Source organism: Micrasema longulum, unplaced genomic scaffold, assembly GCF_059751315.1.
Source record: "Micrasema longulum isolate JH-2025_06_02 unplaced genomic scaffold, ASM5975131v1 h1tg000225l, whole genome shotgun sequence".
Lineage (NCBI taxonomy): Eukaryota > Metazoa > Arthropoda > Insecta > Trichoptera > Brachycentridae > Micrasema > Micrasema longulum.
The window spans coordinates 1,028,207-1,100,295 of record NW_028277430.1 but is presented as its reverse complement, the minus strand read 5'-3'; the positions used below and the strand labels follow the sequence as shown (position 1 = coordinate 1,100,295).

Sequence of the window (72,089 nt, the reverse complement as noted above, 5' to 3'; positions counted from 1 at the left end):
TTTCTGGATCAAGCCTGAAGCCATCCCCGCCCGGGTCACACTTGGAGTTACCTCTCTTCTGACCCTGGGTAATTTAAAAACCTGTTATTTATTTGCTTACATGTCAAGATCCATGCGAAATGCAAAGCTGAGATAGCTTTCTCAACAGAATTAAAGATAATAATGCTGCGATAGCCTGGGCAGGACTATGTAAGCTGAAGGTTGGAGCACAATTATTTTTTTTGCAGCCATTATTCTCCTCTTGATTTCTTCCTGTGTACTGTTGTTGCTGGTGACTGTGGAACCTAGGTATGTAAAGGACTTGATCACCACGTAGTTTCCCGCTGTGAAGGTGTGGGGGACTGATCAGCATACCTTTATTATTATTAATAATACACTAGCAGCTATTAAGCTGATGCGGGTTGGATGAGAACGAGGTAGTGTTTAGTTTCAATAAATGACCTCTGAGATGGCGGTTTTCATTCATAGTGAACATTGATTTCAACTTGGGTACATTATATTGCTCAGATAAGATTTTGCATGTTTCAATCGAGTCACCACGCTGCCTCCGCTCTTCCAGTGAACTTAACCTGAGCTCCCTTAAGCGGTCCTCGTATGATTTATTTCTTAGAGAAACTATCATTTTATTTGCTATTCTCTGGACTTTCTCCAATACTGTCTTTTTTAAAATAGGGACTCCAGATTTGGTAGGCATACTCCAGGAGTTGACGAACATATGTTTTATAAATTTTGAGGAACAAAATTTGGGTGATGTGAGCGAATGTTTTTCTTATCAAGTATAAGAGGGAATTGGTGCGTTTGACAATTTCGATAATATGTTGCCCTTATTTGTCTTTGCTACATAGTTTCATATTCTTTTTGTTCAGTTTCTTGTATAGATGTTTCTTCATGTAACTGTTGTAATTGGCTTAGACCGTATTTATATAATAAATAAATATCTGCAAGTTTTATTACAGTTAGTAAAATAAAAATTATATTTTTGTTTCTAGCTACCCAGAATACCCAATCTCAGCAGTCTCTCCCTCCTGTTTCGTACGTTAAGGCCATTGACATTTGGATGTCTTCGTGTTCTGTATTTGTGTTCCTGTCCCTGTTTGAGTTTGCGGTGGTCAATAACTATATGGGGCCTGTCGCAACCAAAGTCATGAAGGGATATTCAGACGAGGATATCAGATCGGATCTCGATGGCTTCAAAGTAAGTTTGTTTATTTAGGAACAATAACAGATTACCAGAAGTACATTTTTAGACATGTACAAAATATTACTGGGCCAGTAATCCTTTATAGCTGTCCACATCATGGGAGTTACAAGAATTATAACAAGAAAAATATATATTGACTGTGTTTAGGACAAAGAATTCAAAACCATAATTTTGTGGGTCTGGGTGGGGTAAATTCGACCTGAAAGGCATGGAGCATTCCAGACGACCAGTAGACTTCGATAAGGATCACTCAAACCATATTATTCATGAAGATCCCCTTTAAGCCACGGCAGAATTGGCTGAGCAGATTAATTATGGTCTTGGCAGTTCCGCCGTTTGATTTTCTTTGCCCAGTTTTATCTAATGTTGAAGATATATATTCATCTACTATTTTGAGGTTTTTATTGTTAACAGTGAAGATCTTGTTTTCTGGACTTATAATTTTTGTTTTAGTAATGTTTATATTTAGACCGATTTTACTACTTTTATTACTAAAATTGATTATTAAAAAAAATATTTATGATTTACACATAATATGATAAAGCATCAATGTAAAAGCCCTGTCCATATTATAAAACTATGATATTGGCCCTCTTTTATTATATTCATCAGTCAAAAGATGCCCGATTAAATAATTACAATTTTTTATTACTTAGCCATTTATTTTATTAATTATGATGAAATAGGGGCATTGGAAGCAAAGATAGCAAACTCCCGTTTTGGTGTTTTTGAGAAAAAATAGCAAAAACTGCTACACTAATGCCAAAGAGAGTCTTTATGTTAGAAATGTTATTTTCACTGAACTTACTACTACTACTACCATCACGCCATTGCTCCGTAGGGGTAGGCAGAGAGAATGGACCGCCACACACGTCCATCCTGGCATACTTTCTTAGCTTCTTCCACATTCATACATCTTGTCATACATGCCCTTCGGTTCTGTCTGCTTTCGACATGAACAGACTTAAGATTTTGGTTTATCTGATCATGCCACGTCTTCCTTGGTCGTCCTCATCTCTGAACTTAAACTTTAAAATATTGACTAATAACTAATAAATTAGCTTTAATAGAAACACAAATTCAAAAAACTTTCTTTATATTTGTATGGCACGGCCATTTTGAAAAAATTAATCTCAAGCCTGTCATTGGTCGAATTAAATGACTAATGGATATTGCTGTTTGCTTCCAAACACTATTTTCAAACCATCAGAAGTATGATTTTAAACTACATTTGCAACTCAACTCATGATTTTTATAAAAATAAAGTTGATAAACTACAGAATGACATCAAAATAAAAATAAAAAAAATTTCGAGGTTGCTATTTTTGCTTCCAATGCCCTCGAATTTCAAGCATTTTAATTGGTCGGTACAAATGTGTATTTATTTTTAGGGTGTATTTCCTGATGAGGAAGTCCGTGCCAGTGTGAGCGTGCCCCAGTATGACACGTTCTGTCACGGAAGAGAGACGGCGCTCTTCATCGATCGTTTCTCAAGATTCTTTTTTCCCTTCTCTTTCTTCATTCTCAACATTGTCTACTGGTCTACGTTCTTGTAGACTGTACTCAAACTGATTTAAAGCACACATACGGAATGATTTTATGTATGCTCGAATGAATATTGTGTTGATCTGAATTTGTTGCAACAGAGAGGGAAAACATTTTGATAAGGGAATATGAAAATGCATTTACAGGGCTTATGGCTGGTCAGGCTGGCGGCCTCCGTAGTGCAGTGGTCAAGACGCTTGACTCACGCACGGAAGATTCCGGGTTCGATTCTCGGTGAGAACACAAAAATTACAATGTGATTTTTCTCAGGCCTGGGTATTCTGTGATATAATTCACCGCTGTAATTGAGCCTCCTGGCCTGTTGTGGTGCAAAAATAAATCAAATAAGCTCTGTAAATTCCTAGACTTCCGTATTCTCTTCTCAAAATGTTTTCCCTCTCTGTTGCAACAAAATTAGATCTAAAAAACTCCCTAGGGAGGAAGTCCAGCATGTGTACAAACATTTGGACATACTCAAAACATGTTGAATATTATATCATATTCATAATATCATATTCATTAGTCAGATGTCTCCGAATTACAAGTTTGAACATCTTTCTAAAAAAACTATTGTAAAGATCAATCAATCAAGTCAGCACGTTTGCCTACTAAGCAAGAGGTCTCAGGTTCGATTCTCGACATGGATGATATGAAATATTTTTAAAGGGTGTTTTCACACCACAATATTTCATATTCCCTGGAATGGTACCTGAAGCGTAAGACTGATCATCTTATCTTCATGTAGCAAAAAAAGATCAAGATACGCTGCGATTGGTGTACCAATGCAGTGCCTCATGCACCATAAGGTGCGTAAAGGAACTGATGAAAATCTAATATTATCAATTTGTGATAAACCATAAAGAAACTGCGCGTATTCAGCCAAATTCTCTTTTTTTTCTGATGTGTTGTAAATGTCTGCACGGTTGTTCAAGGAGATTTAAATCTCTACGATAGTCCCTCAATGGGTAATCGAAGATCTGTCCAGGGATTTTAATACGTCATCATTAAATTTTGATGGCCGTCTAGATTTAGGTGCATCTTTTGATTTTTTCATAGCCCGTTTTGAACATTTGAAACCAAAATTTACATCTACATATGCGCTGTTAGTATTTCACCATTAACTTCTTTAATGATTTTTATGGCCTTGCCATTTGCATCCAAACCCTGGTAATATATAAATAAATAAATAAAGTGCCTCATGTGCCCTTTGTCGATTTCTGGTTTAGACATTTTACCATTAACGATAATAAAGATTTTATTACTCGTAAATAATGCCAAACAGTTCAAAGCAAAATAAAACTCACCGACGTGGCAAGCGCTTTTCAAAAATTTATATGCTTTTTGTAATGTAGGTTTTAATGAATATTTTATTTCTAGTCAGTTTCTTCTGTCTATTTATTTCCTATACAATAAATACTTTAAGCACATTCTGCACATTCTGCACTTTGTTACATTTTAGGTTAAGTGTTATACATATTTATAATTTATTTTATTTTAAATTGGACATGTAAAAAATGAATTGAAAATATTATTAAATAATTTGAAAATAAACATCTATTTGTTTTATTTGTTTGTTTTTATTAGCTTTTAAAGCATCATGCAGGTATATTCAATATTATCGTTCCATGTCTGCTCCCGTGAAATCAAATGCCACATGTGCGACATGGGGCAGTTTGACATTGTGTGTGAGGAACGAAGAAACAAGCGAACTGAGGACACATCCAATAACAACTGTTATTGTTAAAGCAGGGGCGATACAGTTGGCTGAGCCACATACTGCGAATGCCTCCTGGGAGCCTTAGCCACGCTTGTCTAAGCATTAGGTTCTCTAGTCCTAGATGTCCTCTGCTGACTGTTTGTCAGTATTTAAAGTCAGAACTATGGGACCCGAATCAGACTTGGGAGATTGCACAGGTGCAGCTGACAGAAAAGCCTGAGGGCTGACAACTTTTATGCATCCTCCAAAGTCAAGTCTACATCCCACTCTCAGAGATGAACGGTCAGCAATGGACATCCAAGACTGGAAAAACTTATGCCTTGTAAAGTAAGCAAATGAGTTTAAGGCTCTTAAAAGGCATTCGCCCACTAGATCTGAAGCAGAGACTTTTTCGGATTCATAACAACCAATTATCTAATAACCAAATAGCAAAGATCCATTAATCATATTTTAAGTGCTAACAACATGGTTTATGTATTATCTAGGTATTATCATTCTGCATAATATTATGAAACATTTATGTGCTTCAAGTCAAATTAAAATTTTATTTCTTTGATTACTAACTTTACTTGTGTAGTTAATTATTTAAGTCAAAGTGAATTTTATGATTGTAACGTGAGTTGTAGAGTTACAAATCCTGCTCTGTGGGTTGTTTCTACTTTTAAGCAAACATTAAAACAAGCTAGTTAAAACGAGTTTTGCAACTGTTTAAAATTGTGTTGCAAAATTTATTCTAAAGTCTTAATACAACGGAGAGCAGTTCGTGACAGCCATAATATTTTGTTGACTTTTTTTAACACTAATAAACGATGGCTTTGTTTTTTTTTTCACAACTTCCAGATTTCCAGAGCAGGTTTTTTAACTCTATCAATCGCATACTAAATATTTCAATTATTATTTTTGATTTGGTAGCAACAATTTGAAAAAAAGTTTAAAAATCTCTTCTAAATATTTCGAGGTAAGTGTACTAATCAGTGAGTCCGCAACACTAGCCACGGGATTGCAACCCGATTACTATTATGCCCTCGAAACACAAAAATGTTTTTTATGAATATTGAGCTAATAATATTTGTTCAAATAATAGGCTTTATATCATAGCACTTAGCTATTCCCATATCATAGGAATAAGCTTTTGAAAAATTGGTAAATCTATGAGGACTATAGAAAAAGCTCACCAACCATTTGGGATGTTAGCGTTAGCGTTAGCAATAGCGTATAAAATACTATGCTATTCTCATTAGCACGTCATTGAGTTGAAAAAAAAATATAATGAACTAGGTAGGTTCCTTTGTACTCGCTTTGGTAAGGTATTACCGAGACTGATAGCATTGTTTGGTTGGCGACACTTTTTTTGTTTCCGTCGTTTCTTTTGACGTTGCCGCCGGTATTCAAAATTATTCGAATTATTTACTTTTTCCACAAACTGAATTGTAGTTAAAAATGAAACAATATATCGGTTTTGTTTTTCACAGTCGCAGTGCAATCAGAGATAATGTAGAACTATTACTAGTTAGTGCAATCAAAGCATTTTTTTATTACACATGACGGCATTTTCCTGCACGGAATTACGTCTGATCATAACGAAAGTTCGTTAGAGGATACATCCACGGAAAAGTATATTACTCACGAATCGAAAATTGAAATGTTATTTTATTTGTACTAGTAACGTGTCTATTTAATTATACTTCATTGGCCGTATCTCCTTTTTGAGGTCATTGATTCATAATTTCTGTTTTCACGTCAGTCACCCTCCAAAAGATTTGAAAATATGAAGCTGGTCCTGACATAAGACGAAACGTTACAACAAACTCAAAGTTAGTAGTGAATATTATTATAGTTGGATAATTTACATATAAGGAATTTATTGGTTATTGACCATAATACACCGTTTTATAATTATTTAACGTTAATTTTCCCTTTAATTTTCTGCATAAAGTGATGTTATTTATACCGCTTCACCCTTTATTTTGTATCTTAATGATTTAACCAAAAGATTTCGAAGAAACTCTTTGGGGTACTAACATTTTACATTATAAACTATTTGGCCACTAATCTTGCAACACAGATACATATTTTTTTATTTTATTTTTAAATATGAGTAAATTAAGAATTATGTATGTATATTAGCATTGTTCATAATTATATTATTAATAACAAATTTATTGCAAATATAAAGTTACTTGAAAGATAACTGCAAAGCTTAATTTCAATTCGATTTTTTTACAGTACTTAATATGAAATACATGACTGAATTTTATTTTCAATTCGTTTTTCCAACAATTTTTTTTTCTTGCAAATATGTTAAATTATGCCCCGTAAATTACTCCTGAGAAAGTGAACCAAAAAATGCTTCCATCCTAGATGAATTCCGCGTCTATCATAGTCTATTATCTATGGCGTTGCCCAGATTCAAGAATTCGGGAGCTGTTCGGAGTGTGTTCGCGGTCGTGTTCTAGTTTTTAACGTGTTAATCGATCACGGCGGCGAATTTTTGAAACATTTTTCATGTATATTTAACATTAATAGTTCCCGATAAGTTTTGTGCTAACGAGTGTGTGTTTTTTATCCGGCGAAATCGTCTGGCCGCTCCCACGGACCGTAATACGTCAAGCGCGTATTTTTTACATGGGACGGGTACGTCGAGTTGTAGTACTACGAATGGGACCGAGTAGTTGTTGGTGCCGTTGAAATGCATCGGAGACGCGTCAAATTCGCCTCGCGACCTCTTTTGACATGATTGACAGAAGTGGCGACGTTTTGAGCTGTCACATCAACCGTTATTTGCGCCAAACGGTTCGTATTACATGTTTTGTATACCTCGAATGCTTGCACGGTTCACGCATGGAGCAAGGGCGTATTTTCGTAGCCGCGATCGACCGAATGTACATCGGTTATCTATTTTCCGCGATAAGTTGGGATGTAACTCGTTTCGCTAATCATTAAGGTGCGTTGGGAGGCATTGTGCAGCGACCTATCCGGTGTGTTGCCGCTAGGAAATGTTCTGGGAAGGGTCACCGATTGTCACTCGTCTGCCCGGAGTCGTGTGCGTGTACCGTGCTAGTGTGTATTATGAGTTATTCGCTATTGTTCGCGGGTTTTGTGTGTAAATAAACAATGAATGGATGTGAATTTAGAATTTGGATCAATTTCCCACAGTTTCTGGCGTGCCAGTGCGTTATTAGTTCGCTCGCATGTCGGGCATATTCTGACAGTTGCACAAATACGTTTCGAGTTATTGTGATGAATGATTCGCTGCCATTCCCACTTTAACCTGAATTTTACTACAATTTACGCTTTCACATGCCTTTCATATTGGATTTATGTTTCCGCTGAATTAAATTAGCCGTTTTAGGATGATTCGACAGATACTAAAGGAGAAGCAAACCTCGAAAATGTATATTTTTCAAACATATCTCGCATACAAATCTTACCGAGATTTGTTTTTGGCCAACTCATCTTTAAATTCAAACCGTAATAAAATCGACCTCGTATCTTCATTAGCTTCTGTTAGCAAGTAAATCAATAACAATAATTCATTTAAAAAGGTTGCATTAGTAAACAAAAAAAATGTACAGACTTTCAACTGTATACATTATTTTATTTACACTAGCCTGTCCTCACCCAATAAACCAGTATATGAAATTTTGTGTAAATATTTAGTAACTAATGGAATTAAGTTGTGGATAGGATAATATTAGACGTAAACATACTAAAGTGTATGAATAAATTACTAACAACGTGTAAATATCCTAAAAAAAATAAATAAAACCAACTATCTTCGTCACTCACCTATACCGCGTATACACAGACTAGGAAATGAATGTACCTCTCATATCGACATTTTTAACTCGAGTCTCTGTGAATTCAAATCATCTCTTCATAAGTTTTCCATGACATTCTATTGTAACGATTAACTGATTATTTGCAAAAGCTACTTATGCTAATGATCTTTTGTGTATTCATTTTTAAAAAAATCTTTTCTATGCTGATATACATACATGTATATACAGATATATATATTTCTTGTTATTTTTCTTTTTATACCCATGTTTTAATATTGTTTTTGAGTTAAATTTTTGTATATTTCACTACATTGTTATAATTTATATTGTAAAAGGCACTTGTGCCGTATAATAAATAAATATATAAAACAAGACACGACACTGGCTAGAACACACCCCAGCGAAGAAATCCACAAAAAAGTATATTATTCTCAAAATATTTGTTTGCTAAAAATGTCCCTTTACAAAACCTTTTAAAAATTTATGCTGGGTATTCTAAAAAACGTCTTGTTTTTATTCAATTTTTACTTATTTGTTACCCGTTACAAAACTAATACTTATCAATATACTTGAAGTACCGTTATCAATAAGTAAATAACAGATAAATAATAAATGTGTGTCAAGTCAGTTTAGAGTTTTAATTTTTATAGTTTTTTTTATATAAACACAGAACCGATCAATCACTAGTTCCGGGCAAAGATACTTTTTCATACAAATATACACATTTTTTTACCAAAATATTGATGTTAGTTTATACCGTCTCGATATGTACTAATGAAGTAAGCGTTCATAATCGCGGCGCTGAAACGTAAGACTGATCTTGCCTTCATGTAATAAAACTGATACGCTGCGATTTGTATACCAATGCAGAGCCCTATGCACCATTAGGTGCGGAAAGGGAATGATGATGATCCAACGAAGTGCATACTATGTACATCTGGATTATCTTGCTTCAGCACAAAGATGCCAAGGCTACCAGATTACGGAGAGCTCCTTCGGGCAGCTTTTATTTGGCAACGAGCAATTTTTCCATGAATGTGGGCACCGCCAGGGAGACATATTCCTCTTCTTAAAAATGTTTTCCCTCTCCGTTGTGACAAATTTAATTATAAATAACTCCCAATGGAGGAAATCCAGCCTGTCTACAAACATTTGGATATAATCAGAACATTCTGATCAAACTGACGGGTATAAGAAGTATAAAAATTGAAAAATTCTTCTCAAGTGTTGCCTAATAGGTGAAATGGTTCCCACATAATAAAGGTTTCAGCTCTTTTACTTCACAAAAGTCAACAGATGGAAGAGTTAGGAAAATGTGGATGTTTAAACATATGCAGAATGGTGAATGTTACAGTGTGTAAAGTGGCCACTTAAACCAGCCAATGACAGGTCATAAGTCCTGCAAATGCCTTGACTTCCATATTCCCTTCTCAAAAAAAATTACAATAAATTTGAGACTCCATGTCCTCAGATACTGTATGTGGTAGGCAAGCTGTATATTAAATTTCTATTTATTTTATCTAATATATTATTAAAGTATAAAACATAAAAAAAAAAAAACATATACTATACGTTTACTTAAGTATTGTAGTGGAACAAAATTTGAGGATTTTTATATATTTTGCGTGCACCTAAACTTTACTTCATTTATAGCCACACTGATAATCAAACGTCAAATGATATGGACATGTGAAACCGTCCATGAAGATTTTTATTTAGAACATTCTTGCGATCTTAAGAATTACACAAAACACTTAAATAGGTTGAATTGACCAAACTGTCACGATGCAAAATTCGCCAAGTTGTGGTCTACGAAAGGCCGAGTTCTTGTGATCGACGCGAAATCGACAGCCTCGCATTCTCCAGTACACTCTTACGGACAGCAGTAATGTTTTTGGCAGATCTTGCGTTTTGTTAAATTCCAGATGTTGGTTAATCATTTACTGAACCAGTGGTCTCAAATGTATCCACCGCACTGCGAATAGTCTTCTCGGTAGGACGCCTATGGCGACTGTAGAATGGGCGAACGCGCAGAACGTTGCCCGAACAGAACACTTATTTTGACAAAAAAAAAAAATCATTTGCACATTTTGTTGAACGCTATATCCGTCCATGGTGATTTGGCAAAGCAGACTGAATAAATGACAGCCAATTTGATAAATATCGCTTTAACAATATGGCCGCTATCAACTGTCAAATTTCGGAAGTCCCTATTGAAAGACCCTGTATAAAGCAAAGTGTCATCACATCAAAAAAATCACCAAATTAACCACTCTCTAGGAGGTAGAGTAGATTCAGAATACCACCCCTGGTGTTCCATCATCTCTGCCTGTTCCTTCAGTGAAATGGCGTAATGGTAGATGTAGTCAAATAAGCATTCAATTCCCATTCAGTTGACATAATTTTGTATCTAGGAATTTGAAAACTATCCACGTTTAATTAGGATGTAGTTAATTGAAATGGTTGACACTAGAATTGCTTGTTAACAAAACTAGTTAGCATTTTAAATTGGTAATGTGGATCGTTTAAATTTAACCTTTCCGGACCTCAACTAAAATGCTACATATAAAACTTTAAAAAAATCTTATGTCATTATGATTTTCATGCTAGTGTTTTTAAAACTATTTCATAATATTTCGAGTTTTCTTCGAAATTCATACATTTTTTCATAAAATACTGTTTCGAAAGAATGCTATATGACATCTTGCTGTTACACGTTGAATATCACTGATCTAGTCAATAAACTACTAGACAAAATTGAACAAAAGACTCAACCTTTACAAAAGATGTTCAAAATATTATCTTTATCAATAGAATATGAATTTAAACAAATGATATATTTTGTTAAATGAATGTAATCCTTAATGGTTTGTCAATAAATTAATTTCAATTTTTTTTTTTTTAAATTCTTTATTAAAGCAATGTAACATAACAGTAAAGAATAATTTAAATAAATTTCTTCATAAGTAAATCATTCAGAATTCAGGGCAATAATTGTATCCATCTTTTTTATCAGAGGCGACATTTTGCTGAACACAATTCATCAGAGATTGAACACATTTGTGTTTGTGGTTTAACAATTCCTTATGCAATCTGTATCATAAAGGAATTAATGTATTATTCAGCATATTCCTTAAATTTATCCTATTTTTCATATGAATGAAATATTAGATAGAGTAGGAAGATTAACTAAAGAATTTGTAAAAAAAATAAAAATTGGATGATATTAAGAAATAGAAATAAATGAATTTTTCATTAAGATTTGATTCGTGTAGGATTGTGTTTAAGGTTAGTAATTTTAATTATAATAATTAATAATAATAATAATATAAAATATCTTCGCTATAAACATACCCAGGTCAGAGTTGTTGGGAGACATACATACATGTTGTCCAGATTTTTGCTATTATTTAATAATAATAATATTTAGCTCATTTATGTAGCGCTATTTTTGTGAAAATTCACCTCAAGGGCGCTTTACAATTGTATACTTAAACTTACATTCTAACTAAGCTAAAGTGACATATTATATTTTCTGATTTAAAATTGAGGGTATGATAATCTAAAGAAGTGAGATTTTATTTGGGATCTGAACTGACTGGGACTGGCGATGATTCGTACGTTTGAAGGCAAATGGTTCCAGGCAGAGGGGCCGGCAACGGCAAAAGCACGATCTCCGAATCTAGTGTTTGGGGAGTGCCGGATTTTGACAAGTTTTCCCCTTCCTGAATCAAATGCTGACCTAAGAGAAGATTTTCTTTGACATGTATTTTCCCTAATACAAAGGTCCGATAGGTATCTTGGAGCCATTTCAGAAAGGGATTTGAATACTGTCCAGCGAAGCTTGTATTTTATTATCTCTGAGCTTTTTAACCAGCGCAAATCTCGAAGATGTGAGAATATTTTTTTACTCCCGTAATAAGCCTTGCTGCTGCATTGAAAACAGATTGAAGTTTATTAGTTTGTATGAATAAATAAATAAATTAAGTTCATCATTTTGTTAAAAAACCTGGTCCAGTAGTTTAGTCTATTGAGGACACTTTGCCTTTTATATATATTAGATGACATATTTTTATTGACTTTAAACAATTCAATGGCAGTTATGAAGAAATCTATTTTTTTTAAAATTTACCTGTTAAAGTAAGAGAGAAAATGTTTTTACCCTCTCCTGTAAAATTAGGAGAATGTGGATTGCGACATATTGCACTGTAACGGTTGATTTATATTTAGTGGAAAATACCTAACTCACGCATGCTGACTAGCCTGTTGCCTCTCTTCTTGAACATGCATTTAATGTGTCTCTGTAAATGTTTCCTGCTTTATCAATATGTGTGTAGAAGTATTTTATGAACCCATACCATTTTCTCCAAACAAATGTTCTTATCTCTTTCCGAGTTTACACTGAGAACACATTAGTAAAGTTATCACTCCAAGGTCACTGTGGGAGTTATGTCTGTATATATTTCCTTGTGACAATGTTTATCCAATGTTTTTAATGCATCAAATCTAGCGACTGACCGAAACAAGATTTTCAGCTATAACCGAAACCGAATTTCGGCTTCTTAGTTTCGGTTAAAGTCACTTTAAAATGCCCATAATTAAACATTTTTATTGTTAAAGCTGATGAGTTCATCAAAATAAGTGTTGAATTAAATGCACAATGAAATTTTATTTATTTATACTTTTACAATGTTTGTAATTTTTTTTCATACAGAATAATGTTCCCTCACTGGGGTGTCCCGTGCCGAGGGAAACATTTTACTAAAAGTGAAACAATTAGTTATTTAACAAAATTAACATAATAATTTAAAAAGAAACGTAATTAACCTAATTATCATTAATCTAATAATCAATATAAACTAAAAAATTCACAAAAAACATAACCAATTCATATAGACCTGTAGACCAAATTTCATAAACAGTACACAAATTTTACCTATTTGGCTTGATCCACTCATCGATCCATGCGCAACCCACCTCCACTATCCATTTCTTAATAGCAATCTTATATTGTGAGTACTTGCTAATTGTCCTTATGGATAATGGAAGTAGATTGTACACTTTAACCGAGTAGTAGGCCAACCCTCTTTGACCGAAAGTTGTATTAATTTTTTTTGCAGCATCAGGGTGGAGTATCTAGTAACTATTGTATTTGTGAAAAAAGTTATGGAAGGTAGAGAATAATGTTTGTGTGCGTATAGTAACAGAGCTTTTACATAAAGTTGTTTTATAGATGTTACATTAAGATTTACGAATATACCTATAATAATCAAAGGGATATATTTAACAAGACAACTAGCAACACTCACTGGCTGAAAGCCGGAACAAATTTAAGGTCGCAGGTCGTGCGGCTGAGTCACAGGCTACTTCTAGATGCACCCGTGTACAGACAAACGTAATTCGACACATTCTGACCATAGGTTTCGGCTGAGCCGAAATTTTGGCCAATTTTTGTCCGAAACCGCGACCGGAAACTCGTTTTATTGGCAGACACCGAAACTTCGGTCGGTCACTGATAATAAACTGAAGATATAATTTTATCAGTGTTTATTTTCTATTAAATATGTCAACAATGTTTTTACATCCTGTAAATTATTTTCATGACTAAAAATTGTGTTGCTTTTAATTGCCAAATATCTCCTTATTGTTTTTATTTATATTTTATTTTTACTTTTTATGTTTATTCATTGACATTTGTTTTATTTTTCTTATTATTACTAGTATTTACACATAAGTTTAATTTTTTAATTATAAATGGTATATTCTCTAATTTATATTTGTTCTTCAATTTTTTATTATTATCAGTATATTTTCTAATTTATATTTATGTTTAATTTCTTAATTTTTAATCTTATCAGTATGTTTTCTAATTTATAATAATTATGTCTCATTTCTTAACTATTAATGGTATATTTTCTAATTTATATTTACGATTCAATTTTTATTATTATTACCTGCATATTTTCTAATTTATATTTATATTGATTTTTTAAAATGTTATTATTATTCTTTGAATTTATTAAGCATCATTTAATGAAATAAAACAAACACATGTAAAAAAGAAGGTCCTTCCTAAATACAGGAATATCCTAGCTAGTCTGGACCTGAAACAAAGAAACTGTACTTTTTAAAACTGTGAAATACATAAATAAATGTTTTGAGTTTGCCCAAATTTTTGTAGACAAGGACTGGATTCAACCCCCCTAGGGAGCTGTTAATATCAACATATTACAATAGATATGAAGAACATTTTACAGAAAGGAATATAGAAGTCTAGGCATTCACAGAGCTTATGACCTGTCATTGACTGGTTTAAGTGGCCATATTACACACTGTGTATCATTCATTATTCTACCTATATTTGAGCATCTATATTCCTTCGACTCTTCCGTCTGTCGACGAAGAGTTGATACATTTATTACGTCAACAGATGGAAGAATCGAAGGAATATAGATGTTCAAATATAGGCAGAATGGTGAATGTCACATAATGTGTAAAGTGGCCACTTAAACCAGCCAATTACAGATCGTAAGCCCTGTGGATGCCCAGACTTCTATATTCCCTTCTGTAAAATGTTCTTCATATTTGTTGTAAAATATTAAATATGTATTTTTGTAAGGTAAACGGCACAGTGTTCGTATATGTTAATAAATTAAATATGTTAAATAGTCAAATATAAAATCTCTCTTCTTTAGTTTATCATACCCTCAATTTTAAATCAGGAAATATAATATGTAACTTTAGCTTAGTTAGAATGTAAGTTTAATTATACAAATTAAAAGCTCCCTAGAGGTGTTTTTTCACAAGAATGGCGCTATTTAAATCAGGCCAATATAATTATAATGTATTTTTATTTATAGCATTTGCGGCCTAAGCCAATTATAATTTCTTAAAATTTGTTGCAACTGAGAGGGAAAACATTTTTGAGTAGGGAATATGGGAGTCATAGGGAGAATACAGGGCTTATGATCTGTCATTGGCTGGTTTAAGTGGCCACTTTACACACTGTGTAACATTCACCATTCTGCCTATGTTTGAACATCCACATTTCCTCAACTCTTCCACCTGTTGACTTTTGTGAAGGAAAAGAGCTGAAACCTTTATCATGTGGGTGGGATTCATCCGGCTGAACCAATTCACCTACTAGGCAACGCCTGGAAACAATTTTCCAATTTTTGTATACTTCTTGTACCAGGTAGTTAATTCAACAATTTTTTGAGTATGTCCGAATGCTTGCAGACTGGCCGGATTTTTTACCTAGGGAGTTGTTTATATTTAAATTTGTTGCAACAGAGAGGAAAAACTTTTTTGAGTAGGGAATATGGAAGTCCAGGCATTTACAGGGCTTATGACCTGTCATTGGCCGTTTGTGTGCCAATGTTTTCCCTCTCTGTTGCAACAAATTTAAATATGAACAACTCCCTAGGGAGAAAATCCAGCCAGTCAGCAAGCATTTGGACATACTCAAAACATTGTACAATTTATTAATATTGTAAAACAGACTATATTAATTTGTCACGCAGTCGAGGTACGCAATATGCCGAACTCTGTCAAATAGGTGTGGTCTTATCTGTGTGTTTAAGAAGATATATATTTTTATCGGGTTGAGTAGCACACATGGTTTATATAATGCAGATTCTATGATAAATGTTTGAGTATAAATCAGCCCCTTGAGTTGACTCCAGATATCTCAGTTATACATTATTCCTCTGTCTGTTGTTATAATTAATTGAGATGAAAGTAATCTGATGAATTTATTTCCAGTAAACCATTTGGTTTACTAATGCAGTGCCCTGTGCACCACTGGGTGCAGAAGAGGGAATGAATGAAAAGGCGCAATCATTTTTTTTAACTAATTCAAATTTATACAAAAATTAACAATATCTAGATCGCGCCAAACTATTATCCTTCATTGGAATGACAGTTGTCAGCAAAAGTGACTATATAACTTTGTAGTGACGTCTAAGGAGTGATTTATATTGACACACGAAAAATCAATAGTATCTGGCATGTTAATTTATTTTTTTAATACAATGCTTGATGTATAAATCAACATAATTATACAGGCTGTTCTTTAAACCCTGTCACATCCGAAACCACGATGATCAGTATGAGCAAGAAGACATATTGGTACATAAAAATATTTTTTTAGAATGACTAAAATCATAAAAAATAAAATATAGATTAAAACAAATGGTTGCTCACTTCTGCAGGGGAGAAACGTGAAGGGGGGAGGGAGAAGTCTGTTGTCCCCTGCAGAAGTAAGCAACCAGTTGTTTTTTTTCTAGATTTTATTTTTTAAGATTTTAGTCGTTCTAAAAAATTACTTTAATGTTCCAATATGTCTTCTTTCTCATACTGATCATCTTGGTTTCGGATGTGACAGGGTTTAAAGAACACCCTGTATAAAATCAGCTTTAAAACAAAAAATAAACCTAATTATTAACAACGTTCTTACAAGGTAACATCATTTTGCAAAAATGTTAGAGATGGGATAAATTGATCAAAGTAAATCGATAGAAAAAAAAAATTATTCATTTGTTGTTGTTCATGAAAAAAAGTATGTTATGTCTTATTTTTTTAGTAAATAATTGTCTTAAACACACTATAATAGGCTTGTTTTTACATTTTTATATGAATTTTCAGAAACAGAGTTTCATGTTTGCACGAAAAAACTGATAAAATCGATTTGATCAGTGATCTGTAATTTCCCATCACTGGTGACATTAGTTTGGCAGCTGTCATTTTAATCAAGCTGTATTTTAAGGACTATAATAACAAATAAAAGTTTATCGGCGCGTTTCTAATACAAATAAAAATAACATAAAATTATCACCAAATAAACACTAAAATAAAACTGTAAGTACTAAAAATGTAAAAAGTAATAATGCGAATTTATTAAAAAGGAGAAATTAAGTTCACACATTTTTACACTTAAAGTTTTGATTTTCGATGAGGAAGTCCCTTATCGTCTGCTTCTTTGCTCGAAACTAGTTGGGTTCTTTACCTCGGCGGAAAGCTTGCTAAACAGTCTTGGTAAAATAAATTCCGCTTTCATAGAAGTTTTGTGCTTTAGACTGTACCAGTTTCATGGCTGTAATCGCCCTTGTTCAGTGTTGTTGACTGAGCGGGGCTTTTTCCTCATCAAAGAACTTCATTATCAGCTTTTAGTGGTAAAGCTGCTTCACAAGAAGTACCTCACAATGCTTAAATAGGATTGTGTCATCTTATTTGCTAATCTTATTAATTTCATCATTGACAATAATTATCTTGAGGAGTGTTTTCTGAAGTATGTCTTGTGAGTTCCTCCCCAAGACAGAATTCCATATGACAGAATTTATTCTGCAAGATTTGTTTAAACAAATTTAAACAATTGAACAGGTAATTTGTTCTTCAGCTGATGAAATTTTATCATACACACTCGCCTTGTGCAAATAATATTGATGTGTTCTTCAAAGTTATAAGTTCTGTCAAGATATTTACAATCGCTTACAATTTCTAAGCTCTCACATATTACATGAAATACTGCCTTCGTGTTTATTATGAAGATGTGCATAAATTGTATTACATGCAATCCAAGCCTTGATTGCATATTGTATAAATATCCGGTTCATCAGTAAGACATTTCCAAATTTCAAGTTCAGAAATAACGCGAAAAGAACTATTTTTATGATCACACAGAATCTAATATTATGTTATTAATTTATTTTTTTTTAACTGATGTTTCTGTGGCTTGGATCTAGAAGAGCCATTGTCAAGTTTCATATTTTTCTTCCCACCATTTTGTAGAGAGTCCATGTCAATTAAAAATCTTGTATAACTATTTTATACCCACATATATTTGTCGTAATGTTTTTTATTAATATTTGTTATCAAAGACGTCTAACAGTTCATTAAAACGCCACAAAATGGCCAAATAATTGCTCTCCTCTTATATTACGATTTACAATGTTGGCTGGCAATATGTCCGCCTTTATTAATATAACATTTGTACATTTTTTAAATGACCCAAGCAATATTACCATTTAATTCTGTAGGGGCATTATTATTTTTTGGTGGCATTTTACAATTATCTGAAAAATTTCAAACAAGTAGTTACATAATATAAATACTTTTAGAAATAATAAATATTTATAATATAATAATAACGGTTTGTTAAAGAATCTAAGTTTGCTTTTATGAATAAAAATAAAGTGCCACTTTCTTTTATATTTGATATTGAAAAGGTTATATAAAGGCTTTATATTCAGGTTTAAATAAATGTAACTAGCCGAAGTATCAAATAATATACTTTTGGATTTATTTTGCCACCATTACCATGCTTTGTCTCGATTCCAGGTCCAGCGCTGAAGGCCGGAGCCCGTGTGATTGAAGAGTGCCATGCAGCCGCGAAACTGCTAGGAAACACAGAGAGAGACTAACCAAACACGGTCATGGAGGGGCCAAAAAAGCTGCATCCCAGCTCGCTCTACGGGTAATATTTTTTATTTCAATTAAAAATTGTATCACTCTAAAAAAATTCTCGGTGTTTAAGTAGGCTATAGTAATTATGTACAAATGAGGTAATATACTCCCTATTATGGGAAGCCATACCTGAGAGTGCCCCTCATTGTGAATCAAATTGGGGTGCAAGTGTACTGGTTGTACTATAATCCTCTCTATACATCAATATATATCGAAATGGTTTAATATTACATGCGTTCTAAATATACACTATGCAATGTGAACAAAGAACGTTTGAAAATAAACAGTGGGTTTAAGATATTGTATAAATATCCAGTTCATCAGTAAGACATTTCCAAATTACAAGTTTAGAGATAATGAGAAAATAACTATTTTTATGATCACATAGAATCTAATCAAATAATCAAATAAAAATCTAATAATAACAAATATCAAATCTGAGATATGCAGACGACACGACACTGATTGCCTAAGATGAAATCAAGCTAGCAGAAGCCTTCAGATGGATAGAGTTGGAGAGTGAGGCCTTGGGTCTGAAAATAAATAAAAATAAGACAGGGGTAATGATTGTTGACAGAGCTGGCAGTCTTCTAAGGAAAAGGCAGATGCAAGATTTTGAACTGATAGATGACTTTGTGTACCTCGGCTCGCTTATCTCCAACAACAACAGTTGCAGACCTGAGATTGGAGAAGATTTGCCGAGATCGAAGTATATCAATAAACACAAAAAAGCGGTTGATGGAAGCCCTGGTATTCTCCGTTTTTCTTTATGGGGCCGAAACATGGACAATGTGTGCCTACAAGGAGGAAGAGGATCGATGCATTCGAGATGTGGTGTTGGAGAAGTCTGCTGCGTGTGCTTTGGACAGCCAGAAAGACGAATGCATTGATACTGGAAGAGCTCCATATTACAACTCGTCTGTCAGTGGTGTGTCTGAGGAGGATTTGGACATATTGCTAGACGTGAGTCAGACAATTTAGAAAAGGCAATAATGTCTGGCCGAATTGAAGGTAGGAGAAGTCGGGGCAGAATCCCATATAGATGGACTGACCAAATAAAGGAGGCTACAGGGCTAAAATTTGATGTATCAGTTCGTCGGGCTGAGGACAGACTAGAGTGGAATAGACTAATCAGAAGTATTCATAGTGGTCACGATCCTCAGCATTGAGGGACTGACTTAGAAGAAGAAGAATCTAATATTGTCAATTTGTGTATGTGTTTTTTTTAATGTGTTTTATACACATATATCGTCGTCCATCTTTCAAAAAGGCGTATCTCGAATTTGTTAATTTTAGAGACGACTTTTTAAGAATTTGTTTGAAAAATTTTCACCTTTAAAAAATAATCTTACTGTATTTAGCCGGGTTTATTTTATTATAGACAATATGATGGCCACTAAAACCAGCTAATGACAGATCATAAGCCCTGTAAATGCCTAGACTTCCATATTTCCTTCTCTAAAATAATGTTCTCCGTCTGTTGAAATTTGTTCATCTTAATGACTCCCTAGAGGGTAAAATCCAGTCTTGTCTTCAAACATTTGGATAGACTCGAAATATTGTAATAAATAAATTTGTAAAAAATGTTAGAGATGGACAAATTGATCAATGTAAATCGATCGAATAAAAAATAATTCATTTGTTGTTGCTCATGAAAAAAAGTGTTTTATGTCTTTTTTTTATAGTAAATAATTGTCTTAAACACACTATAATAGGCTTGTTTTTGCGTTTTTATATAAATTTTTGGAAACAGAGTTTCATGTTTGCACGAAAAAACTGATAAAATCGATTTGATCGGTACATGATCGTGATCAGTAATTTCCCATCACTAGTGACATTAGTTTGGCAGGTGTCATTTTAATCAAGCTATATTTTAAGAACTATAGTTAGGCAGACTAGACATAATCCAATGAAACCTATTACCTAATTATGTATGTATAAATAGCGCACTAAATTTAGTGAATGCGCATTTGGGGTCGCAGGCCCTATTGCATGGAATGCTCTCCCAGCAGAGGTGCGAGGCTGTGAAAGTGAAGTGATGTTTCTGAAAAAACTTAAAACCCACTTGTTCTCTAAATCATTTGAATAAATCCGTAGCATGTGACAAAAAAATGAATTGTTCTAATGAAATTACAAATTTAAAAGATTCAATTAAATTTATTTAACAATAGAATCAATATGTAAAGCACCCTTGAGGTATTTTATTACGAAAATGGCGCTATATAAGTTATCCATAATAATAATAATGTAGTAGATACGGAAATTGTATTTTTTTTTGTTAATAAACCATGATTATTATTATTACTATTAATTACTAATATTACAATATTTGAGTTTGTCCAAATTTTTGTAGACAAAAGACTGGATTTCACCCCCTTGGGAGTCATTAAGATTAACAAATTACAACAGGGATGGAGAATACCTTTCCATATTCCCTTATTTAAGGTATTCTCCATCCCTGTTGTAATTTGTTAATTACTAATATAATTTCTGATTTCTTTGCGCTGTATAGTACAAAATGATTCACTAGATACAGTAAGAATTCCACAGTTAGGCTATCCGTCGGTAAAACACTTGTGGCTTTTATCAAACACTTAAAGTGAGAATCACAAGTCATAACCACGAAAACAGTCATTAGTTGACACACGCCAAGTCGGGATAAGTCACTAACTATGGGCTCCATACTCGGCAGTGTGTTTACTGTTTGCCCATTGTGTGTGACGAATCTATGTCACTCGCGTGCTAAAAAGGTTTAATTGTTTGAACACCTGTGAGCACAATGGCCGTCGGTGTGTTCGTACTGAGGTAAACACAAATAGACATAATATTACTACAGATAGATAACTTTTTCAAGAAGGGAACACGCAAGTCTGGGCATTTACGGGGCTTTCGAGTTGTCATCGGCCGGTTTAAGTAACCTCTTTAAATAAGGAAATATCACTTTTTTTTGTATTTTTAAAGTTATAAGGGTCTATAAAATACTGTACAGTAAAAAAATAATTTTTGCTGCTTGGTAGCAAAAAAATATTTTAAATTTGTAATTTTGAATTCCCGTAAAAACTATCATTCCATTGCCCCCAATATGTCACGATTTTTTGTTTTTTTTCCCTTTATTAGGCCCTTCTACTAAAAAATGTTGACATAGGCCAAAAATAAGTTACAATAAACATAAAAACAACACAAAAAGAAAGGAATAACAATATAGATTTTTTTTTCTCTTTTTACTCAGTATTTTGCTGTTTTTTTCAATATGCTTTTTGCTATACACATATTATTTTTTTTTACTATGACTTTAAATATGTTTCTTTCTATGTATTCTGTTTTCACTACGCATTTTACTGGGTTTTTAAATATTTTTTTACTATGTTTTGTTACATTTTTTACTATGTTTTGTTACATTTTTTACTATGTTTTTACTACATCTATTACTATGTTTTTACTACATTTTTTACTATGTTTTTAACTTTGTCCACTACCTTTATAATTGTTCCCATATTTTGATTACTGTTTTTTTATATATTTTTTTGACTGTCTTCAAACGCTAGATAGATATAGTCAAAGCAACTTTGTATAAATTGTAATTTTGTGTATGTAATATAATATGATAATTTTTTTTTTTTTTAAAAAGATGCAAACAATAGACAACAAAAATATATCATGTTCATTTTCAACATTGTTCCAATCCATTCAAATTTTTATAGAACATCATCACGAATCTTAACGTCACAACTATCAATGTCGCGACATATTTTTTTAAGTAACATGTGAAAACATTTCTCTACAATATCCATGTTGATTTTGAAAATACAATGAATGATTCTAAATCCATTTTGTATATTTTTATCGGTATTCATAGTACGTGATATTTTCCTACTGTCTGTGTCCAGACTGATGAAAAATACAGTTATGTGTGTGAAATAGAATTTGAATCCAGGACGAGTGTTTCCGACTTGATGGTTACTTTCAGGTAAGAGGTGATTGGTCCACCTCGGTCGGCACATTTGCCTTCCATGCTCGATGTCCCGGGTTGGATTCCTGGTAAAATCGACATGAGATATTATTTATTGAGTACCAAATTTGTTGCGACGGAGAGGGACAACATTTTTGAGAAGGAAATATTGATGTCTAGGCATTTACAGGACTTATGACCTGCCATTGGCTGGTTTAAGTGGCCACTTTACACACTGTAACATTCACCATTCTGCCTATGTTTTAACATTTACATTTCCTCAACTCTTCCATCTGATGATTTTTGTGATTTAGAAGAGCTGAAACCTTTTTCACGTAGGTGAGATTCATCCAGCTGAACTAGGGAGTTATTTAGATCTAAATTTGTTGCAACAGAGAGGGAAAACATACGAGGAAAATATATGAAATTCAGTCTGTCTATAAAAATTTGGACATTTATTTATTTTATTTGGGAAATCAACAGTTCTACAAACATATTTATAGTAAACAAACAGATATAGTGTATTAACTCAGAACTAATAACAGATTTCCACATATTATACAAAGTTAGTAAATAAAATATATTACATATCAAATAAATACATATAAAAATGTTATTTTCATGTACTCGTAAATATTTTTCAATAATCAAAGAATTTTTTAATATTTAAGAACATTAAGTTACTGTAAATTGGGCGGGATTAGGACAAGAATGCTTGAAGAGAGGATAATGGGGGGGAAGGGAGATGTACATATTTATTATTATAATGTTTACTAAGTTACATGATGCATTTTTAGTGTTAATTTTAAATCTGACAGAGTGATGTTTGTGTAATCTATATTTTTAAATTTTGTATTGTACACTGAAAAAGTCCTACGAAAAAATACTCAAAATATTGTTGATTTATTGAGTATTTCATCCTTATTAACATAAATGTATTGTGATTTGGTTGCAATGGTCAGCGCGTTAGCCTACCATGCAAGAGGTCTCAGGTTCGATTCCCGATATGGTTGATATGAAATATTTATTTAAAAGTGTCTTTTCACACTAGAATATTTCATAGTCCCTGGACTGGCACCTGAAGCGTAAGACTGATCATCTTACTTTGATGCAACAAAAATGATCAAGATACGCTGCAATTGGTGTACCAATGCAGTGCCCTATGCACCTTTAGGTGCGGAAAGGGGATGATGATGATATATTTTTTTATATTTTTATATATTTTTCTATTTATTTTTATAGATTATCCATGTTTTAATATTGTTTTATATTTTTGTATATATCTTACTGAACTCATTATATTTTATATTGTAAAAGGCATTTGTGGCACAAGTTTTTTGACGAACATCAGTTTTTGGGTTGGATTTAAATGTCATTTTACACTTGAATATTTGATTGTTCCTGGAGCGTAAGACTGATCATCTTACTTTCATGTAACAGCTAGTCACAATACACCACATTTGCCCTATGCACCACGGGCGCAGGTAGGGGTATGATGATGAATAACTCTACCGACGACCACCTTCATACGAGCCATGAAAATGTAGTTGAATTATTATAGAAATAAAATATGTGTGATGAGTGATCTACAAATTTGGAATAACCAATGACTGGTTTCATGCTTTCGCAACATCTTCGAGACTGGTCCAGTCATATTACTCATATTTTAATTGTATAATAAATTACAATTATCTTCCACCAAGAATTTTCACTAACAAACTTGAATGCTTTAAATTAATTATGTTTATTAATAGTCGTGTTTGTCTCTTCAGAGGGCGAGCTGAGTTGCAACAGCAACAAGCGTACGAGCGGAGTAACGGCCACGCCGGGCCTGATGGGGGAGCGGGACAGCAACAGTTACCTCAGCATATGATGCAGGTCGATACTCCCTTCTTTTGTTAAGTTATTCTTGGTGAAACTCCCTAGTCGGGTAGAACCCCGCTGTACGACAACTGGATTCCCAGTTTCTAATAAGGATGGTATACTAAAAATTCTTACTCCTAATCTTCGCATAAAGTTATACTCGGTATAGAGCTAAAATAGTGATCATTGAAACTTATTCCACGCTTTTACCTGCGTCCAACATGGTATAGCGCTGGAATAAGCCCGTGATCTGTCACCTGTCACATTTTTCAGTAGTAAAATTTAGAAACGCTATCTTTTTAAATATTCTAAAGTGAAATATCATTTTTGAGTGTAAAAATGGTCATCAAATTTACATTGCATTCAGATAAATTATATTTAGCAGATGTTTTGACAATTATCCTTGTTATATTTTGCAGTATTATACATATAAGATTTATTATATTACATATTTAAATTTATATATAATCAAGTTGTAGTCCTGTAGCTAGTGTCTCGGACTCACGAATTAAATCTGTGGTTCGAACCCCACTCTACCCCAACTTGATTCCCATTTTCCAATAGTGAGTTATTTACAACTCGTTGAAAATGGCTCTCAAAATGAAATATTTGGGTAAAACACAAGAACGCAAATATTTATATAATAATTTTTTAAAAATATGCACCTAATAGTCTAAACATTTATCAATGGCATTTTTCTTATACCGGGTGAACAGTTTTTTAAAAAAATATTTTTAAAACATAATATATGAACAAGATATTATGCTCCCAGAAGTTATAAATGAACTCATTTGGGACCGTACATAAAATGAAAACATTTTTGTGACAATACAATGAAGTACTGTTCATCGATCAGCATAGAACAAATTATGGCCTAAATTCTCCAATGACCCGCCTTTGTCGTATTGTTAACTCAAGACAAAATCTGGACTTTTTTGGTTTAAGTTTACAACGATTTAAACGAGCACTAAATAAATAGTCCAGATCTTGTCTTGATGTCCCTTATGTTTGTCAATGCTTCTTTTCTTTTTTTAAATGTTTTAAACTATTCTTTTATTTTAATATTTAAACCCTATAAATTGTATACATGGACAATGTCCGTTGATAAATAAATAAATACATAACTGTACCTCAGAGGCAGACGCATGCAAATTCTAGTGTCAAATGTTCAAAAAAAGCCTTAAAAGTTATTTCTAATAATGCATAGCATCAATTTGTATTTTCAGTATCTTAATACATTGGTTGTTTCACTATAAGAATTACATTTCTTCCAAATCAATGGACAATTTCATAAACTGGATAAGAAAATTGAAATGTCATTTTGTAAAATTCTGGATTTGCATCCGTCTGCCTCTGAGGTACAGATAATATCAGTTACTACATTCCAAAACTGTAAGAAAACATAATATAAGAAACATAAAACACAGTATAATACCGGGTATAATATTCCTTGGTATAAGGACATCTATTAAGGCCCAGTGAGTTATTTATTTTTGTAAAAATAAAATAATATATAGAATTGTGACATGAAATGTAAGGAGGATACGTGGTTGAAAAAAATCAACTGTGTGGTGGGGTGAAAAGTAAATGTTTAGATATAATGTGTGTTTAGATATAAAGGAAAATTGGAAAAAGGGAATCGATTCAATGAAGCACGGTGATGCCCTGGTTCTCTCTTATGAGGTTCCAAATACAGATATAGCCTGCCCGGGAGTTGCCGCGTTTTGTGTCATGCGGAATTGTATAAAACGAGAAGGACCGAGAAAAATGTGGCATGACGAAATTCAACAAATATCAGAAGATAGACATGTCAAAGGCGGCCTCCGTGGTGTAGTGGTCAAGACGCTTGACTCACACACGGATGGTTCCGGGTTCGATTCCCGGTGAGAACACAAAAATTAAAAAATGTTATTTTTCTCAAGCCTGGGTATTCCGTGATAATAATATTTGGATAATTTATATAGCGCCATTTTTTGTGAAAATCACCTCAAGGGATGTAATTCACCACTGTAATTGGGCCTCCTGGCCTGTTGTGGTGAAAAAAATAAAATAATAAAAGTCATAATAATAGGCGTGAGATGTATGATGTAGAGGAAACAAGGTCTATATGCAAAGGCAGAGTTGTGTGGCTTTTTATGATTTTCGAGGAAACAGCGTGACGGTTTATTTGTGACTGTTTGTAGCTTTTCATTGCTTAAAACGTTATTCTCTTTGTTATTTGCAGGGAGGCGACTACCAAGTGTCGGGGATACCCGAACCGGAGTATGGAGGAATGTACCTGCCGCCCTCCACCCAGTACAACCACATGGGGCATATGACTGTAGGCAACACACATAAATATCCACACGTATGTCAGACAGTAGTAAATGTTCATCTATCGAATGGTAAAAGGGTGGCGATTACTATCGGAAGATGTGGAAGCCACATCTTCATAATGACAGTGTAGCTAAAGATAAAATTTTCAGATCGATTACAAAAATACATTATTGATATTGTATCTTCAAATTTAGGTAGTTGGAAAAGGTATAGGCATTTACTTTATTTATTCATACAAATACCATACAATACTGCCGTCATAAGAAAGAAGGACGCATCTAACATTTTTTTCGAAAATGAGTTAAATACATATTATTCGGAATCAGGAAAAAAATACGCATCTACTGATACTTGAATTATCTTCCTCAAATAACCACAACCCTATTATTTTCACTAATAAATGAGACTTAACTGCAAAAAGTCTTGAAGATTACTAAATATAAAAGGCTGTTCTGACTTACATAATTATAAAAGACTGATTAAAATACTTATTTTTTCTTCTATTCTGTTTTTAAAAACATCTGAAATGAATGTACCTACTCGTATTCAATTAAATTTAAGATATGCTGGTAATTTCGAAGTTAATTGATTATTAGGTCGGCGTTGCTAGTTTGAAAAGCAGTAAATGGCCAGTAACATATATTTTATTTAGTTGAGTAGAATCAATTGGCATATTAACACTAAGAAAGAAAGACATTTACTTAATCACTAAATTAAAGGGGCGTTTCTAGCCTGAAACGTCTTCTCATAGCAGTATAACATATTTTCTTGTATTTTATTTTCTAAAAAGAAAATGTCAATTTTTAAATATATAACGTCAAATTTATTAAAATTAATATGTATATTCCGTTAGGGCAATCCATAATACATACTGTCGCATAATAATATACTTAATTTGTGTAGTATTTTTCACACAGCGAACTTTTCAATTTCCGAGTTACAAAATATTTATTTTCTCCGTTTTTTGTTTTATGTAGAAACCTCCTTCTTTCCTATGACGGCAGAATACTGGGGAATAAGGTTTCTGAGTCTTTTCTATTTTATTTTATTTTATTTGGGAAATCAACAGTCCTACATACATATTTTTAGTAAACAAACAGATATAGTGTATAAACTCAGAACTAATAACAGATTTCCACATAGTATACAAAGTTAGTAAAGAAAATATATTACATATCAAATAAATACATATAATTTATACATATAAAAATGTTATTTTCATGTACTCAATAATCAAAGAATTTTTTAATGTTTATTTTAAGAACAATTAGTTACTGTAAATTGGGCGGGAATAGGACAAGAATGCTTGAAGAGAGGATAAGGAGGGGAAGGGAGATGTACATATTTATTATTATAATGTCTAATAAGTTACATAATGCATTTTTAGAGTAAATTTTAAATCTTGATGCTCTTTTACATCCCCCACCCCGCCTGACCTCTATCTTCCCCTCCGAAATAAGTTGGAGAAGGGCACACTTTTTATTGCGAAATATGCGACCAAAGTATGAGGCTTTTCTTCTTTTGACAGTGATCAGTAACTCTTTCTTTATGCCTGATGCTTAAACCACTTCATTGGAGTCACGATCAGTCCATTCTTCTGCACAACCATAGTTTGAATCTTGAATGACACTTGAATCTAGGTACACATCTTTATGTTCAGTGTCGTTCTGTAGTTTGCTACATGCGGTGATAATGTTGCTTAACTGTGCGTGTTGATGAGATTTTCATTTTCAGATGATGGGTGACGCCGGAGGCTACCAGCCGCACTATCAGCCCTACTCCCACTATGGAACCAACCCTTACGGAGCCGCCCCTCAGTACTTGTCTGAGGCCTCCCCACAGATGGCCCAGTATATGGGCCAGGTGAGTACACATTCTAGTTTGTCACTTTTGTTTGAGAGTTCACATTGTTACGTGCATTATTGGTAGTCTATAATTAAAATGAGGCCCGAAAATTATAATATTGTAACAACAAAATAAAATTTAAATAATAATAAATTCAGCAAATTATAATTTATCAAATAAGTTATTGAGTGATGTTTGAACCATTTATTTATTGCAATTTTTTTAATATCATATTTATGAATAATAAATGTCTGTAAAACACAACAAACCATCTATAAAATTACAACTAGAATACAAAAATGGCGGCAATAAATGTTCATAAAACACAATAAACTGTTTGTAAAATTATAACCAAAAAACACAAAAATGGCAAGTCTGTATAGCAAAAACACATAAATTTTTCCATCTTTAAAATTACAACAAAAAAAATACATGAACATGACGGCAATAAATGTCCGTAAACAATAAAAATAAACTGCCTGATAATTTCTAGGTTGGAATGAAGGTAGAGACTAACTTCAAACTCTTGAGCTGTCAGTTTTCAGTGGGGATTGCAAATTTTTCTGACGTTAATTACAGAAAGAAAAAAAACCCCCAAATTTGGGTTTTAGATGTAATAAAATATTCAAAATTCAATGGGACTTCAAAAATTATATGTAAATTGTGGGAAAATGCAAATTGCGGGGATGGGATTGTATTTAATTTAAACCCAGAACCCTGGATGGGTGTTTTCGATTCGTTAGCTACTCTGAGTAAAAATACTGAAAAAGGAAATCTAGTGAAAAGTAATCTGCCCCCTAGTGTAGTGGTTGGCGTATTTGCCTATGACGCTTGAGCTTCCAGGTTAGATTCCTGGCAAAGTTTATCAAATGATTGAGGTACAGAAAGATGATTGAAATGACAATTATTATTTTATTGCTCCAGGAATATGTGGAACGAGCGAGATCACCTAGTTCCCGCAGTGCCTCTCCCCCCCCGGGTCTCCTCGGGCCCCGGCTGCTCCCTCCCTCCCCCAACCCACATCTGCAGATGCACCCCACAAGGTAATTACATTTTTAGGTTATCGTCTTTTCCAGAGGATTGTAAATGATTTTAAAATTTGATGCAAAATTTCACACTTCTTTTTATCTCGTTTTAAGATTGCCAAACTTGTAATACCCGCAGTCAACTAAAGATGTACTGTTCTTTGACCGAGTAATATTGCTTATTCATACGTCTGGAAGTATTTATGGTGTGGCCGCTGATATTTTGACTTTTAATGATATTTTGACGTTTAATTAATCACTTTATTCAGCCAGTCTTTAAAATCATTCTTCTTCTCGCGGTGCCTTATCAGGTCACCCTGACATTGGCAATCACTACAACAAAAGCATCTCGGTCCTGCGCTATTCCGAGGCCAGGACCACTGCTTGTTGGATGTACTCGCCATAGTGATTCCTGGGAAAAGATGACCGAGTGGTTTCCTGCTGCCTTCTCTGGTGGATTTCTCTGTCGGGGTTACTTTCCCTTAGCTGGATGGTTCTGGTTTAGAGGCGCCAGAAACTCGCCTTTCATCCTCTCGTTATCTGCTGTGATCACACCGTTATGAGTGTGATCCCATTGCCCAGGGTTCGCGGCATAGAAGCTACACAGTTGGACTATTCAGTAGTGTTGCCGGTGGAATGCAACTGGGTGTTCACAGCATTTAATAGAATCACACCCGCCAGCAAGATGTGACTCACTGCAACCCTTACTGACGGTTTGAACCCCAATAAAAGTTAAAATCATTAACTGAATGCAAATAATAATAATAATGAGATCGATTGTGCCAATTTGCTTTCTGAAATAAATTTAACTTCTCTACTTTACCTCTCTTGACATAATACATTCTTGAACAACAATATTGGATATTTTATCAAGAACTTTCTATAATTTTATTATTTAATAATTTTTTTTCTTGTGTTTATTTATTTATTTCGATGTTACGCCTTTGACAAAGTATAAAATAATATTGAAAAACAATGTTAATGAAACAAAACACCTGTACACCGTATAGAAAATATAGATACATGAAATAAAATCAGCAGAAAATAAGGAAATAATAAAAAATAAATAAATAAGAAATTAAAACATAGGCATGCAGCAAATTAACGATAAATAAAGTGTTTAAATATAGAAACTATTGAAGTAACAGAGGCGATGTATCATAGCATAAACAGTAAAACAAGTATAACACTTAGTACATTTTTGTAATTTGGAGAAGAAGTGATTAAAAAGTAATGATTTTAATTTGTATTTTTTAAGTTTCCATGTTTGTTTGCTAACATGTGGAACCGTGGAATAGGTGAGTATTTGGCATAGTTTGAACTATGCAAATCAACAGCAAAAGAAGTATTTTGTCTCGTCCCACGCTGTCTCACATTAAAATTCACACAATTTAAAAGTTCGAGACTGTCAAGAACATTATTTAATAACTTGAAAAGCAGCACTAAATTTCCCTTGTATCACTAATACATATTAATTTTAACTGCTTCATTTAACATTTATAGTCTTCAATTGGAATGTTTAATTTGAAATTCATAAATCTTAAAAACTTGTGTTGGACCTTCTCTTTGTATTGAGCACACTCAATTTGCATTTTGTGATGGGTTAGACAGCCCCTAAAGTAATGCAGACCACAATTGTTAAATAAATATCGTAATGAGCCGTGTTTACAAATAATACCCTCATATTAATATTTTCAATTTTAATTATGTACTAATTAAAATGTCTGTCGAACGTAAGTAAACAAAAAAAATAATTAATAATATCCCCGTCTCCCTCAGGTACGAGGACGTGGAGAGCGTCAGCCGCCTGGCGCTGCCCCCGGAGCACTACTGCGGCGCCCCCTCCCCGCGGCCCTCGCTGGCCGACCAGTACGGCGGCGGGGGCCCGGGGGGCGGGGGCCAGGGGGGCGCGGCCCGCCCCGAAGCCGATCCCTCCATGTACCCCTACCAACCCTACCAGATGATGCCCATCGCCTTCAAGGTGAGAAATTAAAAATATTATTCGACTAACATCCTGGGATATCTTTGTTGCTGACTGTTTTTATAGGGACAAAATATCTCCTACCATAAAATTAATTAAAGATTTTGTGAGCTATGGCTGTCTTTTTCATTACCAATGTCTTTAGGACTGACCGCTATACTGCCTTCATAAGCAAAAGGGCGGCTTCATAATACAGTAAAACCTCGTTTTTACATTCCTCAATTTGACGTTTTCCCGCCTTTTACACCGAAATATTTAGGTCCCATTTTTTTTCCATGCATTCTCATTCAATTTCCTCCCCAATCAGCATTTTTCACGTTTTTCATAACCCCGGTTTTACGTCGAAATTTTTTTCATAACTCATTCGATCTGTCAAAAGACGAGCCGCGCGCCGCCGCGTGGATGCAGAATAAAATCGAGGTAAATAAAAAAAATTGTAAATTATTATCTCAAACTAAATTCAAAGTAGGTGCAGTGTAATTGACCATTTTGACATTTTACAAAATAGTGATATGCAGTTGACGCATGTTTAAGAAGAATAAAGTCTTTACATCGATAAATTACGATGCAGAAAGTTTAAAAAGTTGACAATATAAATATTATTTGATGTTATACGCACATAATGTGAAAAGGAGATAGTTTAAACAGTTATCATAAAAGTGTGAAACCGTCCGCGATGTAAATGACAGTTTTTTGTGGTGCTATACTAAAAAAAGTGATACCATATAAATAAAATTTCCCAATATTTAGGGAAAAAGTCGTATGCATTTTATGCATGAATTTTTTTTTAATTCAATAAAAAACAACACATTGCAGTATTGTTTGAAAAAATACAAAATATTTTTAATTATATCATTGGTAAATATGAATAATCCCCAATTATGACAGTTCTTACAATTTTTCTGCAGTATATTTAGTATAATCTTGTACAATAATTATATTTTAATGAATTTTCATTTTTTCCATACATTTTTCATTTCCTCACTTTAAAGTTTTCCTCAGTTTTACACTTTTTTGGTTGCTCCCTTGAAAAACGTAAAACAGGGGTTTACTGTATGTAATAATAGTCTCTAGAATGTTCAGTAAAACATCAAATACATATTAATATTATTTTCATGCAATATTTTCAGTAGTTGCAAAACTAAACATATAATATTCAAAAATTTTCTTTTCCTTTAGGATTCCCAAAATGGCCTAAGTCTCGGGAGTGCAGGCGGCCAGTCCATGTACGGGGATGAAGAGGAGTTGCAGAAGCAGATGGCCGGTATGACAATGGGTGAGGAATTGTATAATTATTTTACAATTATTTTTGCCTTAAATATTTTTTATTTTTAAAACATATTTGTCCCGATAAACTATTAAAAAATGTTAACAAATAACAACGGGGATGGAAAACATTTTAGAAAAGAGAATATGGAAGTCTAGGCATTTACTGGGCTTATGACTTGTCATTGACTGGTTGGTGAATGTGCATTTGCGGTCGTAGGCCCTATGGCATGGAATGCTCTCCCAGCAGAGATGCGAGGCTGAGAGAGTAAAATCATGTTTCGGAAAAAACTTGAAACCACTTGGATGCCCAATTTTAAAAAAAAATTGTATTTCTGAGATATTTTAAGTTTATGTGTTTATTTTGTTCCTGAAATGTTAAACGACAGAATTTCAAAAAATTTAAAATACGTATCGTAAAGTTTTTCTTCTTTATTTTAAGATAAAAAAATACAAAATTGTTACACGTTTCGTTACAAAATTATTGCTTGTATAAAAGTGGACTTAAGCCTAAGGTCAGGACTTTTTAAAGGTCGGGATTTTTTAAAAGTATTTAAAGGACCAAGGAATTTTTTTACTGGAAAAAGACTTTTTGATTTTTTGAAATTGAAATAATATTTTGAAAATAATTTTTCAAGTACAAAATTCGATATGGGTGTTCTTTAATGAAACATTAATTAGGTAAATGTATAGTTCACAAAATGCTCTACACGGCAGTGTTGTCAACTCAAAACCGATAAAATTGGACTTAGGCATTTTTTGAAATTGGGCATCCACTTGTTCTCTAAATCATTTAAATTTAACCAACCATTTGAATAAATCCGTAGCATGTGATAACGAAATAAATTGTTTTACTTAAATTACAAATTTTAAAGTTTCAATTAAATTCATTTCTCTAAAGAATCACTTTGTAAAGTGCCCTTGAGGTATTCTATTACAAAAATGGCACTATATAAGTTATCCATAATAATAATATTAAAGAATATGTGAATGCATTCCATGTGTATATAAATTCTTGTGTTATGTTGACATGGCAATTTCGCTTTACAAAGAACAGCTGTTTGGCAATCACAACACAGGTGGCTAAAAACTTAGCTTCGAACATTTCTTGACTCATGAAATAATGCTTACCTGCCTAACGTTTCCGGAAATCACTGTGATAATGCAATTTGACAAATATTTCTCATGCATTTTTAATCAGTAGCGTATGTTTTCCAATAGTAAGTGTTGGCTCTTGAACTCGGCTAAGGAATTATTTGATCAAGTTTCATAATTATTCATTTAAATTTCACCGAAAACATGTCACAGTGTCTTAATGAAACACATGGTAATGTTTTGTCTGTTTTTATTTTGTATAATAATATGGTTGTATTATGCCTATCGTCACAGTTAATAATTTTTGCGACTAAATCAGACTTCTGTGTCCAGGCGGATGAAGAATACAGTTCTGTGTGTGAAATAGAAGAACCAGGAACATAGATGAGTGTTTTGAACTCGATGGCTGTTCTCGGGTAAAATTCTCAAATAAGGAAATCGATTGGAGATATATCCTTCTAGTTGTATAGTGAATGGCGCATTCGCCTTCCATTTTTAAGGTCCCGGGCTTGATTCTTGCCAGGGTGGACGTGAAACATTGATTTTAAAGGTTATTTAAATTTTAACCTTTTTTTAAATATATATATATTTGGACCACTGTATTTAGTAGCCTTATGTGTCATGTACAAGGCTAAGGTACTCAGAAAAAATCGGTTTTGTTTGTCTTGGAAATGGGATGTTCGATCACTGATTTTGGTTTATTACCTTTATGAGTCCAATCACCATTGTTGTAAAGTCCAAGAACAGTGGCGCGTGATAACTACTTTTAACTTAAAAACAAAAAAGAATAAAAAAATTTACCTTACCTAACCTTTATGTAATAGATGATTCGAAATACGCTGTATTTGGTTTATAAATGCAGTGCCCTATGCACCACTGGGTGTGGAAAGGAGGCTGATGATGATGTTTGGCTTATTTCTCATGTGGCTTGCTTAGTGTTGACTTATTTTGAATACAACCCAAGTTTTTTTTTCTGCATTTGAGATTATGATTGAATATTTTTAACTTCACAAAATAGCATATTCCTCGGAGTAATAATTCTCTAGAGGAGCCATTAAGCTCTTTTGCATAGAACAAAAGCGTTCCAAATTTTTTGTTTGCTTTTAGTTTAACAAGAAACGTGTAACGGACGGTTTCGGTTCGCACTTGCAATTCTCAACTCAAGTACTTACGGCCCATTGTATTTCTGTAATCTGTAGCTAACTTCGTGGTCAATAATCATAAAATGGTTTTTCCCCCATGTAGGCTATGAGGTTTTTACTCTAAGGCATCTCCATATTTCTGTCCTTTGAACAATGAAATTGTTTTTGACGAAGAGACAAAATACATTGTTCAAATAACGCATATCTCAAAGAAGATATATATTTTTTAGAAAACAGCATAATTACTGATTCATTTTAATTGTCTCCTATAAAGTTACCATTTGTGACCTACGTTGTATTCAAATGAAGGCAATGTATTTCAAAGTTAAGGACTATCATAAGTGTAAAATTAACTGATGGCGTTGTTTTGCAGGCATGCTCAGTGGTGGCGGGGACGCCCCCCGGCTGCAGTGGAGGGACCCCAACCTGCCGGAAGTGATTGGCTTCCTCGACTCCCCGAGTCCTGTGGTGAAGGCCAACGCCGCAGCCTACCTCCAGCACCTGTGCTACATGGACGACCCTAACAAACAGAAGACGAGAAATCTAGGTATTCATTCTACCTTTCATTCCGTCATATCCTGCACTATGGGCAATGGAGATATTAATTAATCAATAATATAATTTAAATTGTCTGTTTATGTGTTCAGGCGGGTAGAGTGAAATAGAACCATAACCCTGGACGGTTGTTTTCCTTTCGATGGTTACTCTCAGGTAAAAATACTGAATAAGAAAATCGAGTGGCGGTGAGTCCGCCTCGTTGTCTAGTGTTTGGCGGGTTTGCCTACCATTCTTGATGTCCTGGGTTCGATTCCTGGCAGGGTGGATGTAAAATACTGATTATTTCATTGTTCCAGTGCCTCGATTATGAACGCTATCTTCATTTGTATATATCGAGACGGTATACTTAACTTCTGTACTATCTGTGTCTTACCTCGGTATGTTCTACCCACTTGTCATATCCACATCATATGATCGAAACAAGTCAATGGAATGACCGCAAACAACTAGTCCGCGTTCCTTACATCATTAACATTTAAAATAGTTCTCATTTATATTTTAAATAGGCTTCTGTAATAAAAAGTGCTCACTTCAAAGCAATTATAAACCCCCTTTAGCTATATCGACATTGAACTTGGGCCTTCTACTACCACTACCATCACGCCATTTCTCCGTAGGGGTAGGCAGAGAGAATGGACCGCCACACACGTCTATCCTGGCATATATTCCTAGCTTCTTCCACATTTATACATCTTGTCATACATGCCCTTCAGTTCTGTCTGCTTTTGACATGACCTGACTTAAGATTTCGGTTTATCTGATCATGCCACGTCTTCCTTGGTCGTCCTCGTCTCACGTTACTATTCATTTTGGCCATATATACTTGTTTTATCATTCTTTCATCGTTCATTCATTCTACATGAACAAACCATCTCAGAGACCCTTTCTTAATCTTATCAATTATACTTGACTCAGATTTACACTCTCGCCTGATTTCATCATTCGTAATCCTATCATACATCGATTTCCCACACATTCGTCTAAGAGATCCTTCTAATTTCACAAAATATCCCCTCGGTCGTGTATTCTGGCCAAATGTGAAAATTTCACCCAGTTTCCAAGTCATAATGCAGCATTTATAAGTTTGAAAAAGGTCACCTCTTGCTAAAGTCTCCACAGCCTATCCTCATATTTGGAGCAATTAATTAATAGCAAATCGGCACTGAAACTTTTATGCAAATTACTTTTCCTAAATGGTTGTATTCTTTAATAAATTTTTCAGTTTCTCCGTAGAAAATCTTTGTCTCTTTCTAACTCTTTTCCAATGTGTCAAGTGGCGCCCAACGTTTATTATCACAGATGCTCCCGTCCGCCATCTGACTACCGATCTATGGAAGAATATTTTTTCTTTTCTTTTTCATCGAGTTAATGGTGTTTCTCCTTGCGCAGGCGGCATCCCCCCACTGGTGCGGCTCCTGTCGCACGAGGATCCCATGGTGTGCCGCAACGCGTGTGGGGCCCTGCGGAACCTCTCCTACGGCCGCCAGAACGACGAGAATAAGCGGGCCATACGCCAAGCCAACGGTATTCCCGCCCTCACCGCGCTGCTGTGTCGAACGCACGACCTGGAGGTAAACATATATCATACATTGCTCTTCACATATTTTTTTTATTAATTTTTTTAATTTTTTTTTTTTTACAGTATACATAAGAGGTAAAACAGAGTATTAAAAAATAAAGGATAATTACATAAAAATGAAATATATATTAACAGTAAAAGTAGTAAAAAAAATAATCCTACAAAGGCATGGCCTGTTCGTGGGTATACAAGAAATGTTTATGAATTTTTGCTATATTATATATTAAGTCTTCTAAATATTATAGTATACTTAAATATGTATTTAAAGTGTAATAAATGTATCTGAATTATTGTATAATATGAAATAAAATTAATAAATAAATATTATAAAGTGGCCTCTTAAATCAGCCAATGACTTCCATATTCCAGTCTCAAAAATGTTTTCCATCTCCGTTGTAATAACATCGACGCTGGAAAGGCTATTTACTTTAAGCGACATTTTGCAAACTTTACAGGAGAGCCATTTAAAAATTAAAAATTAATTTAAAAAAAATATATACCTCCATTCATAACATCATCTATAGACGGGGTAAACAACAACAACAAACCATCACGCCGTTTCTCTGTAAGGCTAGGCAGAGATGATAGAACGCTACAACACTATCTTTGCATACAGATCTCGCTTCCTTTACATTCATACATCTTCTCATGCACGCGCGCCGATTATTACAACTTTTGACATGTCCTTCTTCAAGTATTTGTTGGATTTGGTCATGCCATGTCTTTCTCGGTCTTGCTGTATTTCTGCGTCCATTAACATTCGCATTGTAAATATTCTTAGCCGTTCTTTCGCTGTCCATTCGTTCTACATGTCCAAACCAGCGCAGAGCCCCTTTCTTGATTTTGTCGATAATGCTTGTCTCAGCCTTACATAATGTATGGATCTTAACATTTTTGCATCGCGAGATCACATTTCGACAGCATTTAGCCCTGTTTTTCCAAGTCCATACTTCGCTCCCATACATCAGGGTCGGGACCAGGACTCCGTTGTGAACTGCTAATTTTGCCTCTTGTGACAAACACATTTATTTGCCAAGGTTGATTTAAGTACGCCGTTAACTCTGTTCCCGGCACTCACCCTCCTTTCAATATCTTTCTCAGTCACTCATCCCTAGTAAACATACTTCCCAGATACACAAATTCCTCTACTTGTTTTAGTATAACTCCATTCACAGTGATTTCACATTTCGTTATACTTTCATTTCTTTTAAAAACCACCACATTATATTTTATGTGTATTCGCCTATTTATACAAAATATTTTACAAGTCCCGTGTCGTTTAATGTAATTAGAGTAAAACCTCATTTTTACGTTCCTCAATTTTACATTTTCCCGCTTTTTACACCGAAATGTTCAGGACCCATCTTTCTTCATACATTCTCGTACAAATATTCCCCCCAGTCATTGGCAATAATGCACGCCGACTTACGAAATGTGATTGTTTTGCAGCCTTTAACTAGTCATAAATAACTGATCCTAGAAAATACAAGTCAGATTGTGGTATACCGGTGGGTGTGACGCTACTACGGGACACAAACTGATTAAATCGATGATTATTTGCAGGTCAAAGAGCTGGTGACGGGAGTAATATGGAACATGTCTTCCTGCGAAGACTTGAAGCAGCACATCATCGAAGAAGGGGCCCACGTCATCGTGTCACAAGTCATCATCCCCCACTCCGGCTGGCACGCCACTAGTCCAGGGGAGACCTACTGGTCCACAGGTAAGACCACGAGGGTAGTACTTTAGATGCGAGAAAGTGTAAATGCAAAATATTGTAAGAGATTTTTCATCAAGGGATATTCAATTTCTGAAGAGATTAAAATTATTTTTAAACTAGCACAAAACTGTCAGTGCCGTTTCGTAAGATAATAATACTTCAAGTGCTCTTTTATCGAAAATGATTCTTCGCAACATTGAAGTTAATTTAACAATTAAAACCATTTATTTTGTCATCATATGCTAAGGACTGACAAACTATTGGCTTGTAGCTTTATATTCCTTAGCTTATAGTAGTCAAATTATGAAGAAATAGTGAGCCCCAGTATCAGCCGATTCAAGCTAATACTGGAATAAATCATATAGATAAATGGACCTTTATGCATCACCGATTTGTGGACAGCATGGCTTGAATGAATAGATACATGTGATCCATCAATTGCATTATAATAAATCAAGAATGTGTTGACTTTTATTGCAACAGAGAAGGAACACATATATATGCGCCCAATGGGCATTTTTAAGGACATATTTATACGTAGAAAATTATTATACAAGAAAGTAGAAAGACACAATGGTATATAGAAGACTTGGTGGGAGTGGAAGCGAGAGAGAGGTGTTTATAATTGAATTTGATTCAGTGATTGTTTGAAAGAAGACAACTAGTTATCAAAGAAATCAAGACTGGTATGTTTGTTGGCAGACCTGAGAATTCTGGGCATAGGGGAATGAAAACCATAGTTAGTTCTATGGTTATCGGTATGAAAGAGTAAGTTTTGTCTGAGGTTTCTAGTTGGGATATTTAATTTTATTGAGCTCAGTAGTTCAGGCGCATCAAAGAGTGAGTTGAGAATTTTAAATAGGACTAGAAGGTCGGATTTATTTCGACGGTCTTGAAAAGAATATATATTTAAGCTAATTTCTAACGCATTATACGTATATATTAGTCTCTGGATAAGCCCAACCTCCAGCCTATCTTTCTTAAAAATCAATGTTGAACTGATTCAATATTTTTGATGTGAACATCATAATATTGAGACCAGATAACAGAGGAATACTCTAGGTACGGGCGAACTAGGGAACAGAAGAGAGTTTTAAGGGTATTGATATTTTTTAAGTCAGTTGTGCTTCTGTTAATAAATCCAAGGAGTTTTAAGGATTTATTGATAACATGTTCAATATGAATTGTAAAAGAAAGTTTAGTGTCAAGTATAATACCTAAATCTCATATACTAGACACGATGACTAGATGATAATATTTCATCGTTCGGTGAGTAGTCATATATGATTGGATTTTCCAGATGAAAAAAATCTCATAACCTTGCACTTACTTAAGTTGAGATGTATAGCATGTATAGAAGTCTGTCATTGTCGCGTTGAGCGTGATTCAAACCTCAGATCTCCCGATCTGGAGTCCACAACCCGCCTCTAATATGTATATTTTCTCAATAACATATGAACTCTCTGTTTAGTGTTCCGCAATGCGTCGGGCGTGCTGCGCAACGCGAGCTCGGCGGGCGCGGCGGCGCGCGCGCGGCTGCGCGCGCAGCCCGGGCTGGCGGAGGCGCTGCTGCACGGCGTGCGCGCGGCGCTGGCGCAGGCCGCCATGGGCAGCAAGATCGTGGAGAACTGCGTTTGCACGCTGCGCAACCTGTCCTACCGCTGCCAGGAGGTGCAGGACCCGCACTACGACCGGCGGCCGGAGCCGGGGCAGGCGCGCGCTGCTGCCACCTCCTCCAAGGGTAATATTACAATACTGCGTACATCATCATCATTACCTTTCCGCATCTAATGGTGCCTAGGAAACTGCATTGGAACACCGATCGCAGTGATCTTGATCATTTTTGTCACATAAAGGTAAGATGATCAGTCCCCCACGACCCCCACACCTTCACAGCGGGAAACTACGAATTTAAAGTGATCAAGTCCTTAACATGTGTTTCGTCTTAATGGTGTTGGAACTTGGCAGTCATGTACATCGATATGTAGAAAATACATTTTGTTTAAAACTTTCCTTTATTTTTCTTACAAATTTAACAGTACAATATTGCGTAAAGATAAGAATCCCCTGGAAACAGAAGCTGTTTATAAACTAAGTTGCCAAGGATGTGATAAAGTGTACATAGGACAAACAGGGCGCACAGCAAAGAAAAGGATTGACAAACACAAAAGAGCGTGTAAACTTGGGCATCCTGACAAATCTGCAATAGCGGAACACTTTACAGACACCGGACATTTTTTCGCATTTGAACCAAAAATTTTGCATAAACGCAGTAATTACAGTGCACGAATAATAAAAGAGTCAATTGAAATACACAGACACCCAAATAACATAAACAAAGACGACGGGCTGAAATGAAACTCAACATGGTTCCCAGCACTACAAACTACAAAAATGAATAGAAATGTGCCTACTGCCGACTGCGACATGGTACAAATTACTAGTATTCAAACACACACTTTATTCTACAAAAACACTCAGTTTACCCTGAAGATGGCTCCTGCAACGGTAGCCGAAACGTCTCTCCCTATAACGGCATTCGAGAAAATCAGTGTTGCTATTTGCAAAAGCTTTTAACCCATCCGTTATAATATTATTAACATTAGTTGAGAAATTGGTATTTCAACAGGCGACAACCTGGGATGTTTTGGCGGCAGCAAGAAGAAGAAGGAGGGGCAGTCGGGGGCCTCGTCCGCCTCCACGAGCCCACACGGCCGGGGCTCCGGGGACACGGTGGAGCCGCCGAGTGAGGAGGTGCCCCCGCCGCAGCCCATCCCCAAGGGGACGGAAGTGCTCTGGAGTCCGGAGGTAAGGGGGCTTCTAACAATTATCATTTGTCCGCCTTCTTCATGGTGTTCCTACGCCTGTTCTGCTGTGCTGATTCTACGCGACCGTCATTTAGCTTTGCTGTTCTTTCTGCGATGTCAGTAACTTTTGTTCGGCATTTAATCTCCTCATTTCTTATTCTATCACGAAGCCTGACGCCCAGCATTTGTTTTTCATTTTCAATGCCCAAGATTAAAGGCGGCTCTTTGTTTCAAAGTATATATTTTACAAAGTTTGGTGTTTCACCTCTGACCTATTTCAAAGTAGATGAGAAAAGGTTGTTGTACCATATTTTTCGACATAGTCCCAGTTTGTATGCACTGTTTTCATTTTTTTGATGATTGATTTTAAAAAAAACAATTAATTATTCTAAATTCATTTCATATATTTGTTTCTTTAAAATAAATAAATATATTTTTATCGGTATTCGTAGTATGTGATATTTCCCTATTCATTTTTTTATTAAATGATATAAATCTGAAGATTTCTGAAGTGAACCAAAAACAAAAAAAACGTTTAAATTTATTTCAACAGAGAGGGAAAAAGTTTTCGAGAAGGGAATATGGAAGTCTAGGCATTTACAGGGCTTATGACCTGTCATTGGCTGGTTTGAGTGGCCACTTTACACACTGTGTACCTAACATTCACCATTCTGCCCATGTTTGAACATCCGGTGAATGTTACACAGTGTGTAAAGTGGCCACTCAAACCAGCCAATGACAGGTCATAAGCCCTGTAAATGCCTAGACTTCCATATTCCCTTCTCGAAAACTTTTTCCCTCTCTGTTGAAATAAATTTAAATACGAACAACTCCCTAGGGAGGAAATCCAGCCAGTCTGCAAGCATTTGGACATAATCAAACATTATTAAAAAAAATGTTATTGATGCCAAAACAAACCATACATAAAAACCTACCTACCTAAACGATAGCGTAATTCAAAACCATCTCTAAATCTTGCAACAACAGATTTTAATTATACTACTTGACACCGCAAACTTAGCATTCTCCATAGAGTTGGTGAAGCATAATTAGAAATCTCACAATTCTTGATTCAAAGTTTTTCGCAAATATCTCCGTAACGCCTTCAATGGAGATTTCCAAGTTTGCTTCTATTACCCTCAATTGTTTGAAAATATCTTTTCACATATTATATACGCATTTAGTAACATGTTACTATTCCATTCCTCAGGTGGTTCCTCTGTACATGGCGCTGTTGCAGAGCTGCTCCAACCCGGAGACCCTAGAGGCTGCCGCGGGAGCCCTACAGAACTTGGCCGCCTGCTACTGGCAGCCCAGCATCGACATACGGGCGGCCGTTAGGAAAGAAAAAGGTACCCCACGTCGCCATTTATTCATCATTTCCCCATCTCCACCCAGCCATTTTCTGCATTGGCATTTTGATAGAGGCATATCTAGAGCATTGTTGTTACATGGAAGGTAAGGCGATCAGCCTCATGATTCCAGTGCTAGTCCAAGATCAATGAAATATTATACTTTTAAAACCAATATTTCACATCTGCCCTGGCAGCAATTGTACCTAAGACCTCAAGAATGGTAGACGAATGCGTATTGGAGAGTAGCTATCCAGTCAAAAACAGTTCATTCAGGGTTCTGGCTCTTTTTCATACTCAAAATTGTTTTCTTTATCCGTCTGGACACAAAATTCACCATTTATTTGTTTATTTCAAAGAGGATTTCAGGATTGGATTTTTTCCGTGTGGAGGAGGGATAACTAAACTTATTTTTCAATTATTTGATTTGAAAATAATTGTGTTTTTCAGGTCTGCCAATCCTTGTAGAACTGTTGCGAATGGAGGTGGATCGTGTGGTCTGCGCAGTAGCCACAGCCTTGAGGAACCTGGCCATCGATCAGCGGAACAAGGAACTCATTGGGAAATACGCCATGAGAGATCTTGTACAGAAACTGCCCGGTGGAAACCCACAGCATGATCAGGTAATATTCGGATTATCAAAAACTCAACAATATTTTTAGTCATTTGTCCAAATCGTAATGGATTCTGGATTCAATTTGACCTTCTAAGCTTGACTTCATTTTTTGCCGCGCAACTGACGCTTAGGACTTAACTTTTGTTTTATGCAAGGTTTTATCAAATATTGATATATTTATCTTGATATTGTATTCAGGTGACTTTGACTATCCTTCCACTGAAGATAACATTACCACAAATAATAACAAAATCAGAATGAATAAAACAACACTTAGAAATACTATATTATGAAAATAGTCATAAACGTTTGACACAATCATCATTATTTATTTATTTATATTATTAGGTAAACAAATATTATGTACACAAATATTGCCAATTTCTTTGTATATTAGTTAGTGTAAGAAACTCATGCACACACCAAAAAAATTGTTTACACTTAATACAATAATTTAAATTATGTTCAATATAATAAATGTAAAAGAAACGAAATGAAAAAATATTTATATAATAACAATGTTAAATGTCTGTTCCTCTCAAAATTTCTATAATTTTTGACCTAAATTTACATAAATATCAGCCTTGGTAAATATATTGTTATATTGGTCGCATATTCTAGGTATTGTAGATTGTTTAAAGTAGTTTGTTGACGCGTTTTCTGTGTAAAACAGAAGATTTTGTCTTCTCGGTCTAGATGGCACACGGAATGGAAGTCTTTGAAGTAGGTTAGGAGAATCAATTTTATTATTTATTCATTTGAATAAAAATAACTGGTCTAACATTATTCTTCGATTTTTAAGAGAGTTTATTCCATGGTACTGCATACTTTCAGCATGATTAGATTATCACATATTTATGTTTTTTTGTCTATCCTATCGATCATTAATAATTTTTTTTTACAATTTTTTACTTATAATTTATCAAAACATACATAGTTAATATTTTTGAATAAACTATTGGTAACACTACACATTAATCTGATTTGTATGAAAAAATGTGATGAAAAAAAAAGCGTGGTTTGAGTTTAGAAATAGATCTTAACTGAGATCGTCATGTAATTTTTTTTATAATTTTCTACCCACCTTAGCTGCATTGCTGAATTAAAATTCCAATTCCGCTCGTGTCATTTCAGGGCACGTCGGACGACACGATAGCCGCCGTTCTGGCTACCCTGAACGAGGTGATCAAGAGGAACGCCGAGTTCTCCCGCTCCTTGCTAGAGACGGGCGGAGTGGACCGCCTGGTGGCCATTACGCACCAACGTACCAAATATACTCCCAGGGTGCTGAAGTTTGCGGGTAAATTATTTGGTTTTAAGAAATACAATGTATAATTTATTTTATCATGGTGAAGAGATTGTCATACCCTCTCACTTCTGTTCACTGAACTTAATACTCCTAATGCTCCACTTTGCGAAAAATTTCAATGCTTATCAGTTTATGTCTGTAGGATTAGGTTGTTGAGGGTTGGTGGAGCTCCTACCCCAGTTAGAGACTGACAGAACACACGAGGTTGCTGTTTAATGCATATTTATTACATGGAGAATAAATAATGAATTGTGTCGCGCGAGTGTTACGGTGATGAGGAGTTGAAGTAACTGCATTTGAACTACGTGCTTGAACTGAGTGACTGACTGAACTGGCTGAGCTTTACTGGACTGAACTGGACGTTGACTGCGCCCTGTGGTCTCTTTATAGGCCACATTCTTTTCTTCATATCTCCATGGTAGGGACGATGTTAATGTACTGCAGGATGTTGATCTCGTGTTTTGCAGAATGTAATGAATAGAAGTCAATGGAAAACGCTGACTTGCTTCTTGGAGTCATGACTCAATATTTCAGGTGAAATGTGTTGGAAATATAAAAGTATTGTAGAAATATTGTAACAACATTTGGTACTGTGGGAAAAATAAAGAACCATTTATTAAACCCAAAAGATAAGAATCCCCCTGGAAACAGAAGCTGTTTATAAACTAAGTTGACTGACGAAAGTTGATTGACGAACACAAAAGAGCGTGTAAACTTGGGCACCCTGACAAATCCGCAATAGCGGAACACTATAGACACCGGACATTTTTTCGCCTTCGAACCAAGCTTTTTTTTTTTAATACATAAACCCAGTAATTACAGTGCACGAATAATAAAAGAGGCAATTGAATACTCAGACACCCAAATAACAAAGACGACGGGCTTAAATTAAACTTAACATGGCTCCCAGCACTACATACTTCATAAACATACTTTTTTCTACAAAACACTCAGTTTACCCTGAAGATGGCTCCTTTATGTATCACCCAAATAAGAAGCATATTCCAATAAAAGCTGTCTTGAACATGCTTTTTGACATTTCTAGTGCGTAGACCCGTGTTGAGACCTTCATAGTTGCGTAATTTCTTAGGAAAATTTATCTTCTATTTTTCCATCATTGTTTATGATTCATATCATTAAATGTAGTGTTTGTACACTTCTAGATTACGCAGACAGGGTATAGTCTAAGCTTATAACTGAGTGAATATATGACTTTTGTATCTTCCTTGTTATCGCCTCCCCTGGGCTCCCGAACTCCCATATTGAACCGAGATGCCTTGCAGGTCAAGTGCTGTTCACGATGTGGCAGCACCAGGAGCTGCGCGACGTGTACCGCAAGCACGGCTGGAAGGAGGCGGACATGGTGGGGCGCGGCGCGGGGGTGGCGGGCACGGGGGCGGCGGGCGCGGGCGGCGCGGGCAGCCGCGGCGGCTCGCCGGGGGGCTCGGGCGGCGCGGGGGCCAACTCCACGCTGAGCCGGCCCATGGCCAGCCAGGGGGGCACGCGGTACGAGGACCGCACCATCAAGAGGCAGGCTAACCACCACGGCCATCACGTGAGTGACTTTTTACATTAATTTGAATTTTACTGGGTGCGCCTGAACATCGCACTTTTTAAAGAAAATTGTGGGAGAAATAATGCGTTGATATTAAACAAAAAACAAACACCCCATAAAACTTAACCTAATAATTAAAGATGAGCAAATTAAACAAACAGAAAATGTAAAGTATTTGGGTTTGGACGTGGATGAAAAATTAGCATCGACAAAACATATCAAAGCAGTTATAAAAAAACTAGGTCCAATTATTGGAATAATGAGAACAGATGTCTTTGACAAAAGTACAAAATTAATGATATACAATGCTTTTATACTTCCACACTTTGTATATGGATTCATAATATGGTCGCAATGTAGTAAACATATGCAAGAATCAATACAAAGAACAATGAATAAAGCACTTAAAGTAATATTTAATTTTAATAAATATACTAGAACTACAGAATCATATAGAACAACAAAAATGCTCAATCTAGAGGAATCGATCTACACTGAAAAAATAAAAATGATATTTAAGATGAAAAATAATAAAATAAAGACAAATATTAAATTAAATTTTAACTACAACATACATAAGATAAATACAAGAGCATCAAATAATTTAACTTGCGAACAACCTAGGACCAACAGAAAAAGAAACAGTTTTTTGTATACAGCAATAAATTTTTACAATTCACTTTCTAATGATCTAAAAAATATACAAAACATGTACGTACTTAAAAAACACCAAAATAAAACAGTTCTTACAGCCCGTGTGACGAGTGATATGTGATGTTATTTTATTGAATTTTTATTTAAACTATTGTGTTATTATATATAATATCCCCTCATATCAGCACTTTTGCTAATTGGGAATATTTCTTACTAATAAAATATGTAATAAAATGTAATATGTAAAGTTTAAAAACCTTGTATTTTGTCATAAATACATAAATAAAAAGAATAGAAAAGCTTTAAAGGTGATTATCTCGGAACTTGTTTTAATGACTTAATACATTCTGTCAGTAAAGCCTCGATATGCTGCTACGGTAGTTAATGTGTGGTTCAATAATTGTGTTATAAATAATTTTGAATGAATCCTTATCAACATATCTTCTAATTCTTCCCAAAATTTAAATTTCATTGCCATTTTTTCCACTACCATCTTTGATAAAATATATGTTTGGAATCCATCATTGCACCGAAATATTTCATTTACTAATTTTATTCAGTTTTTTATTATCTACTACATTTCATAGTGTTACTTCAATTCTTTTGTTTCCTATATTCGTGTGTTCATCTGAAAATGTTTGAGATTGAAACCGGAAAAAAAATTCCAAGAGATAACATCCGTCTGCCTTTGTTTCAGGGTGACGAAATACCGATGGTGGACATGAATTATGGCGAGAACGCCGGCAACCCGAATGGCCGAGCCCTCCCGCCCGGAGGGCCTCCCCAGGGAGCGCCCCCGCCCGGCCGTTAGGGCCGCAGCACACCTGGCCCGGGGCAGGGGGGCGACACACGGTGACAGAGACTCGCAAACGCCGCGCCAAACGAGTGCTTTCCATTGTATATTAAACGAAATCGAACGCATCTTAACCAATATCTAAATCCCAAGAATCATTTGTTTCGCTCAGGAATCTGATATTTTTGACCTTGCTAGACATTGAACCCGGGACTTTATACAAGATGGACTTATCCACCCGATTTTCTAGATTAAGTTGATCGAGCGTAAAATGAGTGCTTTCCATTATATTAAAGGGAATCGGACGCATCTCAACCAATATTTAAGACCCGAGAATTATTCATGACGGATGTTTTGTTTCACACCGGATTTTGATATTTTCACTCTGCAGTTACGTTCTGCAGATTATTTTTTATTTATTAAACTTCTTGTACAAATTTTATGAATGTTGGTAGGCTTATTGCTGTAAGCAATGTATTCAGTGATGAGGAAGTTCAGTTCTACAGGAAATTGGATATAAAAAATGGTTTCTTACACGCTCAAAAAATACGAGCATTTAATTGTATGGCAAAGTTTCTTAAAAATGTATGAAAACATTCACTACTTTAAACTACGTCATAAGTTCCACCGAATCAACCAATAATTGGGTCTTGTGATAGATTTCTGGTTTCTGGGAAGCTCACTCACCAATAAGCAGAACTCTCCGATAAGAACTTGTGACATCACAGCGGAGTAATTTCAAAATTACAAAACCTTTAAAAAAAAATTTTTTTTTTAAACCACTGAATCTCCTCATTAACTGTTTTAATATGCGGTTGGAAGAAAAATCATTAATTTTGTTTTTAATATATATTTTTTTTAAATAACCTTACATAATACATAATTTATTCACCAGCATCCTGTTCTTATCTGCGCCTTTTCGTGCTCAAGACACTGCATATTTTTACCAAATACTGCATATCTCGATCATCTGTTATGTGAAAGTAAGATGATCAGTCATACGCTTCAGGTGCCAGTCTAGGAGCATATTTTTAAATACCCGATGCGCTATCCGTTCAGGATGTTTCGGAATTCACCCAAAGTGGCTTCGTAAATAGCAGACGTGTCGGATGGATATGCCTGACACATTATCCACCCCAGTAACAACCGAAACAAACCAAATTAATGGCGTAGATGAGATAGTAAAATGAGAATGTTTATGTTGAGTGATGTTATCAGGCGCTACTCAGGGGCGATTTTGTGGTGTTACAAAATTGAACTGTTCTAATTGAACGTAGTTATGCAGAAAGCAGCCAGCCATAGAAAAGTGACAAAATGATAAGCAAAGAATTTTTTTTTTTTTTATATTACACACAAGAATCGAATTAAGTATTTAACCAGTTTCAATAATATTTTTCTAGTGCTGTGGGTGTTTTCTGAAAATAGAGAAATGCTGTTTTTGTGATTGCCACCATTTTCAGAAGGTGATTATTACAGTTTTTTGTATGAAAGCGGTCTGGCTGTTTTTAGCAATAGAATTGACCTTACTGCACCCGATAACGTCAATATATAATTTTTTCAAAATTGTGGACTGGCAGCTTTCTGCATAACTACGTTTAATTAATAATGAGCGCCCGAGTGATTCCGAAACATTCATGTTGACCTTACCAGAAATCGAATCGAAATTTTGTATGCAAATGCGCCAACCACTATACTACGCAGTGGATTTATCCCTTTGATTCCCCTTTTCAGGATTTTTACCTTAAAGGAGATCGAGTGGTAAACACTCGTCGAAAATTAAACTTCTAATTCACACACAGAATTCTAATTTATTCACTATCACAATAAACGTGCGTGTTTGCGCATGTTTGGCATGAACCCACATCCAAATAGTTTTAAGTAATTTTTCACAGACATAACCGCTATGCATCTTTGAAATATTTTAAGAGTTTTAAAATATTTTATCATATAAAAAATCAGGCAAAACAGAATCTTGTGAACTTGTTTATTAAATTACAGAGAATGCTTACTTTATTAAACTCGTGGATGATTGCATAAGCCGACATATGATAAGGTCTACCTAAGACCCGTTTATCAAAACTGACTGTATTTTTAAGTCGACGACTATGTATCTTTATTTATATGCTCACCCAGAAACTAATTAAAAACTCGATCAAAATTACGATGCGTTCTAAATTTTAGTATTCACATACAAGATTTTAACCAATTTGTGTATTACACGATGCGTCAAAATCTAAATGATATATTTCAGTTTTTGAGCTAGTTTGTAAATTTGTAAAACAAAGTTTTGAACTAAAATGAGGGGCTGGTTAGCGCTGACACTTATATACACAAACTGATGCGTTGATCTAAGAAATATGGTGTATTTAACGTAGAGACTTAATGAATAAATAAGTTATATCTCATAACTGAGATGTTTGTAGCGAAGCTGAGTTTGAAAATGGCGTTTTTGATTGTGACGTTTTAAGCTAGGGCACACTATTCGGCCATATTGTTTCGGGGGTTAGGGCGGGCGTTAAGCGTTAATATCGGCGGCTTGTAAACATATTTATGGAAAGTGATGAGTTGAAATAAGAAGATTGACTTTGCCTCGCTGGAAAATATTGTCAATTTTAAATTAAATCATCAATGTGTTTAAAATTGATGAGTGATTATTGTTTTTAAACTTTGGTATCTACACTTCTACGCGCTAAGGTAAAGCTGTTTGTAAGGCATTTACGAGTGCGTATATATATTATAAATTAATGTACATTTATTAAAATGTATTCACGGGCACATAACACACATTTGTTAAAATTAGATGAGAAGATATTACTTAAAATTAGGCGGTTAATCAACACTAAGTAGAACTTTGGCTTTGTGATTTATATTTTCGTCTAATTTTATAACTGTAAAAAGTACTTTTAAGAATATGACGGCAGTTTAGGTTTGGGTAAAAATAATGTATTTAACAATTCATATTTTTTATGAAAAGTATTATTAATAAATCACTTAGAGTGTTAACGTTAACATTTTAAATTGCGCAAATTATTATTTTCCCCCAAATTTAGGGCGTAAGATCTCACAAGCTGTATATTATTATTATTGTTATATACAAGCCCAAAATATTATTTAATGTACTTATATTTTTTAAAAATTGCACCTGTTTATTATAAAACTAATGTTTTTAATTTTTAAAGGTATCTAACTAATCGTATTTGAAATCATTGAGGGTCAGTTGAAATTGAAAATCTACCTTGTTTATATGTCGCTGCCGAATATTAAAATCAACCATTCAATTGGACGGCTAGGCTGTTCAGTATACGCCGGTATTTGTTTGAATGGCTAGGCCGTTTGTTGAATGAATCGAGATGGCTCAACGTGTTGACTGGTTAAAAGCTAGCTCTTTAGAAATGGCTGAACCAAAAGCCTCCAGGTCAGGTTAGGATAGGATGGGTTAAGTTTGATAAAAAAAAATGTTTTTTTTACTTACTGTAATACTTAACTTAACAAATTAAGTAAAATAACTTTTTTATTGTTAAACTTAACCCATCCTATCCTAACCTAACCTAACCTAACTTCAACGAGTCGGGTTGTGGTCCCGTGGCTAGTGTTTCGCACTCTACCCTAACTTGAGTTATTTACAACTCGTTGAAAATGGCCCTCAAAATTAAATATTTGCGTAAATTATAAGAACGCAAATATTTCTTTTTTCTAAAAAAAAAACTTCACAAAGCAATATATATTATTTCATTTATTAACATTTGGCTAAGCGTATGTTAGTTTTTAAATTGAATGACGGCATTTAATGAACAGCCTAGCCGCACAATTGAGTAGCTTAACTATTTGGCAGCGACATATAAGTGCATATTTCTATACGCCACGCTGTATTAAAAAAAAAAAATCTGAATCTATACCTTTGAATCTGACACCCTGTTCTTATTGATGGGGGTCAGTGTTAAATAAGCGCTAAACCACTGCGACCTATCGTGACGGGTCCCCGTAAGTTTATTCTCACTCTCTAAGCCTAAGTTAGAGAACCGGGCTACCAAGTAGATGACAAATGCTCTCATTATTGATAAATCTACTTTTCAAATCCCAGGGGTGCTATTCTGAACCACTCATGTCACGAGAAAACAGTTTTTTTCGTGTATTTTGTATGTAAACACGAGATAATACGGACACTGGAGCGTTTGGAATACCAGCCCTGGTCCTTAAAATATTTGGCTATTAGGCAGGGGCGATGCTCTCGCATCCCAAGTTTGGTGTGTGGCCCTCGGAAGATGCGGCTTTTGTGATATCAAGCGTCACATTTACATGAATATGTGTGCATCATTTGCACTGCAGAACCTACATCTAGAAGTTTTAGAAAGGTTTATTATAGCAAGGTGTTTATTCAATCTGCAGAGCCCTTACAGGGCTCCAGTGATAACCCTCGCTCGGCTTCGACTAAGTTTCATTAAAACTGACCCCGTACTATTTATGAATATGGTAAACAGACAGCTTAGAATTTACGCCTATGTTGAACAAATTCACTTGATATAATAATATGTATCTATAGAAATTATCAATGCAAAACGGTCCTACAATTCGTGAGAATTTAATACCTCGCAAAACTTATATACATGTAAACAATTTTTTATTTTTTTTACTGAGCATTTCTCCATTACAGTAAAAGCTAAAATTAAAATGTACATTAGCGTATTCTATAGTAAAAATGTAGTGATGGCATTAACCGAACTTGTAGTCAAATTATGCAAATTAATTTTATCAATTGCAGCCTATATTTGTGCAAGTATAAAAGAAATTGCTTGATCATAAAACATAATATGTATTTTAATCTTAGGAAAAAAAGTCTGAATTTTAACAATTTTCTAGAATTCCATTGATGTCGACCGTGTTTTTTTTACTTCTGTACGTTTTATACCATTTGTATTTATTCACTGGAAGCATAGCCGGCAAAAATACTTCCAAAAAATATATGTATGTATTATAATAGATTGTGCAATGAAAAAATGCAACACTTCCATAGGTATTTGAGTCATCTATTTCTAATACATATCCAATATCTCCACCACTTAAAAATAAATTGCCTTTAGTGTTTTAGTCAAAGAACGAGTAATCTTGATGTGTGCATATTTTCACCACAAAATCCATGTAGACAATACGGTATTTTCACGATTCTGATGATGACTATCAATGCATAAAATTCAAGATTTCATTTATAATTTTCGAGTTTAAAAACGAGCACATACAAAATGGTTCGCAGTTAGCGTCACGTCATTTTGACATCTAACGTCATGCCCGCCGAGTGCTCTTCGTGTTTTGCGTACAAGTATGGCACAGCCATGTTTTACATGCCGTCTGTCCAACAAGGCGCGAAACGCCTAGATTTTAGGTAGTCCAAAATGTGCATGTTTCAAACGTCATAGAAAATTTATCTGATGTCACACGGAAAAAATAATAAAACCGTTACCATCATAATTTTTTGCTTATTTAAAAATAACTACTGATATTTTTATTACGTACTATGATAACTTATACAGCTCCTTTTTCATAATGCCTCAAGGGCGCTTTACAAAAGTGATTCTATTCAGCATCAAATATTTTTTATTTTTAAATAGCTTGAAAATCTGAAATTGCTGAGTATGGAGATGTCGGGCATTAGAAATAGATGATTTAATATTGTATTTATTATTGTTAACTGTTTTTTCTTGTTTTAAAATCAGAATAATTAACCATTGGCAAACTAAATTGACATTTTCATAGATTATTCATAAGTTTTACAGCTCTTAGAAAAAAAAATTGGAAAAAAAAACCTGAATTCACATTTTGCAAAAATACCTTTATGTGTCCATTTTGGGTGATTTTTGGTTTGAATTAAAAATGTATTTTGATCATCCACGCTCAATGGTGCATAGGGCTCTGCATTGGTACTCGCAATTGCTGCGTATCTTGATGATTTTATATGTTAATACGGATGATCAGTCCTATATTTCAAATCCAGTCTGGAGATTTATGAGGTCCTGATCTATTCCAGGCTGTATTTTCATTATTAACATTCTTTCGGTGTCACTTTAGCTCGGCCATCTCAACACATACACATCCTCAATCCATATAGCCTTATAAGTACGTACATATATCACTAGTTATTTAGGAAGATTTATATTATTTATATGTAAAGTTTTTATATTTAATATAAACAAATTATTTAGCTTAGTAGAATAATTCATTCTTGTCCTGTAGGCTTCTAACTACACCTTAATATTAACGATTGATACCAAGATTCTTTGGAAACGTCAAAATGGACGTACAGTATTTTTATTCCCATCCCGTTTGGCTGCTAAGCTTTTTATTTAAAAAATACTGCAAATCATTACTGGTTTTTATTTTAAATTGTAGTCGATTTAAAATACAATGTTTTCTCTGCAATCCACTACCCTGAAAATACTGCAAGTGTTCAAATTGTGAACGTGGCAGATTGTATGCTAAAATTTATGTCAGGTTTTACGCAAAAACTGTTTTTATTGTGAAATTTGCACTTGTATCAATTGTTCTGATGGTAGTTTTGCGCATGAGTGGTACTCCTATACCTTGTTGTGTATGCTTCATGGTGCCTGTTTTAAATGCCGAATAAAATTGAACACTCCAACGCTTGTGGGATAGGTCTGCAATTAATTTCTTCAATGCGAAGAACAATAAACCAGTCCACATTCAATGGTAAGTCAATGTGATTCCAACGGTAAGGAGATGGGTGAGAAAATTCGATGAAGGTCGTGATGATGAACTTTAATCATTGACGAATTTTATTTGACATTTCAAACAAGCACCGCGAAGCACACACAACAGTCAGCTAACTCATAATGGCGTCAACTTCTTAATAGGTAAATACCACTTGTGCGCGACACGAAGAAATACAAACGCAACTTACTTTCCGGATATGATATACCTTGGATTTCTGACTATTAGCTTTTAACGAACTACTGAATTTGACTTATAATGATACGAATACCGGTGAATTATAACGACGCTGGAAAGGAAAAAGTTACCAAGCGGCATGTAGCAACTTTACAGAGAGCCAATTAAATTTATACATACGTATTATTTTGACGTGATTCTTACAAAATTTAAATAAAAAATTTAATATGAGATTCTTTACTAATTTGTAACTGGTAACTTTTTCTTTTACAGCGTTGATATGGTTACAAATCGTCGCTTAAGTTAGTTTTTGTCCAACAGACCAAAACACAAATCTGCAGAAACAGACTTTTAAAGTTTTTTTTACAAAACATGCATAAATAATGACCACAACTTCAGACGAAATTTGTTAAAAACCCCTTAAACAATTTAAATATAAATAAATTTCATTTGAATTTTATAAATAAAGGCTTTCTCAGAACTCCTGTACTGAATTTTGTTAAAAACGGACAAATTGGTTCTGTGCTTTCGACTAATAAAAAAAAACGATTAATCATAATAGTCGGATAATCGGGAAGTGGAATACTGAGAAAAAATTGTATTTAAAGTCGCCAAAATCGGCAATCTGTTCAAACTGTATCAAACCAGCTTCATCTTCGTATTCGCCCGAAGATATAGTTAATATGCATAACCAATCACAATGAACTTCCAGCCGAAAAATTCACATGTGATCGCGTGCATTGAATTTACAAAGGATAATTTAAATTAACGTATTTAGTTACATATTTAAAAACAAGAGAGTTGAATATGTGGTATCCAAAAATCACTTTTTAATCCAAGTATTTTGTTTCGCTTTCTGCACGCAAACTTGTAATAATTATAAACATTTTAAATAATTTATCTGTATGCTGGAAAAATTACATTTTATTAGTGACATTCTTAAATAAATTATTCAGATCCTGTGTGATCTGGTTTTGTAACATATTTTTAAGTTTTTGAAGCAGATTTACCTTCAATTGGTTGATTATTCTCCAGTATGGTTATTTCACAAAACAGACATTTTCACATGTATTTTTAATTTTGTAACGAGTTATAAAGTTTGATTTTTGACTCAGATTGCCACATCACGCCATGTTGATTTATTTATGTTTACAATTTATAAAAATACAGTATTGGCGTAAAAATTACATTTTTAAAGTGTTAATATTTTTCATGAATTGAATGTGAACATAAAAAAAAGGATTTAAAAAATATATGTTGAGTTAGATCGGTTTAGTTTGGTAACTATTTTATTCACTGTTTTTCAGGCATATAAATTTGAGAAAATAATTGTGAAATAGCCATGTGCCTATAACAAATGACCTAATATTTCTCAATCAAGGTAAAGATTTTAACCCCAAAATTGACAGATAGTACAAGTAAAGTATCCTACTTATTTTTAGATGAAAAGAATGTATGTTCTTGCCATGATATAAATTGCCAATACGAAATGCTTTACCACTGGTAAATGTTGAATTAAAACAAATTAGAATGATCACTTGCCACAATATAAATGAAGACATTCAATTACAGACGATAATTGAAACATTTTTTAATGATATTTTATAATAATTTTGAAATCACATTAATTCTATTAATCAATTAATTTCACCGAAAATACTTGAATGTGTGCAAGTGAAATTAGACAATAAGATTTTCTGGTCAGTCTTCGATGTTTTGCAAAAACCCGTTTTTATTGCAGCTCATATAGAATAACTTTTCTCAAACATTCAAAACACAGAGCCATACAAAACAAACCACGAATAAGTGAAAAAAAAAACTCTCACAGGGGCAGCAAGTAATGAGATTTATACATTACATAAATGTTTTAATTCGTTTTCTATGTAAATATTATATTTTTTTAACTAAGAGAATTTAGAACATTGTACATAATATTACTACAGAGAATGATTTCGCAAATTATGATTTGGCGTATTGAAAGATCGTAAATTGCGATTTTGTTCGATTGCATTTGGGAAGTGATAATTTATTCCCAAGTATTTATTTGCGACGATTAGTACATAGATATGCAGAGGATAACAGATAATGTTAGAGAGTAACTTGTGATGAAGCGTTGCTTATTTTATGATTTTTGTAAAACACGTAATGCAGCTAGCCATAGTGACTATGATTTATACATAAATAGTAAATTTACACACATAGTTTATTGTAATTATATTTTTTTATATGAAATGATTTTGATGGCATAGTTTAGAGATGTTTTTCATTTTTGTTGAATTGGAGATGTTTACGTAGTAATCAAAATATTTAAGAGATTGTAATATTTTATATTATTTCTTATTATTTTTTGCAAATTATAAATGATTTTTTATTTGATTTGTTTTGTTTTATTTTATGATTTTCCTTGTTTCCTTTTTTTATAAAGATTTTTGAGATACACAATGGATTCCGTAATCGATCAGTGTTGAAGATAATGAAGATGATTTATGTACTGTTTTCTTAAATGAATATATCGAGGCTATACTGACAAAATGCATTAGGACAACTGTCTTTATATATTTTTTAATATAAGTGCAAGATGTTGATTTCAAATTTTATAAAAAACGAAAGACCAAAAACTTTGAGCTAAACCATGCCAATCCAACTTCATCCCACACTGTTTAGTCGCGAAGAGATCTACGAAAAGCCGGAAGATCTATCCCAAAAAATTCCAAGTCGTGTGATGAATTGACTAATCCACACATTCTGGACATTGGGGCATAAAAACCAAAGTTGCTCTTAGAAGATTTTATAAATAGCAGATTTTGACTTCTGGTGACACGGTTGGGAACATGAAAAGAAATTGATTGCAACAGAGATGGGACATCACTTAAAGCATTGAGTATTTTGAAAATGCATATAAGGTCCATCTCAGTTCTACGTCTCTCCAATGAAGACAGATAAAATTTTCAAAATAAGAATAATTACCCCTTAGTAATCCGAGCAACCATGCCACTTTTCTTAAAAAACGGTATTGGAGAGACTCGATATGGTCAATGTGAGTTACCCACTAAAACACATTTCTTTTATCCTCCATAAATACTACAGATAGACTATTCATGCATTCAAATCATCACGTGATTTAAATGCATCACGACTTTTCTATTTGTAGCATTCGCGGAGAAAGATACAACATTGTTATTTTAGAAGGTAACTCAAAAATGCTGATTTTAAAGTTACCACATAGTAATTACCCAAGCAAAAAAATATGGTAACAAACGAGGCGTTTTGCGTCCTGTGGGACAAGCAGCACGTGTTACATTACCGTGCCATACTTCTACACGATGTTTGTTGGAAGCGTGCTCGGCAAGCATTACGTGTAATGTCAAAACGACTTGATACCAACCGTGAGCCGTCTTATGTGTGCTTGTTTTTAAGCCTGAAAATCAAGAGTGAAAACATATTTATGCTTAAAATTCATAAAAACCCACTGTAAACATTTAATATACTTTCCACGTTATTTCCGATTTGTAAAAATACCCTATTGTTTTTATAATTGAACAAGTAGTTATGCAGAAAGCAGCCAGCTATAGAAAAATACAACTGAGATAATAGCACTTTTGCAAAAAGAGCGAATAATCAAATCTACACCACAGTTGGAATGGTTTTTACTTTGGAAAATGATAAATAATGCATGCATTCGTTTTTATATAGAATTTAATCATGGATATGACCAGATATAATGATTTTAATGACAGCCAGATAATAAAAGCTCATACAAACTCTAAATGTACAATGTGACATTTATTTTTATGACATTTTGACATCATGAAATTTTCAGAATGTGATTATTACAGTTTTTTGTATGAAAGCGGTCTGGCTGTTTTTATCAGAACATAGAATTGACCTTCCTGAATTCAATAACACCAATATCACATTTTTCAAAATTGTGGACTGGCTGCTTTCTGCATAACTACGTTCAACTAAGCCACCCTGCAAATTGCGAAGCCTAATAGGAAAATATCGCTTTCTTAAAAATGTTTTAAAGTAATAAAGGTCTATGAAATACTGTCCGGTAAAAATAATAATTATTGTTACTTATTAGGAGCACAAAAAATATTTTTAAATTTGTAATTTTGAATTCCCGCAAGAACGGTCATTCCATTGGCCACGCCCCTAATATGTCACGATTCAAGTTTATTTGTTCCTGGTTATTCAAATTTGTTTAGAACCATCCAGTTTGGATGCTTTTTTTTAAGGAAAAAGAATGCACTCAAAAAGCAGTGCATGAGATATAGGTGCCAGCAAAGGCTCCCTCTGCTTATAACAAATAATATTAATATATTACAACAGAGATGAAGAACATTTAAGAGAAGGTAATATAGAAGTCTAGGCATCTACAGGGCTTATGACCTGTCAATGGCTGGTTTAAGTGGCCACTTTACACACTGTGTAGCATTCACATTCTACCCATATTTGAACATCTATATTCCTTCAATTCTTTCCTCTGTTGATGTTTGTGAAGTTAAAGAGCTGAAACCTTTATTTATGCGGGTGAGATTCATCTAATTGAATTATTTCACCTACATACTAGGGAACGCCTGAAAAGGTTATTTTTTAAATTTCTATACTTCTTCATAAACCAGGTAGATTTATCAACAATTAAATCATTGAAATGTTCTTCATCTCTGTTGTAACATGTTAATATAAACAGCTCCCCGGGGAGTTGAATCCAGTCCTTGTCTACAAAAATTTGGACAAACTAAAAATATTGTCAATAACTAAATCACATTTGAATCCGACTTTGTAAAATAAATCCATTGCTTTTGTGAATGTCATATAAGATCTGAGAAAAGTGGTATATATAACTCAATTTTGACTATGGTGTTCAGTCATCACCCACATGGCCTCTTTACCATCAATATTGTTTATAAATAATATTTCATTACTTTTTTATTAATTATTAATTAATATTTAATTATGTATAACTTGGATTAGATCCGTTTCAGATTTCCTAATTATTTATATACCTATAACATTATGTAACCAGTTGACTTTTTGATAATCCGTTTTAAAACTATGGACCAATTTTATTTACCATTAAGGATTTGACAGTGGAATTTTTTTTACATAACGAGAAACACCAAATTTAATCATATATACAAATTAAGTTAAGTTTTTGATGTAAAAATAATTTATTCTACAACAATAAACAATAGGGCCTTTTTTTAAGTTCCAGGTAATAATCATACGTCTAGATAATTAAAACAATGTTGGTTACCAGCTATTCTAAAATAAATACATTTTTCTTAAGAGATTTACCCCATCGACTCTAAGCATTTAAAGTTTTCTATCATCACTTATGGCGGGAACCTTATTTCTGTTTTTTTATTGTAAAAATATATTTTAACATTTTGTTTTGAGTTTTGAAGTTGAATTTTAGGTTACCTATTAAAAACCTTTATTACTGTTGATAAAACAAAATTATGTAACTATGTGTGAGAAATACAATGAGAGAATGCGAATTGCGAATGCGTGATGTAAGAAGGTTTTTAAATAATTATGTTCGGAGAGTTTTGGAAACTACTCAACTTAAGAATTTGGGAATATATATAAGTAATTTGATAGCTAGATGGTGTTTTGCAAAATATGTCAAGCCACAAATTCGAAAAAAATTCCTAAGTGTCAGAACCATGATTGGAAAGTGATATTCTTACTTTGAAAAAATATTTTGATGAGTTTAAACTTTCCCTTACGGTCCCAAAAACATTAGCGCGTTACCATGCTGTGTAGTATAAATACACATACAAAAAATGAGAAATTTTAAATTGGAAAAATGTAATATTCATAGGCAATTGCTTCAATTATTTATAGTTGAAGTCAAAAGTGATAATAATTTTAATCCAATTGCTAAAAACATTAGTTCATGCTCATGCAGCGCGGGCGAAACAACCACCCACGACGAAAGTCAGGAGCTACTAGTACTAGAAACATTTCTGTTTCTCTCGCTCCCGAATATACCTGTATTATCGAGAGTGAGACGTAAAGAGTGTGTGAGACCATTACATATAAAGATAACTCTTTTATTACGTACGCAACATGCTACACTTTGGTAAACTTTCTATTGTATTGGTGATTTATCTCCGATTTTGGATAAAATGCTTTTTCTGTTCCCAATAAGCACTAATACCAAAAATCTTAACTCATAATTCATTATATTTATGGAGATATTAACGTTATTAGATGCAACGTGTACTAGCTACACATCACCGGAAAGGGAGAGTTAAACTTACAAATTCTCTGTAATACTTTGACGTGTTATAACCAAAAACCATGCAACTGGACTTAAAACAATGTAACACTGCTCTAAGATGTTTAACGTACTGTTGCAAATTAAGATCAAAATGTGGCTAACATGATAACAATATTACAAAAATGTGTTGACCCCACAATAGACTCTTTTTTTGCCAGAATTGCTCACGAGTTTTGTTTGTTATAAACGGCAGTTACCTTTTTGTAATTTGGGGATTCACGTTGATAGTAAATCCCAAGGTATTTGTAATGTCTGGTTTAGAACATGAAGTTTTTATCTAGATTTTATTGTTTTTTTACTCAAAATTTTCCATCACCACAGAATTACATCATCTTTCTCTTACCCGCACTCGCATTGGTATTCGGTACTTAATTGCACCGTATCTCTCATTTGTTAGATGCACGGAGGTAAGACGATCAGTCTTATGCACCAGGCGTCAGTCCATCTACAAAACCATATTTTAAAATAAATATTTTATGTCAACCTTGCTAAAAATAACACAAAGGTAGCAACACACCACAAGACAGACAGAATGTATTATTTACTTATATAAAATTAATATTTCTATTCTAGTAGTTCCTACTTGGTTCTAACTTCATTTTGTTACTTTGGATGTTCACTTCCAAATACGTCCAGATCTTTGTAGACTGAATCAATTCTCTCAGGATATCATTTAAATAGAAAAACATCTAAACAGCGATCATCAGAACTCATCATCGAAACTATATTTTTGTTTTTTACATAGAATAAACATTTGCAACACTAATAACATTTTTATTTATTAATAATTCAACGGCCATTGTTTTTGTATAAGTCTTTGCTTTTTTTTTTGTAATCTTAAAAGCAATGTTTACTAATAAATTGATAGAAAAATTAACTATATTAATGTCAACATATTATCAATAGATACCATTTTAAATTAATGTAATCATAACTTTCACTGCCGAAAGTACAACCATTATATTATTATTAATATAAGTCGGTGTGCAATCCATCGTACAATTTTATACTTTTATATTTAATCTACAAACAGTTTATATGTTTTATACAATGATCAAGTCTCTTTTATATTGTGTATCGTAGCAATATGCACTATGCTGACCGAGGTCTAAAACAATATCAAGTAATACGTTATTTATAAATGAAAAATATTTATAGATAGAGTTTGACACATTTCAGTAGAATCACCGCGGTGGTAAATATTAGCGACGCGGTCAAGCTTCTTCCAAAATGTGTTCTACTCTACCTTGTAATGTTTGTGAACCAAATATAAGGGAGTTTTTTCTACAATCAAAATCATTGTCTTAATAGTGAATGGGTTGAGACAATATGTTATATGGAATCTTAATAGAGCTGTCCAGAGTATAGAGAGGTTTAATCGAGAAGAATTAAGTCAAGACCTCGACCTTATATTTGGTTTACACACTAATAAAAAATATAGGTGAAGTACTTTTTTTATCGCATTATTATATAAATCGTTTTAAAATAAATTTGTGGAAATATTATCTCAGCCATAAATAAAAAATAACCGATTTCAGTACTGAGTTTTAAGACCATAAGATATAAAAAAAATATATCCGACAGTATTTTATGATGGTTATGATTTTATCACTCATAATAGCAATCTGCGCTATGCATTCAATTTTGTTGTTCTCAAAATGCGTTCCAGTTCTAAAATAACACAAAAATCCTCAACTCTTATTGTTAATATTTAAAACATTAACTTTGTGGTAAAACAATTAAACCAATGTTAGTAAATATCTATGTAATGACCACTTACCGCCTTTTCTATGTCTACCGGTTTTGTCAGGATACCCCAATTACACTAACATGCACAAAAATATAATATCAGCGTGCTGCAGGAAAAAATGTTTAATCTAGTGGCAACTTTAGTTGAAAAAAAGGATATATGAAATTGAAACTTTTAAAAGAGTAACACTTAAATCAATCTTGGCAAATGAATGTTTCTCAAAAGAGGCAAAATTAGCAGTTCACAGTGGAGTCCTGGTCCCGACCTTGATGTATGGGAGCGAAGTATGAACTTGGAAAAACAGGGATTAAAGTAGGCTGAATGCTGTCGAAATGCGATCTCTCAGGCGAATGTATGTTAAAACTATGTACGATAGATGCGCAAATCTTGAGATCCTTACATTATGTAAGGCTGAGATAAGCATTATCGACAAAATCAAGAAAAGAGCTCTGCATTAGTTTGGACATGTTCACATGTCTTCAGAGAATGAACGGCTAAAAATATTTACAATGCGAATGTTGATGGATGCAGAAATAGAGGAAGACCGAGAAAGACATGGCATGACCAAATCCAACAAATACTTGAGATGGACATGTTAAAAGTCGGAATAATCGGAGAAGACGTATAAATGTAGAGGAAGCGAGATCTGTATGCAAAGATAGAGTGATATGGCGCTCTATCCTTTCTGCCTACCCTTACAGGGAAACGGCGTGATGGTTTGTTTGTTTGTTTGTAAAAGAGTAACTCATTTAATGAAAAAAAAAAACTTTTTTGTAAGAGTGAAACCGACGGGAAGACCTACTGTCTTTAAAATTGTTTCGGGTATTTGGAGGAGGTACTTTCTATGTTGAGTCAATATTATTTGTATGTTAGATTTTAGCTCCTGTATTAAAGTCATGATTAAATTTGATATATTTTTGTGCTTCTTCTATGGTGAAGGTGTATAGTGGGATTAAAATGTTAATGTAATTGTGAGACAGTAAAAAACAAACTTGGTTATCTCCAGCCACCCTTATTTTTTAGTGTTTTGGTTAATTTTACTGCTTTTGTTGTTTTACATAATAATATTCAGTTTTTAAATAGCTATTTCCTTTATTTTTACTAAGAAAACAGATTTAAGCTATTAAAACTCATGTAATTATATATATGGATCGACTACAGACAAAAAGTAGATTTACTCGGTTTCATTTACAATAGAGAGAGCGACGTTTGTTTTTAAGCGTCACAACTAGTGTCCCGACGAAACTAGTAGATATAGGAAAGTCGGCAAGTGGTTATATACAAATATTTATTTTACTCTTTAATTTAAAATGTAGCTATCCATAATTTAGTTTTTAAGTTAAAATCAACTATCAACTTGTAAATATAAAATAATTAACTGTAAATTACACATATGTAATAAATAGTTAAGTTATAATAAAACCTCGGGTATTTTAATTAAAATGAATTAAAATTCTAACGCAGTTAATCCATTTTGGCATAGATGATTTTTGTTTATACCTGTTTTTCTAGAACTTTATACGAGTAGTTGTTTTTTTCAAAGTATATATGAATGAAGTAAGTAGCAAGTTATTGTATCGTAGATTTTCCATCGCTGTTGATCGCATCGCAAAGAGCCAAGGTGAATTAGTGATAAAATAAAATAGTAATTAATATTTCATTAATTTAATTGATGCGAAAGCTTACAAAGAATTAAAAAATATTAAAAACGTTTATAAATGCAAAATGCTGAATATTTCAGTTATAATAAACTACCTCTCCATATAAAGATACTTAATTTTTTGTTTATCGTTGCATATTTCGTCAAGATCGTAGAACAATGACGCATGTAATTTTTTTCAAGTTTACATGACAGTGGTTTAATTATTTATTTTGTCGCTTTGTCAACTAGATAAGTACAAAAGTATACAATTTAATATTTAGGATTTTTTAAAACCCAGAATGTAAAGCCTCTATTTAACCTTTTCAAGATCAAATATAAAAGAAAGCCAATGTCTTAGTTTTTGCACATCCGTTGTTGTTCTACGATCACGACGATTTGTTAAAAATACACTGTGTTCTTGTGATATAGTTATGTATTTCAAATTAAGGCCTATTTTAAAATTGTTTTAAATAGTTGCAAGAAAATATAAATTAAATTAGAAGACTTGTGATTGAACCTCAATCTAGGGTCTACAGTTCTACACCAGGGCCCTGATTACAATGGGAAGTTAACAGAAATATCTTCAACTATCTATAAAGTGAAATCTAATTTTATTTATGAAAATGTGTATATTTGAATAATTAAAAAAAAAGTTAAATTACAGGTCACTGATGAAGATATTTCAAATTGTATATAAATGTACATGTTTTTGTGCAAAAAATTCGATTTTACTTTATAGATAACTGAAGATAACCCTGTTAACTTGGGCCCAGGACCACAACATTATTTTTCCACTGATTTCGAATCATTAATTTGCATTATTATGAGATTGTTCCGCTCTCTAAAATAGATCAGTTCCCAATATTTTTAAATAATTACTTTTTAAAATGTGTTAAAATATATATCTATACCTCAGAGTAATAATGCGCCAAGCTAATCTATACTTATATATTTTTTTAGCAGTAAAAAACTTACAAAATAGATCGTTTCTTATTAATTGTCTCAGTTGATGAAAGCTATTACTCCTAGCAATTAATCTGTCATCGTACTGTTAATATTTGTACAAAAAATGCAACAAATAAACAAACAGTATATAAAAAACCATGCTCTATTGATAAATTATACTTTTTACATTGGTCTAATATGTGAATAAATTTATTGTAATGAAAATGTTATTATTTAATTGGATACTAAAAAAATATAAGTACATTGTGAACAGCGCCGAATCTTATGGGATCTAGCGTCTCTTTACTTAGTTAAAAGGGTCGAGAATATACATTTGTAAATTAATATGAGCATGTTATTCTACCCTCCCTTGTAAGCAAGTGTCTGGTTCTTTATGTCAACTGAACCTATGGGTCCGACTCTGACTGTAAATCAATAGAATGAGGAAATTTTTACACATAATGAGTCTAAACCAGTGATGAGTAACCTTTTTGACTCGGAGTGTTCTAAGAATTCTAAAAAACCTGGCTTGATTTGGGTGGTGTGTCACATCTAGGAATATTAATCATTTTTGCAGCCTTAATAAATGAAAGAGAAACGAACGAAGAAAGCGCACCGCTCGTTAATGGGAGAAGATCGTCCGTGAACGAAGCGTGTCGCCCAAAATGTCTTAGTGTATCACCTCTGACACGTAGGTTACCCATACTGGTCTAAATCTTTTAGTAAATAAAAGCTGATGAATCTTTTAGTCTATGTTATCGTCTGCACAGTTAAGAAGTATAGTGCATATGTAATTAAACCAAATGAATATCCTAACCAGAATTAAGAGACTATTCTTAATTCTATGATCCTAACATAAAAGAAATGAATTGGCATTGTTGAAATTTTGTTAAAATAAATTTTTGCCTTGGAATGTTTTTGCAATCTTTTTTTACTGCAAAACACATTATTTAAAACATAAAATAAAGCCTGTAAATATTAAAATAAATACACTACTTTTAATCACTTTTCAGTTTATTTATACAATGTCGATGGTCTAGAAGACAAACATGTAATTAACAGAATTGGCAATTTTTCAGGAGAGCAGTTTAAAGTATGAAAAGTTGCTTTTTTGTGTTTGTTTTTATGTCACTTATTATGAATATGCAACTACGATTTGGGAAGAAATAAACAATTAGTGTTCTAAAGAGTGCAAATGGTACGACATGCTCATTCAATACATTTGGCGTTAAAATGTCCAAACTCAATGTTTTGTACTTAGCATGTTTTGTAAAGTTGATCATTATTGCTTATTTTGTTTTGTGTCTAGTAAAATTTTTAATTGTTTTTTGAAATAATATGACTCGCCATATAAAACTGCAACGATCACTTGGCCATATTGGAATAAATGTTTTTAAAAAAATCTTATAATAACTTAATTGATTCCTCAAATCGATTATCCAGTTTATCAGTAAGAAATCTCCAAATAACAAGTTTTGGTGGTTGCTAAAATCTAATATTATCAATTTGTACATCATTTTTAAAATATATTTTTCAATCAATACGTAGTTATTGGGTACATTGTCATTATGACTGCTTTATTCGTGAGATGACCCAAGCAATAATTACTGTTTACTTCTGGAGAAGTTACACGACATTATTTTTTTGCGGGGATTTTCTAATAGAGGAAAATGAAACTGCACAATTAACTTTCATTTTTTTTTAACTTGTCTTGCTCACGAGCTGGAAGAACAATTGTCCTTTTAATTTGCTATTATTAGGATTCAAATATTTTAATTGCTATAATTTTGGCTCTATTGTACGCATTACTTAATTATTCAAACTGTTGTTGATATTTACAAATAAAACGTAATGATTTTGGCCTGACATTTTGTATAGATAAACTATTTTGAAAAATGACAAATGGTTGACATAACTTTTAGATGAAATTTTATGTTCCTTAGATTTTTATATTGAAGATTATTATATTTTATCACTAGTTCTGAGTTTGAGTATATTTAGTCATATTGTTAAGTAAACATAGTGTTTAATGTCCAGATATTGAAGTATTTTATTGGCCTACACACATTTAAGATAAGAAATCGTACTTATGATAATATTTCCTGAATATTTTAATATTGATAGCCATAGGATCCCATGATGATCAGTTATACGGAACAGAGCACTACACCTAACAACTTTAGGTGGATCATTGTAATAATAATATTTAGGCATTTAAAACAATATGTTGTTTTTCATTTCTTCATTTTGATATATCTTGTATTTTATTGAAATGTTTTTCACATACAGCAAATGAAATTTTGTTAGCTGTGAAGACAAATTCCACCTAAACCAGTTAATAATGAAATTATTAAAAAATCCTTATTATCTTAAATTTAATCATAAGTAGGGACTTATTCAATTTTATACCATCTTATTCATCTGTGTAGCTGTGTTTTATACATCTAATAAATAAATAAATAATAAACCACTTAATCATAGATAAAATAAATCGAAAACATTAATGAAATAGATATCTACACATAACACACGTCTATGGATAAATATTTGGTGTTTTAATTTGAAATGAGAGTATTTTGAAACAAACTGGGGTATTTTTTTGATTGCTTACTGATTTTAAAGCATTGTACTAATGACTAGTATTTTATTAGGAATTTAAAGTTATTTGTATTTAAAAGGTACATAAAAGTAATCGCTCAATCATGTGTGCACTGTTTGATTTATAGTTAGTACGTTTTGTATCACTCATTTGGTAAAATAAATATGTATAATAATATTGAATACATGTACCTATGTTATTATTATATAATATAAAATATTACACTGTCTTATATTTACCCTAATGTTTCCTGACCTCCTTATTTCTCTTGTGTGATAGCCAAGAGCTGGGATTCTTCCAATAAAAACATATTTTCTTGTGGACTGTGTAACACATTTTATTCTGTAAAGCAAAGTTATAAATATTTTTATTTATATCCCTACAGAGATGAGGTAGAATTTTTTTTTTTTTTTTTTCAAATTCAGGATTATGGATATTCGAGCGTTTACAGGGCTTATGACCTGTCATTGGCTGGGTCAAGTGGCCACTTTAAGTACTACAACATTCCCCATTCCGCTTATTAGCGAATATCCACACCGGTAACATTTTTGATTTTTGTATTTATGTTATGAATTTGAGAAACCATCCACAAGCGAGTTGGAGGGCCATCTATGTATTGATATTGAAGTTAAGTATTTTAATTAAGCAGATTACTTTATTTTATGTAGTTAAGACTCTTCCGAGTTAAATTAAGTACTAGTAATCGCCTGCAGATGACTCTGCAATTTATTTTTAAAGTTATAAATGTTTATTTATTTATACATACGCCCAATGGGAATTTTTAAGGACATATTTATGCATAGAAAATTATTATAAAAAAAGTAGAAAGACTCAATGGTATATAGTAGACTTTGTGGGAGTGGAAGCGGGAGAGAGGTGTTTATAATTGAATTTGATTCAGTGATCGTTTGAAAGAAGACAACTTGTTATCAAAGAAATCAAGACTGGTGTGTTTGTTGGCAGACCTAAGAATTCTGGGCATAGGGGAATGAAAACCATAGTTAGTTCTATGGTTATTGGTATGAAAGAGTATGTTTTGTCTGAGGTTTCTAATTAAGATATTGAATTTGACTGAGCTCATTAGTTCAGGCGGATCAAAGAGTGAGTTGAGAATTTTAAATAGGACTAGAAGGTTGGATTTATTTCGACGGTCTTGAAGAGAAGATATATTTGAGGTAGTTTCTAACTCATTATACGTATATTGGTCTCTGGATAAGCCCAACCTCCAGCCTATCTTTCTCAAAAATCAATGTTAAACTGATTCAATATTCTTGATGTGAACATCATAATATGGAGACCAGATAACAGAGGAATACTTTAGGTGATGTCTGTGATGACTGATTGATCTTTACTTGACTACGGAACAATTAAAGAGAGGCTGGGCAGCCTGTGAGGTGAGGCTTTTGATGATGAAACCAGTCACTTGGTAGGTACCAGGTAAAGGTAAAATATGTACCTACTATCAACACAGTGATTCAAGTTGAGTGCTTTGAAATAAATCAAAAAGCAATTTCATGCCAAAATTTCATCATAAAAAAGTTATACTTCATAGCTTAATATTATAATATCTTGTGTCAACCGATTTACATGATAAATTTTTTATTTAATTTTTTATTTGTTTATACTTTTACATTGTTTGTATTCTTTTTTTTATACGGAATAATGTTCCCTCACTGGGGTCCCGTGCCGAGGGAAACATTTTACAATAAGTAAAACATGCCTTAAATTAGTTATTTCACAAAGTTAACATAATAATAATAAATTTGAAAAAAGTAATTTACCTAATTATCCTTAACATAATAAGCAATGTAAACTAAAATAATCATATAAAACATAACCAATTTATATAGACCAATAGACCAAATTTCATAAACAGTATACACATTTTACCTATTTGGCTTGATCCACTCATCGATCCGTGCGCAACCCACCTCCACTATCCATTTCTTAATAGCAATCTTATATTGTGAGTACTTATTAATTGTCCTAATGGATAATGGAAGTAGATTGTACAGTTTAACCGAGTAGTAGGCCAATCCTCTTTGACCGAAGGTTGTATTAATTTTTTTTTTGCAGCCAGGGTGGAGTATCTAGTAACTTTTGTATTTGTGAAAGAAGTTATGGAAGGTAGAGAATAATTTTTGTGTGCGTAAAGTAACAAAGCTTTTACACAAAGTTGTTTTATAGATTTTACACTGAGATTTACGAATATACCGAGGGAGCTAGTTCTGATTGGGACTCTTAAGATAATTTTTATTAAAGCTTTTTGTGGAATTATTATTTGTTTGATCAGTGTGTCATTTGCACATCTCCATCCAATTATTAAACACACTATATGGATAACAAACATGGATTAGTTTGTTAGAATTGCTTACACGTGAATTCAGCACTGGGAGACAACCTTATTGGAAGCAACAGACTAACGCAGTTCCATATTTTAGACGGAGCGCGAGCAAAGTAGATTTTAGTTTGTAGTAGTAGTAGTTTGTCGAAATTTTTATAAGTTATTAATTAATGAACATCGAACCAATCTCAGATCGCTACGATCAACAAACTAATTAAAAAAATACTTGTATTGATTGTTTAATTAATGGCTAATTTTATTATTAAAAAAACTAACTACTGATTGTTCGGAAGTCAAATTCTTAGGAAAGTATTGGTTCCCTCTAATCTATGGACGGACAATACCTTGGTGTGTAAAATATAATTTATTTGTAATTAAGAACCTTATCTATATATATTTAAATTACTGACATACAATTTTTTTTTTGAACCAGAACAGGCCTTGAGGCCCAATTCGATCGGTGATTTACAGCACAGTACACCCAGGCATGAGAAAAATCACATTGAATTTTTGTGTCCTCACCGGGAATTGAACCCAAAACCTTCCGTGAAGGAGTCAAGTTTTTTAAATCATCAGTGTGGCCATATATGAAGCAAAGTATAGTCGCATGCAAAAAATAAAAATCCACAAATTAACCACTCTCTAGGGGGTAGAGAAGATTCAGAATAGCACCCCAGGACGCTATACTTTTGGAGCTAAGGAAAATTTATTGCTAGCAGTGTAAAAAATACTCACTAAGATTTATATCATAATGGGGAACTTCAGCCCTACGGGAAATTGGAAAAATGTTTTCTTGCGCGCGGTAAAAATTAGAGCATTAAATTGTACGGAAAAGTTACTTGAAAATGTACGAAATTAAAAAAAAAAAAACGCACATCTTTGAACGACGTCACAGGTTCATATGAACCAACCCCACTGGTTCATATGAGAGCTATGAAGGATATCCGGTTCGCTTACCGTAAACGAACCAATCGGGAGAACTGACAGAAAAGAACCTCTGACGCCACACGCGGAGTTATTTTAGAAATACAAAACTTTGAAAAATCATAGCGCTGATAATACGATGTATAAAAAAAAAAATGGTGGTAAGAATTTTTTTTTTGCTAATTATTAGTAGTTTGAAAAATATTTGTAATTTTGAATTCCCGCAAAAATGGCCATTCCATTGGCCAGGCCCCTAATGCGCCACGATTCATGATTATTTTTTCCTGGCCATTGAAATTTGTTCAGAACATTATCACGAATCTTGACGTCACGACAACCAAGGCCAAACACGTCGCGTTTTTCTAGCAACATACATTTATTTTTAAAAAAAATACATCTTAGTGTGAAAAAAATTCTCCACAACATCCATATTGATTTTGAAAATACAATTAATTATTCAAAATCCATTTCACATATTTTTATCGGTATTCGTAGTATGTGATCTTTCCCTATTCATACGAACACGAGAAGTTTTTGATGTGTGGCCCAATTTAACATTCTT

The 72,089-nt window shown here is 33.5% G+C and overlaps 2 protein-coding genes and 1 long non-coding RNA gene across 4 annotated transcripts in view; 2 read left to right on the top strand and 1 right to left on the bottom strand.

Annotated features, from left to right (window-relative positions):
• The window catches only part of HisCl1 (Histamine-gated chloride channel subunit 1), a 10,985-nt gene extending 6,740 nt beyond the window's left edge, over positions 1-4,245 (top strand). The window contains exons 5-7 of the mRNA XM_088243693.1: positions 1-68; positions 990-1,195; positions 2,593-4,245. The exon at positions 1-68 is cut by the window's left edge and continues 109 nt beyond it. Coding sequence (XP_088099819.1) covers positions 1-68; positions 990-1,195; positions 2,593-2,757 — 439 coding nt within the window. The 3' untranslated portion in view covers positions 2,758-4,245. The remainder of the gene's footprint in view (positions 69-989; positions 1,196-2,592) is intronic.
• A 12,932-nt stretch (positions 4,246-17,177) lies between these two features.
• On the bottom strand, positions 17,178-20,763 carry LOC148283532 (uncharacterized). Its single transcript, XR_015825574.1, has 3 exons — positions 18,839-20,763; positions 18,563-18,713; positions 17,178-18,318 (listed from the first exon to the last, which is right to left on the bottom strand). It is a non-coding gene; the product is annotated as an uncharacterized LOC148283532 (long non-coding RNA).
• On the top strand, positions 18,584-57,407 carry p120ctn (adherens junction protein p120). 2 transcript variants are annotated; one of them, XM_088243714.1, is made up of 17 exons: positions 18,584-18,719; positions 24,431-24,536; positions 26,746-26,841; positions 28,572-28,700; positions 29,607-29,725; positions 31,487-31,688; positions 32,868-32,964; positions 35,565-35,738; positions 37,139-37,320; positions 38,892-39,051; positions 40,520-40,789; positions 41,678-41,856; positions 43,066-43,207; positions 43,658-43,830; positions 44,958-45,123; positions 46,416-46,687; positions 48,039-57,407. In XM_088243714.1, exons 1-17 carry the CDS (start codon positions 18,679-18,681, stop codon positions 48,150-48,152), a joined length of 2,622 nt encoding a protein of 873 aa, XP_088099840.1. In that variant the 5' UTR covers positions 18,584-18,678; the 3' UTR covers positions 48,153-57,407. The 2 variants fall into 2 exon arrangements, with proteins under 2 accessions (XP_088099840.1, XP_088099839.1); XM_088243713.1 differs by having other exon boundaries at positions 26,746-26,868.
• Positions 57,408-72,089: the final 14,682 nt, after the last annotated feature.

What these genes read in the sequence shown, in the direction of transcription:
- p120ctn (XM_088243713.1), top strand. Translation starts at nt 18,679, where the DNA reads ATGGAGGGGCCAAAAAAGCTGCATCCCAGCTCGCTCTACGG. An exon ending in TGATGCCCATCGCCTTCAAG is followed by an intron (nt 31,689 to 32,867) that starts GTGAGAAATTAA and finishes CTTTTCCTTTAG; the next exon opens with GATTCCCAAAATGGCCTAAG. An exon ending in ACAGAAGACGAGAAATCTAG is followed by an intron (nt 35,739 to 37,138) that starts GTATTCATTCTA and finishes CTCCTTGCGCAG; the next exon opens with GCGGCATCCCCCCACTGGTG.